This window comes from Ixodes scapularis, unplaced genomic scaffold (genome assembly GCF_016920785.2).
Source record: "Ixodes scapularis isolate PalLabHiFi unplaced genomic scaffold, ASM1692078v2 ptg000105l_1___fragment_3__unscaffolded, whole genome shotgun sequence".
Classification (NCBI taxonomy): Eukaryota; Metazoa; Arthropoda; class Arachnida; order Ixodida; family Ixodidae; genus Ixodes; species Ixodes scapularis.
This window is the reverse complement of record NW_024609914.1, coordinates 473,166-545,254: the sequence shown is the minus strand read 5'-3', so window position 1 is coordinate 545,254 and position 72,089 is coordinate 473,166.

The following is a 72,089-nucleotide window of genomic DNA, read 5'->3' as shown; positions in this document are numbered from 1 at the left end:
GCTTAATGGGCAATTCTTTTATTCCATCATCACCAGCTGCGACATCGGTTTTTACACTAGTGAATATTTTATCAATTTCAAGCGGACACGTCGGCATTAGCATAATAGATCCTGGCTGATTTCTTATAAGTAAACGGTCATCTACGAGACAATTGTTTCTCGTGAACGTACCTACATTAATAATAGGACGATTCATTTTGTCGGAAAGTTCTTTTCCGGCGATACTTACATTATTAATTATCGATTCCTTCACATTACAACGCGGTTGCTTTCGGGATGTTAGATTGTTTACCGTGTCCCATAATTTCCTATAGTTATTTTGGAGATGCATGAAATTATTTGGGTAATAATAACTTTTTGCTTGCTTGAGATCGGAGTTCAACTTGTTTCTACATTTCTCGAATTCATCCAGTAAGCGGGGATCACGGTGTTTTATGAATGCATGGTACTTGCGGTCCTTTTGTTTAATTTTTTTTTATATAGATCGCAAGTTACCCACGGTTTTCTGTTTTTCTAGGTCGTAGTTTAGATTCACATAGAGGAAAACCTGCATTATAAAAGTGTTTAAATTTAACCAGGAATTTTCTGTAGGCAAGCACTAAATCATTTTCCGTATAAACGTCATCCCAATTTTCTTGCCCCATTAAGTCGCTGAAAGTTCCCAGAGTTTCTTCGTTTATTTTGAGTAGCATAAACCTTTCCGTGTATCGATTATTTTTGCTAGTCAAAATTATACAAAGCAGAATATTGGCAGATTCCCAGCTGACTGCCCATAGCTTCTGAGTGGACGTTTTTTTCCCGCCACTTCTGCCGATCGTGCTGAACCGCATATAGGCAGCCGGTAACGGCCAGGCGGCGCCAGCAGGGTGAGAGCGCACGGTTATACCCTATCTCGTTGTAACTTGGCAAACGGCGAACGATAAGCCCCACTTCGCGTGCCGAGTGCTTCGAAATGCGCGACGTATACGAGCGCAACGCACACATATCGGAGCATGACGCAGCGAAAAGCCTGATACTTCTTCGGAGTTGAGGAGCGCTCCGGTGATATGCAGTCACGTTCCGATTGGCCCGCCAGGGCCGTAGCTTTCGCTCTACTGGCACGCTACGCGATCACGGCTTCCTGGGATACCCAGTATTTCTTGCTTCGGACACTAGGCTCAGCGGCGCCACCATAATAATAGCTCACGTTTGAACAATGCAGCCGCCACTCCCAGGGGTACCCAATATTTCTTGCTTCAGTCGCTAGATAGCGCCAAACCAAACAGCATTGCAGGTTGCCTATTGCCGCGCACAGACTTGCAGAAGGTTCTCGTTTATTTTTGCTGCGAACATAACTTATATCGTTTTTGTTGTTCTAGAAAGTGCGTGTTCATTCTCGCCCCAAGCGCGCTACGCTCGAACCTTTTCCGCCGAATCTTCGAGATAGTGACTCACTCTAGATAAGAGACCGCCCGCAACCTTGTCGAGTCAGTTTTCGCCCAGCGTTGGACTGTGCTGCTACGCCGACTTTGACGCCCGCGACGCTCCGTTATTATCTTTAGCACCCTTTTATTTTTGGCACAAGATCGCCACATTAAACGTTTATTTCTTTCTGTTTATTTATTGTTTATTGGTCACCACCCGTGACATTTTGGTGGAGGTGCGGGGTACCGCATGCCCGTGCAGCGTTCCCCTCCCAGGACCCGCAGTACAAGCCCGACTCCAAGCTCGCTGGGAAGACCACTCAGCGCGGAACCTGAAACTCGGACCAGCCGCCGCACCAAGGGAGAGGATCCGGAGTACGGTTTGCTCCTGGACAAACCCAAGCCGAAGAAGACGACAATGGACAACCAGTCGCAGGCCCCCGCCGCTCCTGCCGTCGTCTACCTACCCGTCGCTCCTCGGACACCGGCTCCCTTCCACGGCGAAAGCCACGAAGACATCGACGACTGGGTCCAACAGTACGAACGAGTGGCCCGTCATAACGGGTGGACACCGGAACAGTGTCTGCAAAACGCTTACTTCGCCTTGGAAGCCACCGCCCGGAACTGGTTCGAGAACCACGACGCTTCGATCACTTCCTGGGAGCAACTCAAGGCTGAGTTGCGAAGAACGTTCACGAACCAACAACGAAGAGAACGCGCGGAAGAGCTTCTTCAAGCGAGGGTTCAAGGCCCTAACGAGAGCGTCGTTAGCTTCGTGGAAGATGTCCTGCGACTGAGCAACCGCGCCGATCCCGAAGCATCCGAAGCAAAGAAGCTCAGAGTCTTGATGCGTGGCGTCAAGGGAAATATTTTCGGTGGTCTTGTGCGAAGCCCGCCTACCACCGTCGAAGGCTTCATGACGGAGGCCACCAACATCGAACGTGCCCTTCAAGCACGAGCCCCCCACTATCACCGAGTTCCCGGCGTCGGTTCCTTTTCGCCTTCCGGCTGCAACACCGCGGACATCCGCGAGATGATCCGAGACGTCGTCCGGGAAGAGATCAAGAAACTTCTACCTGCCGCCGCAAGCCCAGCTTCGCCCTCAATCGCCGAGATTGTCAGGGAAGAAGTCCAGCAAGCGCTGCAGCCTGAGGTTCTCGTCAGCACCGCTCCGGAACCACCGACGTTGAGTTACGCCGCAGTGGCCCGACGGCCACCGCCTCCTCGTCGCACCTATGTCACGCCGCCCCGACGTCAGTCTCCTGCGCCGCAGCACGACCGACGCCACGACGACCAGGTCCAGTACGCCTGCCCGGAGCCTCGCGCACCCCGCAAGACTGACGTGTGGCGAACGCCCAACCGACGCCCTCTGTGCTTCCATTGCAGGGAAGCGGACCACACCTACCGCCGATGCCCATACCGACGACTCGGGCTACGCGGGTTCCACCCGAGCGACCCGCGCACCCGTCATGGTGAACGCCCTCGGGAGATTGACGAGTACCTGCGACGACCTCAGTCCCCCGAGCCTGCGTCCCGCCGAGAGTTCCGGTCACCTTCGCCACGACGTCCAGCTTCGCCGATGCATTGACCCCGACGTAAAAGCCTGTCACCCCTCGCTCCTCGCCGGGGAAACTAGGCGCGGCAACCCCTGGAGGTGGAGTTGCCGAAGACGACCGACGTAAAGAGCCTCCAAGAACGACGGAGCGCTCCCACTTTCCCGACGCCACGCATCGCAACGAAGCTTCTGCATCGGTGTCCAACAACCTAAACGTTGTTATCGACGGCCACGACGCATCAGCACTCGTGGACACCGGAGCAGACTACTCAGTCTTGAGTGGGAGGCTCTCCCGCCGTCTTCGAAAAGTCACGACGCCGTGGGATGGACCTCAAACACGAACCGCCGGAGGGCACCTCATCACGCCGGTTGGGAGATTCACTGCCCGCGTCGAGATCCATAGTGAGACGTGCCCTGTCAAGTTCGTCGTTCTGCAAGACTGTTCGAGGGACATTATTCTCGGAATGGACTTTGTCTGCAAGTATGGCGCCGTCATTGACCTCAGAGCAAACCGGCTAACTCTGCGAAAACCTGCTTCACCACCGGAGGAACCCAAAGCGACGTCATCCGCGGTCCGCGTCCTCGCAACTCACGTAAACTTACCGCCGCGGTCGAGTGTTTTCGTACCTGTCGGGATCACCGAAGCTTTCTGCGGCGAAGTTCTGCTCGAGGGGAGCCTTCAATTGCTCCTGGGAAGAGGAATAGGCGTCGCAAGAGGGGTAGCAGAACTCCAGAATGGCCGCACTGTGGTCCTCCTGACGAACTTCCGAAACGAAGCGCAACACCTCATAAAAGGGGCAGCCGTTGGCCACGTCGAGGAACTCCGAAACTCCGCGGAAATCGCCGCCATTGCTGACGAATCCTCGCCACCTCAGCAAGACAGTACGTCACCAGCGCAGCTCGACATTGATCCTAAACTTCCGGGCCCGAAACGACGTCAGCTGATTAACCTCCTCGCCGAATACCGCGACTGCTTTGCGACGTCGTCGAAGGTGCGCCAAACCGCCGTTGCGATGCACCGCATCGTTACCAAGGACGAAGCGCGCCCTGTGCACCGATCTCCATACAGAGTGTCCGTCAAAGAAAGGCAGGTGATCCAGGAGCAAGTTCAAGAGATGCTGAACGACGACATAATTCAACCCTCAAGCAGTCCTTGGGCCTCCCCAGTCGTACTGGTTAAGAAGAAAGACGGGACGCTTAGGTTCTGCGTGGGCTACCGGCAACTGAACGCAATGACGAAGAAAGACGTCTATCCACTCCCCCGCATCAATGACACGTTAGACCGGCTGCGCCATTCTCGACACTTTTCATCGATGGACCCGAAGAGCGGCTACTGGCAGATCGAAGTCGACGAACGGGACCGAGAGAAGACAGCCTTCGTCACACCGGATGGGCTGTACGAGTTTAAGGTGATGCCCTTCGAACTATGCACGGCGCCAGCAACTTTCCAGCGTGTCATAGACACCGTACTGGCAGGACTGAAGTGGCAGAGCTGTCTCGTCTACCTCGACGACGTCGTAGTGTTTTCCGGCGACTTCGACGAGCACTTGCGACGACTCCGAGCTGCTCTCCAAGCCATACGGACCGCCGGACTCACCCTCAAGCCGTCAAAGTGTCGGTTCGCCTATGACGAACTGAAGTTCCTAGGTCACGTGGTTAGTAACGAAGGCATTCGTCCAGACCCAGAGAAGACTCGCGCCGTCGCAGCATTTCCAGCGCCAAGAGACAAGAAGGCCGTGCGAAGGTTCCTTGGGCTATGTGCCTATTATCGGCGCTTCGTTCGAGATTTCGCAAGACTTTCCGCACCGCTCACAAGCCTCACGAAGGACGCCGAGAAGTTCGAATGGGCCGAGGAGCAGCAGCAGGCATTCGACGAGCTGAAGCGACGACTGCAGACTCCTCCTGTCCTTGGACATTTCGACCAGGATGCGGAAACCGAGATTCACACGGACGCAAGTAACGCAGGACTTGGCGCGGTACTGGTTCAGGTACAAGAGGGCACCGAACGAGTCGTCGCCTACGCAAGTCGGACATTGTCCAAGGCGGAGCGAAATTACTCCACGACTGAAAAAAAATGCCTTGCGGTCGTCTGGGCGATCACGAAGTTTCGTCCGTACTTATACGGAAGCCCGTTCCTCGTAGTCACGGACCACCATTCGCTCTGCTGTCTTGCGAACATCAAGGACCCGTCAGGACGCCTTGCGCAATGGAGTCTCCGACTGCAAGAGTTCAACATGACCGTAGTATACAAGTCAGGCCGCAAGCACAGCGACGCCGACTGCCTATCCAGAGCTCCCATCGAAACACCCTCCGACAGCAGCGACGACGATGACGACGAGTGTTTCCTGGGCGCAGTGAACACCGACGACATGGCCCGACGTCAACGAGACGATCCTGAGCTGCGCGCACTAATAGAGCACCTGGAAGGGCGTGGGAGTGCCATACCACGTGTTTTTTCACGAGCCCTGCCGACCTTCGCATTAGACAAGGAGTTCTCTACAAAGAGAACTTCGGCAACAACAACTCGACGTGGCTGCTGGTAATCCCGACCGACCTTCGAGAGGAGATCTTCCAAGCCTGCCACGACGACCCGACGTCCGGACACCTCGGTTACAGCCGGACACTGGCCCGTATTCGTGAAAGGTATTACTGGCCCGAGCTCCCCAAAACGGTCCACCTATAAACACGATCATACCACGAATGCCAGCGACGAAAGAAACCTCCAACGAGGCCGGCCGGACTCTTGCAGTCAATTCCTCCGCCAACGGCACCCTTCCAACAGATCGGAATGGATCTACTTGGCCCTTTTCCGCCGTCGACGTCGGGAAATCGCTGGATCATCGTCGCCACTCATTATCTCACGCGGTACGCCGAAACAAAAGCCCTTCCTGTAGGGACTGCTGTGGAAGTTGCCAAGTTTTTCATTGAATCCATCGTCCTCCGGCACGGCGCTCCCGAAGTCCTGATCTCAGACCGTGGATCCTCGTTCATGGCCCAGCTGACACAAGAAGCCCTTCGTCTTAGCCACACCAGCCATCGTCGCACCACGGCGCGCCACCCTCAGACCAACGGGCTGACGGAAAGACTCAACAAGACCATCGCCGACATGATTTCCATGTACGTCGACGTTGAACACAAGACATGGGACGAGGTGTTGCCGTACGTCACCTTTGCCTACAATACGGCCGTGCAAGAAACCACCGGGGTTACACCCTTTCAACTGGTTCATGGTCGCAAAGTGACGACAATGCTGGACGCAATGTTACCCCACGAACCGGCTGTCGACGGAAGCGACGACGCCCAGGCGGTTGCCCAACGGGCAAAAGAAGTCCGTCAGCTCGCCAGACTCCGGATTCAAGCCCAACAACGTATCGACACTGGCCGCTACAACCTTCGTCGCCGGGACGCCCACTTCCAGCCGGGAGACAGGGTGTGGGTCTGGACACCGATCCGCCGCCGTGGTCTCAGCGAGAAACTCCTGAAGCGCTACTTTGGACCCTACAAAGTGCTTCGTCGACTCTGGGATCTGAACTACGAGGTGATGCCCGATGGAACACGGACTTCATCACGCCGCCCTCCAAGACCAGAAGTCGTCCACGGTGTGCGCATGAAGCCGTACTACGCGCGATAGGACTGTGGACCTTATGTGTTCCAAATGACTCTCGTCTGTTGCTAGTTGAAAGATGTGGTTGTGTTGTCCCTGTTTTAATTGTTTTATTCTTTCTTCATCCATGACTCTTTAGTTTACCGTTATTTCTGTTTACTTTGTTTTCGGTTTGTGCTGCATCGGGACGATGCGCTTTTAAAGGGGGGGATAATGCCGCGCGCAGACTTGCAGAAGGTTCTCGTTTATTCTTGCTGCGAACATAACTTATATCGTTTTTGTTGTTCTAGAAAGTGCGTGTTCATTCTCGCCCCAGGCGCGCTACGCTCGAACCTTCCCCGCCGAATCTTCAAAATAGTGACTCCCTCTAGATAAGAGACCGCCCGCAACCTTGTCGAGTCAGTTTTCGCCCAGCGTTGGACTGTGCTGCTACGCCCACTTCGACGCCCGCGACGCTCCGTTATTATCTTTGGTACCCTTTTATTTTTGGCACAAGTTCGCCACATTAAACGTTTATTTCTTTCTGTTTATTTATTGTTTATTGGTCACCACCCGTGACATTTACGTGACGTGATATTTGCGGGCAGCTACCGTGGCTCTTGTGACCTCCGTCAGGGCTCTCGCGTTTTTCGGGCCTCTTCTGTAGCACTGTAGAACCCTAAGCCACCGGGCCTAAGGATACAACAGGTGAAGGTCCGCTATAGGGGTGTCGAGCTCTACTTGTTTCTTTCTGGTCGCGGCCAGGAGGGCCTCCTTGACGGTCTCGAAGACAGTTGGAGTTGTGCTGTTTTGGCGTTGATTCCTGTATAGATCCCAATTGACGATACTGAATCAAATTACCTGTTGGACCAGTTGGCTATACATTTGAAGACGTGTGCAAACCGTTACCCGGGATTGGAGGCCACCGATCCGGTGAGAGTCAGGACAATCCTGAAAGGTAGGTGATCGCTTCAACGAGTGTCGGCCTCCGGCTTCCAGGTGTAGTTCACCGTGTGTAGGCTGTTTGTCGAGGTGAGATCTGGCGTGGTTTGTTTCTTCCAAGCGTTGCAGCTCAGTCGTGTCTTCATTCCAGTGGTGTTGATCAGGATGTAGCGATGGTGGGTCATCTCACCCAGAAGATTTTGGTCTGCCGAGGTGTCCTGGGCGCAGCCTCACAGTGTGTGTTGGAGGTTGAGGTCTCCCCCGACGATCCTCTTCTCTTTCGGGTAAAGGCCGTCGAGTTGTGCAATCCATGCGTGGTCCCTGGGTTTCTCGACATAAGCCCGAGTTCGTAGGACACGGACACAAGGATGAGAAGGTTGTCTTGCTGGGTGGTTAGGACGGCTACCATTTCCTGACGTTCCGTGCACCATTGTCGAAGGTCACCTTGTTCAGTGGCCAATGTTTTTTTTTAGATAGACCATCCTTCATGGCTTCCGGACTGGCCCGCCCGAATGGACGGCATCGAGGGATTCACATAGGATTTTAACCGGTCGGCTTGACGGTGGTGCTGTAGACTTCCTGCAGTAGGTAGGCGTCTGGGCGTTCCGGTGGTTTGTTACCATGCTTGGCTTTGAGTTCCGCTGACTGTAGCCGAAAACCTCGGCTGCTCCGCTGAGTAGCGTTTACTGCCATGCTGGGGTGTTAGTGTTGCTCTGCGCGATAGTGCCCATCTGGGCAGCGATGGCTGGGAAGAGTTGGAGCAGCGCGGCAGGGTCGGTGGTAATCATTGAGGCCGCGGAAGCGCCATCACAGAAAGAGAAGAGCTCATTTGGAGAAGGATTTTGGGCAGCTGTAGCCGCCAACGGGGTCGTTTGTGACGACGCCGTTTTGATGTCTTGGTTGGCCGGGGGGGGGGGGGGGGGGGGGCAACTTTATTTTGCGCAGAACGGTTTTCGGGGATGGGGACGGGGTCCGGGCGCGCGGTAATCAATCGCGACGTGGGCGTTGTTTTTTTTTTTTTTTCTGAAGGTTTTTTGTGGCGAGATGGTGGTGGTTTGCCCCGTGTTAGGCTTGAAGGTGGACGAGGCTTGGTTCGATGGATTATTAGTCAGGCCGTGTTGCGAGTTTCGTTTTAGACGGATCTTCCAAATAGCCGTATGGAGGCAGGCGTGCATGTCTACTTCGGATACTTGTTCGAGGTTACGACATACCATCGATTTACAGGATTTTGGCATACCTTGCGGCAGGGCCTAGCAGGCTGGCGCTGGGATGCTGTCATGGCGGTGGATATGGCTGGATTTGGGACCGGCTGAAAGCATGGGGGGGAGACTTCGTGCTGATGGGGATCATAAGTCATTTTTGAGCCGGTGGCTGGGCCAAGGACTGGCATAGAACTGCAGCAAATGCGGCTGTGAATTTGTCGACCAAGCACGCGTCTCCTTTTTCTCTTTTAACTCTCAGTACTTCGTATCTGTTTTTCTCTCACTTAGTAGTAAACGCCAGTTGAAGTAGCGCTCTATCCTGTTTTTACCTTCTTCCTCTCATCTCTTTGCGTTAATTTTATCATATGATGTATATAGCCATCTAACCCACGGGATGATTTTAATACAGTTTTTTTGCAACTTAGTTCCCACAGAAGCCATTAATGCCTGTGAATTCAACGCGGTAGTTGTTGTACAGGGGAAACAAGGTCACTTAACGAGAACACAATTTGGATGTTTGACAAAAATGCCAAAAATAATAAATTGTTTTGGTAATATTTTATATTGTTTCCAATAGCCGTGGCGACAGAAGCACAGAAGCGAGCCTCTAAACCTAGCTGAGCATTCTGAGGTTTGGTGACATCCTACCGTGGATATATCGACAACTGCCTCTAATCCGCAAGAAATACAAATTAGAAAGTTCCTTTAAAAAGGCTTTTTCCGTATTTTCTCGTTTTTTGATTATTCATTGTTATCGTAGACATTTGCGGGTTTTTGACGATTTGATCTTATCTTCGGGTAACTCATTGAATATCATTTCCACCTATTTTTTTTGTCGCTTTCGTATCTTGTATTTGTAAAGGGTTTAAAGTACTTTCAATCTGATCTTTATACTCTTTACTGTATTATATCAGTTTTTTGTTTGTGTTTCTAATAACAATCTGTACAGTTGTTTTATATTTTGTTTGATCTATAAATACAAATTTATTGTTTATATCTGCGTGTTTGTGTCATTACGTCGAATATGATGCAGAGAAATGCTGTTTTTCCGCTGCTGTAGGAGTGTGGGAGGGTTAACCTTTCCTCTCCCAGCGGAGAAAATAATTGGAGTTTGAGAGCGAAACGGGATCCAGAGCTCTTATGACTGCACCGCCGGATGCGCACTCACCAAAGCCCAGTAAACGTGAGCCCGCCAGGTGGACGCTCCTTTAATTGGAGTGCCGCTCTTATAGTCCTGAACGTGGCTTAGGATCAAAAAGGTCGTCACCGGATATTCGCTGAAAAGAAAGAACAACAAACGAAGGAAATCCTTGGAAGAACACTCAGACACACAACAACGCCCACCACTTCATTGCGACTGGTCGCTTCATAACACCTGTAATATTTCAAAATGACGGACAGGCGAACGTGTCAGAAGCCATAGTTCTTCGCCGCATTCTCTATGGCTAATATCCCCATAGAGGCCAAATTCCGGAATCGGAGATTAGCCTTCATGGGGACATTAGCCATAGAGGCTAATCTCTGAAAGTCGGAACACAGAACCCGGAATACGTCACCGGCGACGTCACGCAGCATTCAGAAAAAACAAATTCCGCCTCCCGGAAAGCGGATCGCGGGCCGATATCTTTGGACAGCCCTTGAAGTGGTACCGCGGTCCTTAGATTGCCTGGTCTGGAATTTTGTCTTCACGTTGAGCGAAAGGTTTCCTCATGGAGGACGACGACGAAGTTCCCTGGGAAGGGAACACGGAATTTTCGGCTCCTGATAATTTACTAAGTTTTGCACTTTCTATAGTTTTTGGACTTCCAGCTGCCTTGAAGATCGAACCTGGACGATCCGTTGCATCTTTAGGGGGTCCCGACACCCGCGAAACAGTGCCATGTTAATGAAGGTGTCATGGAACACCAAGGACCTTCGACGACGCTTTGCCCGCTAATTTCGCAACCGACGGGGTTAGTTTCGACGATTTCGGAACCAGAAAAGACGGACACCGCGGCAGCCCTGACTTCGGGAACGCACGGTCCACAAGCCGAAGTGAAAGCGCAGCAGGAGCCTGAGCCCGCCAGGACCTAAGCCATCGACCTTGACGCTGGACTCCTCGAAAAATTAGGAATCACCAAAGAAGATATCGGCAAGTTAAAGACCACATTCTTGCACAGCTACATACAAGGGACGTTGACCCCAGGCTGGATGGCCAGTCAGCAAAGGAACGCTATGGAATTCGAAGAGGTGAGTTCACAATATACTTCCCAATTTCCACCACTAGATAAATTACAGAAACCAGGAAACGCAACTTCAGAAGAACGACAAGCTAAGCCTAAGAGCTTAGCAACCGCCCTCTCGGTGCAGTAACCTTAAGACGAAAAGTTATAAATGTATATAAGCAAACGCCGGCAAAAACGCCGGTGTTCAACAGTCCAAAAACCGAGAACCTCACCTATGGAAGATAGGCACGAAAATCCTACGTCAACCCAGACAGTGGTACTAAAAGCGATATGCAAAAAATATGTCACGGACTTCAAGACTCGAGATATAAAAACAGCGGTCGAAAAGACGGGAATCGCCAGTCCTGCAGCTGGACTACACAATTCAAATTCAGCCGAAGACGAACAACATTGCGCTAACAACGCGGAATCGAAAATCATCTATACGTCACGGAGATCACGAAAGGCAAGAACTCGTACGGCTTCCATGCTAGGCAATGGGGAACGATCAAGTACACGGAGTCATCTACTTGCTCGGTGATAACAGGGACGAGGGACCCGGAACGCTACTACCGGAGTTGGAATGCAGAACGGCCAAAGTAGTCTACGCCTGCCTTATGGGCAAGAAAGGCAACGATGTGGTGATCACATTTGAGGCAACGTGGCTGCCGAAGAAAGTCATGTTCTGCCGCGAAGTGTTCAACGTAAAACCGTACTGTCCAAAACCAATGGTCTCCTTCAATTGTCGCAACATTGGGCACAAAACGGTCGTATGCCCAAGCAAAGAGAGCAGATGCGACCAATGCGGGCACATCCACGAAGAAGAGATGGAGGAGTGCACAAGGGATCCACAGTGTAAGAACTGTGGTGGGGCCCGCGTGGCAACCAGCAACAATTGTCCCAAGAGGAAGATCTAGATAAGAAGCAATCCGCAAAGCCACCTCAGCCAAAGCTACCGAGAGAAAGTTAGGCGGCAGCAGCCAAAGCAACTGCCACCTCACAGGCCCAACTACGCGCCCAACAAAACACACAGCAGGAGGTCATTCACATTCCTCCCAACCCAGGAAAGCGAACAGTTGGCTCCAATGAGAAGATGGCCGCCCCAAACTGGATCCCAAAATGGGCCCAGCGTACGAAGGCTAAGACCACCGAACAACCAGACTGTAGGAAGGAAGTACAAGCACTCGAAGCAAGGTTCGAGAAGCGAGAATCTAAAATCGCCAAATTTATGACAGACATGGGAATGGGATTTAATATGGTATTTTAAGTACTCGGAGAGATTAAATAAAAAATTGCTGAACTCAAGCGTGGCAGATAGAACTAACGAACCCGGACAGACCAAGATGACACCGACACGGATCCTACAGTGGAATTGCAACACGTTCTCGGCAAGAGCAGCGGAGCTCAGGCTCCGCTTCAAAAGAAGTGCGCCACCTGAAATTCTGCTGCTGCAGGAGACTAAAACACCGGACAATCACCGCCTTCAACGTTTAGCTAACTACTAACATCAAATCTAAGCCAAGCTACATGGAGAAGAATCCCATTGAAAAGAGGGGATGGGTGGCAGTTTGCGTACTCCAAAAAGTACCACAGACGCAGCTAGAGACCACTGAACTCTTCTCGGACAAGAGGGAGGTAGTTGCTGTCCGACTAAAGCGAGGTAAACTCAAACTAGTGGTGGCATCTGTCTACATAAAGCCTAAAAACATGGAGAGACAACAGAATGAATCCGAAAGCTATCCGAGCTGGCGGATGAAGGAAGCAAGAACCCACTTATCGTTGGAGGGTACTTTAACGCACAACACCGCGAATGGGGATACGGCACCAACCCAAAGAAAGGCCGAGACATCATCGCAGCCATGCAAACAGCCGGGCTTGAACTCTGCAATGAACAAGGGTTCAAGACGCGACTAGCCAAACAACAACTCCAGAAGGACACTACACCAGATCTCACGTGGGCCGCAGAGCTCCTCGACACACGATGGACACCAAGGAGGGACACACAGGGCAGCGACCACTACCCCATCGAGATCAGTCACACACCCAAGTGGGCGGAAAGATAAGAAGCTTCGACCAACCATAATATGAGACGGATTCCGGGAGCTCATTCTAAGCAGTCTTGAGCGGCACGGAGACATAGAGGAAAGCATCTGCAAGGCGATGAAGGAGGCAAGAACCCGAGTTAATGTCAAACAAGGCGATCCGACACCGGACACCCACCTTCTGAACCTATGGGCTAGTAGACTACAAGCGTTAACGAGATGCAGGAGAACCAGGGTGACGGCGCATAATATGAAGCTCAACAGAGCGACCGCCATGGCTATGAAATACTCCAAAGAGCTACGCCGGCACAAATGGAGAAGCCAGTGCGCATCCTTCAACGCACGTGCCGGACTCTGAAAGGCCTGGCGGACTTACAGGGGGATGACCAAGAACCAACTCAAGAGCCGGAACGCAGCACAGAACCTTCCGCTTCGCCTGAAGATGACGGAGTAGGAGCTGGCGGTAAATGCAGGTAAGATATTTTTCCCGCACATCACGGCAGCAAAACAGGGAATGAACGAAGCTTTCAACATGGGGGAGCTGCTTGAGGCCATCCACTCAGCCAAACAAGGAAGCGCACCCGGACCCGACGGGATAACATATAGAGCCCTTAGTAACCTCCCAGGCGAATCCAAAAAAGAGCAATTGAAGAAATCTAACGAAACATAGAAGAAACGAAAGATCCCTGACTCCTGGAAGATCTCTTGGCTTACACCAATACCTAAACCCGTAATGACGCAGGATAGGATCGAAAATGTCAGACCAGTTTTACTAAAGTCCAGCATCTGCAAAGTCTTGGAGAAAATGGTCCCGCAGAGGGTACAGTACCTCGAGGCGTACGACAGGCTGGACCCGAGGCAATCAGGATTCAGAGAAGCCATGGGAACACCAGACGGTCTCAAGGTACTATACGAAGTCGTGATGGCGGACAAGAAGAGCATAGATCCAAGACTTGTAGTTGCTTTTGACATAACACAAGCCTTTGATGCCGTACCGCATTGGGCGGTGAAAAAAGAAGCTAAGAGATGTGGACTAAGAAGGGGGGGGGGGGGGGGGGGCAGAGCACTAAAATTCATCAAAGACCTTCTGACCGATAGAAGGTTTAGGGTGAAAATTGGGAACACAATAGGCTCGAAAACACTCAACAACAGAGGTGTACAACAGGGGGCAGTGATATTGCCCACATTATTTAACATGGTAATGGCAGATTTACCAACGGGACTGCGACGCATCGAAAACCTCGGGTTCACAATATACGCGGATGATGTCACGTTGTGGACCAAAGGATGCTCCCTGGGAGACCAGGAGTGCACAATGCTACGGGGCATCGACGACGAATTTGTAAAGTACTTAAAGGATGTCCAGATGGAGCCGTACCCTGAAAAAACCCAATACATGGTCGTTGCGAGACCTAAGGACCACAAAAAAATAATTGCAGAGCAAGTGCAACTTCGAATCCTTGGAAAGAAAATAGAACGACGTTCGAGCATAAAAATCCTTGAAATCACATTTGAAGAAACAGCTGGGGGTACCACATGGCTACCTGAACTGAAGAAGGTACGGGACCACGCCCTGAAACGTATTCGTAGGACAACGAGTAAATTGTGGGGGGCGGACGAAAAAGTAATCCGAACCACGGTAGAAGCCCTCCTCACATCCAGAGGGCTCTGGATGAACCCCACCAAGGCTCAGTGGAGGCAATTCGAAATACTCAACAATCAAACCATGGGAAGGGTAACAAGACTACCGAGATACACACGCCTCGACGAACTAAGAAACTATGCAGGAATTAACAAGATAGAGAAGAAAGCAGAGTCGCAACAAATCGCGCTCTTCCAACGCCTCGAAAGAACTAAACACGGGCGAAGACTATTGCAAATCTTAGGATACTCCACGGAAGGTAGGCCCCCGATCGAAGAGGCTTCTCCACCATGGCAAGACATAGGAATAACTGATCACAAGCCCACATTCAAGGGACAAAGAACTAAACAGGGAAACTTCGCAGCCAAGAAACACGTCCAGTGGCTCGCGGAGAACACTCAATGTAAGGAAATAAGGTACACGGATGCCGCGAAGGACGACGGGGCTGCCGCAGCAGCCTCCGTCGACCTTGCAAGGGACAGGACCGGGTCAGAGAAGCTTCCAACGCAGTGCTCGATTAAAGAGGCTAAACTGCGTGCAATTTTAGCCGCAGCCAAGATATCAAAGAAATAATCGACCCAGGTAACAGAACCTGGATCTCCACAAACTATCAGACGGCACTGAAAGCTTGCCGCAGCTGCAGAACGAGAAGCAGAATGGTCAAGACGATCAAGAATATTGCGAAGGAGCTCAGGAAGCTGGATTTTAACATAATGAACGACTAGCTACCCGGACACAACAATATCCCGGGGAACGAGAGGGCTCACCAGGCCGCTGCGGAGGCAGCTAGCGGCACCAGCTCCGCGCCAGGCCTCACCTCTCAAGTAGAAACGACGAACAAGATGTCAATAGACCGAGATAAAATGGCCGAGCAAGCCAAAGAAGGGAGAAAACTGTACCTTAAGGGTCTTCTGCTAACAGAGGAAGACCCGATACTACCAGGGTGCACAAGATGGGAGACGGTTCGGTTACGACGAATCAGGATAGGGACGGCACTAACTCTGGCCAAAAAAAAACACCTTTGGGACTGAAGGACTACGAGGACCCAACGTGCAAGACACGCAGAGAGGAAACCATGGCCACGACCGAACACGTGCTCTGGGAATGCAAAGGCTTGGAAGACTTTAGAGTAGGGGTATGGGACTCGCTGCCCAGCGAGAAAAGGTCCACGAAGCTTGAAGGCTAGACCCACCCCAAGGGACAGCTGCAGCACAGAAAAGAAATCCTCGACCCCCTGATCAGCTACATCAGGGACTCTGGGGTTGATCACTTCATCTAGATTTATACATAGTCGCCTTAGCCTTTGCTATCAATCCCCACAATCCTTTTCCCTCTCGCCTCAGGGACACGAATTCATAGACGAGTGAACCTTTCATTAAATAAATACATGTTCTCTCTCTCTTCCCACATGGACAAATTGGGACACCAGGGGTGTGCGCTGGTAATGTTAGGGGTCAACCGACCAGGTCGCTCGGAGAACTGAACGGTATAAGCATGAACTTGAGTTCGGATAAGTCCCTGGGAAGAAGTCGCGTCGAATAGATGGACGATTCGAAGCACCAGCCTGCAATAAATATATTACTATTAATATTAATATTATTTTAATATCACTATCGTTATTACCATCATCACCACTAACACAACCACCATCACCCCTACCATCATTATCATCATCTCTGGAATTAACCTGAAACAAAGTATAGACGAGCTTTAAAGAAATATCGAAATGTTTTGAGACTTGTCCAGTTTTTTTTACTTTCAATTATGTTCATCTTATTTCACTTCTACTTGCGGCAGCACCGCTTGTGGTGCCAAAACTTACAGGGTGCGGAAACCGCCAACTAAAAACCAGCAAAGTTTTATCTGACGACCGTGGCGGTACTCACGAATCGCCACGACCGGCAAGCAAAAATCACGTGACACGAATGGACGAATGAGCTTCGTGTAACTGCGTTAGACAACAGCTGCTACGCACGGGGAACATCCGAGCGAAGGTTTAATTTTGGTCGAAATGAATCCACGATAAAGAGAGTGTAGTAAAATAGACTTACTCATTAATTTTGTTGACGACGTTAGGACTCCCATGAATTAGATCAAAGGTGCTGAAGTTCAACCCGATAATTATTTCCTTGGGCTTGTATCCTGACGACAAGTTGGAGTTGAGCACCTTCTGAGAATTATGTAAGGACTGAAACCAAATTCAGAATTTGTGAAGGACTCACCTCGTGGTTTCCCCAAGATAAAAAAAAAAAAAGACTCGGGAGTTTTTATTATACATCGAAAAACAGTTATCGATATGCCTATAGATAGGCCTGCTAAGCCGTGGCACCAAAAACTAGGCTTAGCCTAGGCATTCGCCGCTTTTCATATAAACTGTGTCTACGGAGAGCAAGTCGTCTGCTTCTTGCGCAGGGGTTGCGGTGACGTCAGAAAGACGCCGAGCTCTGATTGGCTCTAATTGAAGGATAGTGGGTAATGCTTAAGGGTAGATGCCTTGAGGTCTACCCACCGTCCCTTCATCAGAGCCAATCAGAGCTCGCTGTTGTGACGTCAGTGCAACTCCTGCGCAAGAAGCAGACGAACTTACACTCCGCATTGAGAGCTTCTAGCCTTGAGGCGACAATATAATAATTGTGTGTTTTTTTAATTTTTCTTTGCCTAATTGATGCTTGGAACAATGTTCTATGCATCTGTAATCAAGTGAATAGCCATTAGGTTCCGCTTACACGTGTTGCTTTTCTTTCCTTTTTTATGCGGCTGGAATTTGTTTCAGCTTATGTCCAGACGTAGCGGACGCTACGTGAAAAGCGCGAGTCACTAGGCCTTTTCCGTTTATGATTGATTGGTGTTGCGATATGAGAAACCCAAGACGTTTCCGCTGGCCGTTTATGAAACACTGAATGCCTAGTGTGCTCCAGCTCTCGTGCACCCGGAGATTTGTTATTATAGACGCTTTGCAGCGGCTGTGCATGGACGCCGCCATGACTGATCTTCAGTTTTTGTTTTCTCTTATTCCGTTTACTTCACGTCATCATTACTATAGAAGGCCAGGTTATGGCCGCTTTAGATTCTACTGTGTCCTTCTCCCCGGCATTAGCGTTCGTGGAGGTCCATCAACGACCAATTCAGTGGCTCGGTGTGTCGGTAAGACAAGAGAAGGTCAGCAATGGCGGCTTTAATCTGGCGCGGGTGCAAAGCGTCTATAGACTTTCCCAAAAAAACGGCACCTGACCGGTTCCATTTTCAGTTCCCGTTCGTATGGCGCTGGATTTTCTCGCTTTGCGAAGCGACAAACTTGCGCGTGCTGGACTGAGGACCTGTAAATATTAGAATGCCGGATATACGCTAGCGGTCCAACTGGCGCTAGTGTGCGGTTTTAAATTAAAGCAGACAGCAACTAGTCTGAATTCGACTTCTGGTAGCTATTCGCGTCGAGATCGAACCGTGTCGCCACCGTGCGGCCGAAATTGGAAACACGCGAAAGCGGGGATACCGCCGTGCGTCGTCTGCTACGGGCGCACGCTCAGAAGCATGGATCTCGACGACGCAAGCCTGTTTCCGGCTGAGCTTGACATTCCTCAATAAATGTTCTATGTTTTTGTTGCCGTTTCTTCTTACTAAAGGTTGTGTTGTATTGTTTCCCATGCGTAGAAATTCAGCAAAGCGATTATAATTAAGTCGGAAGCTTCCATAATTTTAGTGTTTGTTTGTATACAATCGCTGGTCCCACGTATTTTTGTTATCTTGCAAAAACCGTGGCTTTCATAAAGCATTGAATGTTGAGTGGGTCTGTGGTTTGATCAGAAAATTAACCCGACTGATCGCTATCTCCTTTAATATACTAATCAATCAATAAATCCGTATGTTGATTTTTCGACGGTCATATTGTGTGAAAGACGTTAAAACTACACATTTTTTACTGGTTTTACTATGTCATAAATGACATATTGCATTCACATTCTAAACTTCACGTTGTGAGTCCTACGTAAATATGAACGCGGGAAGCCTTTTAAAAATATTTTTTTAAAGTTAATATTGAAACAGTATAATCACTCTCGGTGAAATGACAAGCACGCTGAAGTGGTTTACCGTGCAAGCCTGTGTCACAAAAGAAATAAAGACGTCAAAAATATTAAAGCGGCTATTTTTTACTTCTTGTTGACTTTCTCCAGCACAAGACTCCAATTAACCGGCAAAGAAATTCCAATTAAAGCATTACTTGAATAATCTGAAAGTTAATCGATGAACTGCCCAGTCCCGATATACGTTAGGTGAGGGCGGAGGGTGATCGAAAAGTCTCGTGATGGTCGCTAGCCCTCATCAGTAAACGAGTATCACTGCGGCCGATGCTGTCTGTGTCGTGGTGCCCGTCGTTTGTTGGGATTGCAGTCTACTGTGTTTGAATACAAGATTATTTAGCCAGAAATTTATAGTATTAGCCTCTTGACATCCGCGGCCCTCACCAAGAAAATTGAAGCGGGTGAACCCACACTACCGAGAAAAGCATTTAATAACAGGAACATTGCTGCGTTGCTCGGTTACACTCGCTTGTTACAGTCACGGCAGATATATTGGAACAGTTTGTTTCACTTGTTTCAGTTGTCTTGCCAACCGTGCAGTTTGTAGATCTTAACTAGAAGAGACACTCTCTCCTCATCGCAACGCTGTAGATTTGCTCAGACTTAAAAAAACTTACCCACACTATGGCACAGTAAAAGGGCATAGGAACTCAATAGCATGGTAATTTCCAATACATCTTTAACTTATCCTCACTCTAAATATTTATATTACTGCAAAAGCTAGAAGTTAAAAAAAAGCATAGAAGCTGCAATCTCACGGCCCACAGTACCAGTACCAGTATTATGTCATCTGGGTTGGAATTTATTGTTTTTTTTAATTCCCACGTTGATGAACCGATACATCCATTTTAAAAGAAACAAATACTTAATATAAATATTCCAGTTCAGCCGGAGACAGGCATTCGTCGTGGTGATCTATGCTTTCCAACGTCTCTCTAGAGCAGACGACGCACGCAAAGAAGCGATTATATAAATTTAGGCCGCACGCTGGCAACACGATTCGATCTTCACTGAAGCACCGAACAGTACCGCATCCTTTTCCGCTAGAATTGTTTTCCCACCGATAGTATGCGACAAAATAAACGCAAGAATCTACGCCGTCTCGCGCGCGAAAGTGGAGAGCCTATGGGGCGGCCGTTCTCCTATCCCCGCTTTGATGATGATAATAGCGCGCCTGTAGCGCCACCTCTAGGTCGATCTTGAGGCCAATAGTGTAGTTCTATGGGAAAACATGAGAACATTTTTCCCTGCGCTTCGTTATAAGAACAATTATTACGAATAATTCGTTCCTACTAGACAGCTTAAAACCTTTCTCAGTCACGCAGAAAAAAGAAATATTGGTCTGTTGCGGCGTTTTTTTTTTCTCAAAATCCCCTCCCCCTTTCCCGGATTATTATTTTTTTTTGCGCGCAACAGACGACATGTGATTCCTTTGCAGTTATGCTTGTTTCAATCGCTGTTCTGCCCTTTAAGATGAGTTCTTTTGTACATTAAAGAGTAGGAGTGCCCGTAGTGAATTCCCGTGATTGGCTCAGAAAAGAATACCCCCAAGTTGTTGCGTGAACAGCTGCCTCACAGATGTTGCTTCCGAAAGTGGCATTGTGAGGCAGAGTTTGCAGAAGTTTCCGTATGATCAACGGGATCGTGACGAATGGCTGGCTGCAATTCCTGCGTCACATTTACGGGCACCTCGGAAAGCGGACGCTCCCCGATTTATATGCTCCTTCCATTTTGTGGAACGTGACTACATTGAGTTTGCAGGTGTCGAAAAGAGAATCCCATACCATTTAGTTCAGCAACATTTCTTCCACAACATTTTTTTTTTCAGTGATAATTGTAAAAAAATAAATGTAAATATCGGAAAATGTTGACAAAACAAACAAACAAAAAACACCTGTACGCCACACTTCGAATCGAACCTGGGTCCGCTGCCTCTGAAGCGGCCATCTTTCCGCTGAGCTACGGGGGCAACTCATCGTAGCACCGAGTCGACTGTAGGTCGAAAAGTGTGCTGCCGATTTCCCCCCACCGAAGGCACTCCCGGCTCGAAATCCGGCAGCACCACGCATTGGCCACATTCGCACATAGTAAAGAAATCGAGCGCGTGCATATCCAACTCGAAGTACGCACTTTGTGCTTGACGTTTGCGCGAGCGACGTCTTCAGCCACCAGAAGGGGCGACGGCTCGGCGACGTCATCGCGCAAATCGGCTTCGTGGTCGGGCGTGTCGTACGGGATGAATACCAATTCTTTTGATCGGTCCAAAATTTCTCTTTCAAAGGAAGTTGGATTCGCCGGTACCGCGAACGACATTTCGGAAGTCGAGTATCTTACATAAAAGTATGTACAGCTTCCAGAATTTTTCACAAAACCGCGCGAACAGCGACCGGCCGGTAGATCAGCGCCTTATCATGGCGTGAAACAGCAAGTCAGCGAGGTGTCTGCCTTCTGCCACACGCGCGTTGTTTCACTGACCTACTCTTTAGCGCCGCAATAAGGCGCTGATCTACCGGCCGGTCGCTGTTCGCGCGGTATTGTTAAACATTCTGGAGGCCGTACATATTAATGCCCCTGAGTAAAAAAGGTAGCGATACCTTCTCCCTCCTCCTCTGACGCGCACACTTTTTATCTTTAGGGTTTGCTTTCTTACACCCGGGCGTCGACGGTTGCACCGCCTAATTTGGTCCAAGATAGAAGGCGGCATTCTTCAAAGGATGTCGCTACTTTTCGTATAAAGGGGCTTTAGTGCTTATGGTTATGGTGACAAAGTAGCGGAGGCTCGGTTGCATGTTAAACAGGTCACATCGCTTTTACTAAGGGCGTGACAATAGAATAACCGTAAAATATGCGCTAGATGATTTTAACGGAGGATATAGCCTCAGAAATCAAATAAAAAAAACGTGTTTTTTATAGGTGATATGTTTATATTTATCGACTTCCAAACAATGGTTCCAGAAACTTTCAATTCTAAACATGCAGGATTTATTTCACAGTAAACTATTTTCGACATGTCCGCAGCCCTTCGAGTCAGCAGGGAGAAGTGTTTTGCGTTTTTGATTTGAGTTATCGCTGCTCTATACTCGTTTAACATAACCAGAACATCTCACCCTTATTGAAAGCGCCATTTACTCTAGATTTAGCCCGCAGGAGCTTTTTCAAGTTTAAAAGCATAAATGGCCAGGACAACCATATACATTCAAAACAAAGAAATCCTGAAAATTTTCATCCGGTATAAGCAATCTTTTTGGTTGAGACCCGAAACAGGGTTTACGATTGGCGCCCCCCCCCCCCCCCCCCCCCCCCCCGGGTGACGTGATATTGTGCCATATTCAGTTACACCCTTTCACAATACCTTCCACTTCAGGTCATATTCTTGGTTTGCTGTTCGTCCTTAATATGATTTGCCTCTTAGTTCTAAGGCCAGGATTGGGAGACATTTGCTTTAGTTCCCCCAGGAACTCCCAGATGGCGCGACGAGCGGACTACGAGCGAAGAAGCGGGAAGCGGGGTCAAACGCGCTGAGCCGATGATCACCGCTAGGCACCCTTCGTCTTCCCCTTCCTTCTCCCCTCGAAGTGAGAGAGAAGTTTGCGGGTGGGGTGGGCGGTGGTCAACTGGGTCGGCTGGTCGTGCGGTCCAGCCGTCGGGCACAGGAGCACATCGCTTCAAAAAGGAGGTGTTCTAAGCAACCAGTCGCTTACTGTTTCTGGCAGGGATTTTTTTTTTTTTTCTGCTGATGTTGAAAAATAATATTACTTTTATTTGATATAGGTCCGTCAGCTCTGACAAACTTATATTTTCCTAATTTAAAGGCAAATATTACGTGCCTAACATCACAAAACTTCAAACATATAACAACATTGACTTTCGAGTGTATCGGTCTGAAGATCAAGATGCAGTATGGTTGTTTCCGAATATATGCGTATATGCTTACGCATGTGACCTGGATTTGCAACTAAAACGCAAGACCTTCTTACTCAGATTTTCAGGGGCCGCACTTGAAATATCCGACTCCGAAAGCTTTGCAAACTAAGCATGTGTTTTGTATAGAGAACACTAGTAACGTCGGTGCTATTATACTGCATAAAGAGACCAATGAATAACGTTCGTGTTAGAGGGGTACTAAAGATTCTACTGAACGTGGATTCATCGGATAACTTAGTAATCGCTTAACGCTGTTTTATTAATGTCCAGGTTAGGAAATTTATAAACGTTACAATTTCAAAGCGGATTTCTAGGCCTTCGCTGTGAATATTATATGAGCGTATCAGATTCACGTCTCAACATTAAAAGAACTAGCTTTGCCCCCGTTATCACGCGCTACAAATAGTGATGTCCTGATGATCACTACGTAGTTTCCATGAGCACAAAATTTTAGTATTTATTCTATTCACATTTCATTCTTCTGGATGGAAGTAAACAATCAAAACTCGTAATTAGCTTCTAAGGTGGCAAAAAAAACAAAAAAAAAAACATTCGCACATAAAAAGAAAGTTTTACATCTGAATTTTACGGTTGCGACCGCTGAAATTGAAGAAAACTTTCTGATACGCGGTCAGTTATCCAAAACTAAGACGCGAGTTTGCCGAATTGTTTTTCTTCCAGGGTGAAAAGCAGTTTGCTGTAAAGAAAAGAAAGAAAAACAAGACACAACGCTTTTTTGCGACTTTTAGGGTTACATTGTCCTCAACCTACTTTCCTACGGGACAGAAACAAAGCAAACCCCTTCCTTATGCTTGCAAACAGCTAACAGCTAATATGCCTAGTGAAGCCTATAAAAGGGTAACGGCCAGTCCGACTAAAGAGCTAACAACAATCCTGTATTGTGACGACTGAACGTAACATATAAATATGACATTAAAAAAAAACAAAAAAAAAACGTTATGTACGTTGGGGTAGCGTTGGAACAGAGGGAGAGGAGACGGGTTCGATAGCCCGCCCCTCTCCTCCTATAAAAATTGCAAAAATTCGAAGTAAACAATGCGATGAGGGGCCAGAAAAACGCTCTCGACTCGCCTAACACGTACACACACATTATCGCCACCGTCAATGGCCGTTGCCACTGTCACCCCTGATATGGAAGCCGGGTAATTCAGACTTGGTAGGGCGCCTCCCCCCTCCCCCTCCCCACACACACACATAGATACACCCCTCTTTCTCCCTCCCCTTTAAATAATATCGAGACAACTATGTGAATATGTAGGCCCAGGAAGTTTTTACATGTTCGACATCAAATGGAGTGCTACCAAGTTTCTAACCACGTCTTGTGTCAACGACACAAGCGAGTTTAGAAACTTGCCGGTGTCGTTCGACGTTTTCGGTCTACGATCTATGTCGACGTGTTTGATCTACGACATGTACTTCGAAAATAACACCCCCAATGTTTTAAAGGAACTTACTAGTTCGACAGGAGAAGAGTTTGAAATAATATCGCATGGAAGGTCACAGTACTTATTTTGGGGGCGAAAGAAAAGAGCTTTCGGTTTATTGTCACTTATTTTTAGATTATTTGAACTAGCCCAAGTTTCTAAGTTTTTTATGGTGTCATTAGCTATGCCCACGACTTCCCTGCCGAGACTTCATACTTTAGGAGCTTCTGGACGCGGATGGCCCTTCGACGCAAATAATCATGTACTCAGAGTAGCAGAGAGCGAAACGAAGGAGGGGGGCTAAACAGTGCCATCCCACGCCAAATTTCTGTTCACAAGGACATCGGGCTTACAGGATGGCGACCCCGCCTCGACACTTGAGAAGCGGTCCCGTCGCCCGAGGAGGGACGCTTTTGTGTGCGCAGCCTCTCCTGCTATTCGCTTCGTCGGTTCTCTTCGCAGCCTTGGCCCGACGGACGGTGTACGCTAAGCGGATTTGTTTTCCCGATACCCTATTCACGCCGTAGGCTGAAAATGGGGTGGAAGATACGCGCTTGTTAAACCACTCATACCGTCATCTCTTTGCCACGTGATCACGTTCTCACGCACAGAGAGGGGAGTCAGGTGAGGAAAGAAAGGCGGGTGATTGATTCTACAAGCCCGTCGCTTCTACCGTACTGTCAGCTTAAGGGTCAACAGAGTAGAACCCAGGTAGTACGCGGATTTTTAAGCTTTAGAGCTTACGTTGACATAATCTTCTGCTTTATTGTGCTTACTCCCTATTGTGAATTATCTATTATTGACTGTACAATACGCGTGTCCACAATCGGGGGAAGTTTACTATAACCGAAGGGAGAAAAGGTAACAAAAAAAAAAATAACTAACGAAGCAGCCAGTCTGCTTTCTGCTCTTGCAAGCAGTTTGGACATTTTTCTCTGCACCCTTCCCGGATGCTCTGAACTGCTGTAGTAAAAACGAGAACACTGTGGATTGGTAGCTCCTCTGAGACTCATTCGCCGTAGGACGTGTATTTAGTCATTTCAATGCATATAGATTTGATGTGAACTTCTTGGAGCGGTGTTTAGGCGCACAAACTATTAATTTCACAATGAGTGCGCCAAGTACATTTTATTTTTATTCATTGTCTTTCTTCCCACCACCGATTTTTATCACGATGTAACAATATTACATTGTTTTATTCAGAGTTTTCAAAATAAACGCCCGGAAATACATATTTATTAAAAAAAAAATAAAGAAATAACAACAACAAAAGACAAGATATGAGGACCTTATAAGTTGCAAGGATACCGAGGCTGTGAGCGACGCTCACAAAACTGCTTGGCAAAGGGTCGCCCGCGGTTCGAACCCTCCATGTTGAGTTCAGGAGAACGACACTGAGCATGAACGTCACTGAGCCGATCGGAACAAAAAGAAACTCAAGCTAAACACAAGACGTGCCATGGATGATGGCACACTAAATATTATATCAGTAGGCATTTACTTAAGGTAACAAAATGACGAGAAAAACAAATAATATGCGCATTTTTCACCGCTTATATTGAAGGCACATTTCCTGTTCGATTTACAAGTTCATACGCAGAGTAAATAAACTCTTCCACGTGGTATCATCAAGGCCTTCGCGTGAAAATATTTGTTACGACTTGTGAGGGCTAATGACGGGCTGAACGGCCATTTTGCTTCGGCGGCGGTGATCCGAGCACATCATGTATGCGACATTAGAACTAGAGATTCCGTGAACTTTTTGCGAAGCTTCGAAAGGATTGCAAAGGCTCTTTTGCGCTGAGGTTTCCGATTGTTTTCAACCTTCCAATTTTTCGCGCTATTAAATTCGACAGTTTTGAATTTACTACGCTCAGAAATTCGACGATTTTCGAACTTTCGACCCTGCTAAATTCAAAAGTTCAACGAACTTCGAACTTTTAAACAAAAGTTCGAGAAAGTTCCAACCCAGTTCACCACTATATATAGGGGCGAACTGTTGCCTCGAACGTACACGTTCGAGGCAACAAATATCAATAATGCGAGGTGTCAATGTATGAAGTGAAGTTGAAATTGCACTCAGATTCTTACCGTTAACTGATCCTGCCACTAACGAAATGCTTGTAAAAAATTGGTTTGCTCTTTATGTTTATACAGCCTTGATCTCATGCGCCTCAACGGGTAATCGGTCTCTTAGCTGTAGATGAGAAATTTGGCCAGTGCGGTACAACCGCTAACCTGGGGTTTTTAAAGTGCATCACGCAGTGGTCATCACACGAACGCGTGCCGGTACGAAACTCATCCAGATCGAAACGGGCGTGGGTGGCGGGGACTCGAACCCAGGAGGTTCCCAGCGCGAGCTTTCGCTCCACGCTCCGAGCTGAGACGCGTTAGCCCACTCGGCCACTTCCTCCCCAATGCTTGTAAAGCGCCGATTCATCACTTTAGGGTGGCCTCGTACCCCGCACCTTCTTCTTTTGACTTCCGCGCAGAGCCTCTCGCGCGCACAACTCCGTAGGTTGCCCCGAGGTAACCTGTAGGCCAACAGATCCTTTATCTGCATGCTCAAAATTCAACCGGGGCGCTTCGCTGGGAGCGTCCTTCGTAGCATTAGTTGTTTTTTAACGCGAGTCCCTCGATTCCCTCGCGTCAAGGGAAGACGCGCGCGGAGAGTGTCACCGATGCGCTGCAGTGAACGCTGAACCGGCGCTTACTTCATTATCATTAGTGACCGGCTACATTTTAGGGCGTCCAATACTTCCATTCGTCGAATAAGAAAAGTTTCAGGGAGCGGCATTATGGTTTGGTCGAGAACAACCGATCGTGACCTGATCAGTTGTATTAGTCCTGGGGATCCCTAATGGAGCCTGGTTGCCTCCTATACCCTGAGTAGTGTAGAGTGCTGTGCCTGTGTTCAATGTTTTCTCCATCCCACGGGTCATCCTGCCGAAAATAAACGCCCAGTGCAACTGAAAATATTTGAGAAGCCTGGATGCCTTCATGTGACTGCGTTGTACCGCATATTTAGTTGTCTTATGCCAGCGTTGCATTTAGGCGACGTTTCAACAGATTGCTATTAGTTCGCAAGTAGGAAGTACGTTCACCCGACCGCGTCGGGTTTTTTCGATGAACCGCTCAACCAGTTCAACGCTTGTTTCATAAGTTTCGAAAAATAACGAGCAATACAGATTATACCGTCAGTACCACAGCACTGAGAAGGAATGAGTATTTTATAACACAACGTGGAGGGCGCGAGTGAGCTGATGTAAGCTTATAATAATCTGGGCAACGTTTTTAGTAAAATTGGGAACACATTTCGCTAACTTTCTACATGAATTCATGAAAACTTAGTTCGTGCAGAATTCGATTTTCATTCGTGAAATTCAGACTTGGAACTTGAAATCAAACCTTTTAAAATTTTCGACTTTGCAGTTAGAAAAAAATTCGAAATATTACATTTTTTTTCGAACTTCAATATCAAATAAATTGAAATTTGTATGTGTAAACGAATTTCTCACGGCTAGGCATTTACGTAAACCTGACAAAATTGGTGTCGAAGATGACTACGTCATAATTGCGCGATGCACACGCCTTTGAAATTAAAGCGCCCTTTGGAGCCTGGTTGGAAATTCCGAGGTTAAATATCTGTTTTCATGCTCTAAGCTACCTTTTACTACGGCAGATACCCAGATTGAAATGCTACGACCGGCTATATGAAAACAATATATTGGGGCCCATGGTAGTCGCCTAAACATATTCGAAATTTGCCTTTCGTTTTTTTTTTTTTTTTTTTTTTTATGTTATTACACGGGAACACTACCGGTCGTTGCTTAGGACTAGCATATGATCGAACTTGTCTCATGCAAAATGTAATAATTAATTTAGAGTTAGTCTTCATTTGATACGTCATGGAGCTGCGAGCTCAGTTTTTCCGGTAATTCGTGCAAGCGCGTCCGGCCTTCACGATAGGAAGTTTCTCCTGGGTTCGCGTCGTCGTAGAGCCGTCCAGGCGCCTATTTGCTCAATCAAGCGCATGGACGTAATCAATAAAAGCTGTGCGTCGGAGGTCATAGCTAGTTATCGTTATCGTTAGTTAACGTTATTCAAATAACGTTGATTCCGACCCGCCGCGTGCGGCAAACACGCTTGACGAGAGCGACCGCAAAGCGGCACACGCGTCCGTCTTGGCGTCACTGCGTGATAGCGACGCGCTCCTTGGAAACGCTGCAAGACGCGCTAACGACCATTCTGACGCAAGGAGATGGGGCTGCCTGGATCCATCACCAATGACCCATGAGACGGGGGCGTAAGCCTTGTCTTCTAGGTGGTGCACACGTTTTTCTCAATTCCCGAGGAATCAAGGAGCATGCTGCGAAAGTATAGACCTTTCCAGCGGCAGTCTTGAACGAAGCGATTTACAGCGCGCGTCCCTGGTTCTGAGAGTGTACGTCAGTGTTGCCCGACTGCGCTGAGCTGTGGAGTTTCTCGTCAGTGGGCTATAGCAGCCTGCGTAGGCGCAATTCCGGACACTGGTGGCGGCTGAATTGCCGCGTTTTCTTTTTTATTTTGAGTTCTGTGGCGATTATAATTTATAGAGGTCTTTAAGAAAGCAGTGCTCTATTTTTGGGAACAAAAACAAAGAAATGAAAGCTGTTTTGGTGAGTCCGTGCGCGACAGAACAAATGCAACTGGAATGTTTGTTACATTTTATGTTCATTGTTTTACGGCACCGTAAAGTCAGCCGTGTCAATCTATAAAGGTCAAAATATTTGACCGCACAGGATATCCGTACTGCATGGATATTCCCCGCCCACAACATAAAATTCAATGAGTCTCATCAATCGAACAAAAAATATATTGTACGTATCCCACGGTACCGCGTTATCCGAACAGGATTTGAGAAAGGTCTCAAATAACACAGCATATCCAATATACAGTGTCGACGATAGTCACTTCACGACGATCGGACGGAATCCGGCGTGTTTTGGGGAACATGTAGAGGAGAGCTCCTTTTATGCACAGCTCCAAAGCAAATGAACGAATGTGCTTATTCCGTCGCCACACCCCGGACCCGACCCTATCCGCTAGTTTTTGCGAAGACCCGGAACACAGCCTGGAAGGCTTTTTGGAGATTATCTCGACGGAAATAATCCTCCAAGCACGTCGAACTGCCTGCGTCGCGGGCTGCTTGACGTTCGCTCTCTTCGTTCACTTCCTGCGAAGGCCGAGTGGGCTACGAGCCCTGGTATTCCCTGGCTCTCACAGTGGAAGATAACATACAAAGGGTAAGCATCCTAAACAGGCGAATAAGTGAAAACTTCCAAGGAAAGCCGCCGAACTCCGAATGCAAAATGCAGGTGGGGAGTCACGCTGACCGGGTTTCCACAGCTCAGGCGGGTGCCAGAAATATCTGGCTGATAGGGGTCGCTCGATTCGCAAAATGGCGGCGGCCAGAGCGCTCTTTTTGCAAAGGTCTATACTCTCTCAGGAGTTGTGTGCAGCAAACGCAAAGGCATTGGCGCGGGCACGTGGCTTTCAGATCTGCTTTCTCTTCGCGAGTGCTCGTGAAAGGAAAGCAAATATGAAAGCCAGGCCCTCGCGTCTGTGCTTTTGCCTCTGCTGCACGTAACTCATGAAATGGAGTATGGTTACACGCACTGCACGTGCTGGCCTCCTCAACGGTAGCTTGTTCTTGCGTTTACTCATCACAGAGCATGGCCCGTGTCTCATTGTGCTTCGGCAATTCTTTTCAACCATGATTTAGTGAAGATTGACTCTGAGTCTGTGGTCATGTGGCTATGCACAACCACAAACGCAGCACTGCATTGAAGATGTAGCGAGTGTTTTTGTAAAAATTTGAATAAAAGCGCATGATCGAACGCCAGATATTGACGGTTCATAAACCAGAGAGTGGCGAAATAAAGCGTCTAGTACAACGTAAAATTACAGTGGTGGTTGCCAGCGTAATCTACGTAAAGCAATATCAATTTTAATGCGTATTAATTTATGAAACCGGACTGAAGCGGTCCCGAACTCGTTCGAACAACCACGCGATATGGCTTTCTGGATCTCGACAATCTAAAAAGAGTGCGAAGGGCACTGCCACGGCGCATCTTCGAATTTTACTCTGAAAGGGTATTGTGTGGGGCGTCACACTGTATCCCTTACCGCTCATTCCCACTGGAAGCGGATCCGCGTTCGCAAAGTGGTTGCAAACGCGGTCGTATTAGCGGCGAGATGTTTCGGTGGCGCCCTCCTATGGTTCCCCCTTGTGACGTCATTACCTTGCAAACAACAAGTTCGATGGTGTTTGTAAAAAGCAACGTGGAAGCCTGAAATCATTGCGCTGTCAAAGGAACACTGCCAACACCGTCAAAATTGAAGTTCTTTCATTCCTCTTATTTCCGTCGATGATAAATCCCCTTTAGAACGTCATAGTCAGCGTTCGGCCAATCGTGGAAGGCCGACCACAGCGACGCTTTCGGTCGCGCACGTCGCCAATAAAGATCCAGTAAAATTGCACGCTCACTTGATGTCATCGAGTGCGCGTGCAATTGTACTGGATCTTTATACAACCGCGTTCGCAACTGCTTTGCGAACGCGGATCCGCTTCCAGGGTGAATAAGCGGTTAGTGTAGTGCCCAGATGCGCACAGCTACATATACGGCTCTGCAGGTGCGCACTAACATATTTGATGACATTTTTCGAGCTCGGAGAGAAAAAATAAAACGGCAATGTTTATTTGCGTTGAGAGCCTCGCGCATAGCACACTTCGGCTTCTGTGTTGGTGTATATCCAGCATGGGCGAAAATGATTGAACTCACTTTAAACTGACCGCATAAATAGGTTTCTTAACCTATCGCGCTGGGATTTACTACAGAGATGCCTTAAGTTGGTTGAGGCTTTCGGTAAAATTGTGTAAAGATTGTATCACCCGAATAAGTAAAAAAATTTAAAAAAATATGTTTTCATTATACTTTGCAGGTGCACCAAAAGTAAGTTTTATTGTGGCGCTTGTTTCAGCAAAACGAAGTGAAGAAAAGGTAAGTCAATAATATTTTCTTTCCACTTGACAAATTTTTCAATCGTAGTAAACGCCAGAATAGCCCACAGCGATGGTCTTATGATTTTGAGATAAAAGGCTTCTCCATAAATTGTTCATAGACAAACCCAGTTTCTATTTTCTTTCTTTTGACTCCGAAGATTTCATGCATCCATACTCTCAATTATTGAATACACCAGCTTCGAGCACGTCTCTAGTAAATCTCAACGCGACAAGTTAACCAATTTATGCAGTCAGTCTGAAGTGCTTTCAATCCATTTCGCCCAGGCTGTATATGCCTGAGATTTGCTTTTTTCATTATTTTACGTGATGACGGGTTAACGAAATACGCGGCTTGGGATGAGTCCAACGTGCATTATTCGAGTACACGCCCTGCTGCCTAACAATACGTTTTTTTCTCCTTGTGCCCTTGTGTTTAGGATTAGTTTCGTTCGAGACCAGGTGGCTCAGCTCAAAAAAGCTCAAGGCCTGACCTTGGCGAGGCCGGAGGCGAACATGACCGCTTGCCCCAGAAACAGAGAGCGACTGATGTAGTCTCTGCGACCTCGTAATCCCCCCCCCCCCCTTACACACACACTCCTTACATTCTTTCTTGAACGGACCTGCGCCCGGCGTCCGGCATCCGCGTGCGTGCGTATGTGCGTCTGCGTTTGTGAGTATGTACGGGTGTTCCCAGCGCCTCCTTCAGAGCATACATCGAAGTGGCAGCGCGAGCTCCCGCTACAAATCGTGTGGCCTGAAAACGCAATCTACTAAAGGGTTTGACCGCATTTACGACATTAAAAGTGTAGAGATATAGTCTGTCAGTACACCTTTATTGGTAGAGACATAGCAAAAAAAAAAAAGAAAACTCAAAGGGAGAGTAGTAACCAAGAAATGTATTGGGTTGAATCCCTGCCATCCTGCATTGACGAGGTCACGTTTATGAGAGGGTGCAAAACTATTGCACTGAGAGGGGGGGTGGGGGGCGGATTTAACGGATGTTGTAGTTTATGGTGAAAAGATTAATTTTGTTTTGTTTTGGTTATTTGTCTTTCCGTGATTCCGCTCAGATATCTGCGTGTGTGTATGTCCATCAACAATCCCGTCTTTGAATATGCATGTGAGTGTGTGTGTGTGCCTGCGTGTGTATGCACGTGTGCGTTTCTGTGTGTGCGTATATTTGTCTGCGAGGATATAAGCGATAATAAAGCCATTCGTGATTTCGCATCGCCGACCTTGAGCAAGCTGAACGTGTGCTAACTTTAGCGAACTCCCGCGCCTCCCACGCGTCCTCAAATTTCCTGATCTAGGGATTTTCAATGACTCTCACAAAGGCTCTAATAGAAAACAAACGTTCAAAGTGTCGGTGCAACAATTTTTGTACTTTCCGTGAATACCACACAGAACGAATACCTAACGTTTATGATCGATGAAACATGCGCTCGTTTTTCTCCGCACGTAATAAACGTCGCAGAAAAAATAAAGAAGAACAAGCAGCGTTGACCCCCTCAACTGCCAGCTAGAACAAGCGGCCACGCGATGTGGAGCCGATTATATGCCGCCAATGTTGATCATAGCCACGCGCTAGAGTCGGCAAAGCAGGAGACAAGTGCTGAGTTCCAGACATTGCTATGGTTCGCATATTGTCGCCTTTGCAGCGATTGGACATGGACCATAACCCGAATGCTTGTCGAGCTATCGACTATAGAGCCCAAATCAAGTGCTGACGCAGTGATAGGGTCCCATCTATGAGCCGCATTCAACTACCGTCTCTGGGGGATACTGCGATCCCCCAGCTACGTCGTCAAGTTTTGCGAAGGAGAGATTGAAAGAATACGCTCGCTTTTACCCTTGAAGTTACACCATAACAAGGAAGTTTCTTAGACAATGGCGTTGAGTGCGAGTATTCATGAGTCCCCCTTGTGCCAGTAAGCTAATCTAAAGTGAAAAATATTTCAATTGAATACCGCTGCACCACCCCTTTAGTCTCACTTATAAAGATAGCCAATCGGCAAAAAAATTAGTTTGCTAATTAGTATGTTTTTTTGTATGCAATTTTCAATGTCCGCTGTGGCTTCAGTTAGTTCCCCCCGAAAGGAGTTTATTATCTTCCTAACTACACAAGATTTCAGACTTTCTAAATTATTTGCAGAAACATCCGATATAAGAGGCTATGATTTAAGTTATATAGTGAGTAGAGCCGGAGTATGAATATTTTCTAATTTGTTTTTATCGTGATAAGGAATATGCATATCTTAGCAGAGCGTTACTGCGGGCTACAGTGGCCACTGGCCTCGGTACGGTTTCTGGCGCGTGCAGGAGGGCCCGCTTCAAAGTCACAGTGCGTGCTAACGGCAGCAATACCTCGAGGGAGGCAATGCTATTCTAAATCCCCCTTTTATTACAATAAAATTACTAGTAAACTAACCCGTTCATCGAAATCTTCTTTTTTTTAAATAATCTGCATTTACTTGGGATCCAGTTCAATATTGGTTCTAGAGCGTTCAGGGCTTTGGGCCCCAGTTCAATATTGGTTCTAGAGCGCGGCCCCTTTGACAAAAGTTTTGGGCGCCAGGTTTGCTATCATATTTGAGAGGTTAGAGTACGCTGAGGTTTGAACCCTAGGTGCCTCAGCGCGGCGCCTTTGCCCATATTTTCGGACCACGCCCCCTTTTTGGCCGTTTTTGATGGGAGAGAGTATGTTCTAATTAAAATAACTCGCGAAGTAATCCGATTCCCGAAATGCTCCCTTGGATTCTAAAACTAGACCAAGTCTGCTCTCATATGTGTGGGGCTAGAGTACTTTGAGGGTTGAAACCTAGGTGCCTGAGCGCGGCGTCTTTGCCCAAATTTTCGGACCACGCCCCCTTTTTGGCCGTTTTTGAAGGGAGAGAGTATGTTCTAATTAAAATAACTCGCGAAGTAATCCGATTCCCGAAATGCTCCCTTGGATTCTAAAACTAGACCAAGTCTGCTCTCATATGTGTGGGGCTAGAGTACTCTGAGGGTTGAACCCTAGGTGCCTCAGCGCGGCGCCTTTGCCCATATTTTCGGACCACGCCCCCTTTTTGGCCGTTTTTGAAGGGAGAGAGTATGTTCTAATTAAAATAGCTCGCGAAGTAATCCGATTCCCGAAATGCTCCCTTGGATTCTAAAACTAGACCAAGTTTGCTCTCATATGTGTGGGGCTAGAGTACTCTGAGGGTTGAAACCTAGGTGCCTGAGCGCGGCGCCTTTGCCCAAATTTTCGGACCACGCCCCCTTTTTGGCTGTTTTTGAAGGGAGAGAGTATGTTCTAATTAAAATAACTCGCGAAGTATTCCGATTCCCGAAATGCTCCCTTGGATTCTAAAACTAGACCAAGTCTGCTCTCATATGTGTGGGGCTAGAGTACTCTGAGGGTTGAAACCTAGGTGCCTGAGCGCGGCGCCTTTGCCCAAATTTTCGGACCACGTCCCCTTTTTGGCCGTTTTTGAAGGGAGAGAGTATGTTCTAATTAAAATAACTCGCGAAGTAATCCGATTCCCGAAATGCTCCCTTGGATTCTAAAACTAGACCAAGTCTGCTCTCATATGTGTGGGGCTAGAGTACTTTGAGGGTTGAAACCTAGGTGCCTGAGCGCGGCGCCTTTGCCCAAATTTTCGGACCACGCCCCCTTTTTGGCCGTTTTTGAAGGGAGAGAGTATGTTCTAATTAAAATAACTCGCGAAGTAATCCGATTCCCGAAATGCTCCCTTGGATTCTAAAACTAGACCAAGTCTGCTCTCATATGTGTGGGGCTAGAGTACTCTGAGGGTTGAACCCTAGGTGCCTCAGCGCGGCGCCTTTGCCCATATTTTCGGACCACGCCCCCTTTTTGGCCGTTTTTGAAGGGAGAGAGTATGTTCTAATTAAAATAGCTCGCGAAGTAATCCGATTCCCGAAATGCTCCTTTGGATTCTAAAACTAGACCAAGTTTGCTCTCATATGTGTGGGGCTAGAGTACTCTGAGGGTTGAAACCTAGGTGCCTGAGCGCGGCGCCTTTGCCCAAATTTTCGGACCACGCCCCCTTTTTGGCCGTTTTTGAAGGGAGAGAGTATGTTCTAATTAAAATAACTCGCGAAGTAATCCGATTCCCGAAATGCTCCCTTGGATTCTAAAACTAGACCAAGTCTGCTCTCATATGTGTGGGGCTAGAGTACTCTGAGGGTTGAAACCTAGGTGCCTGAGCGCGGCGCCTTTGCCCAAATTTTCGGACCACGCCCCCTTTTTGGCCGTTTTTGAAGGGAGAGAGTATGTTGTAATTAAAATAACTCGCGAAGTAATCCGATTCCCGAAATGCTCCCTTGGATTCCAAAACTAGACCAAGTCTGCTCTCACATGTGTGGGGCTAGAGTACTCTGAGGGTTGAACCCTAGGTGCCTGAGCGCGGCGCCTTTGCCCAAATTTTCGGACCACGCCCCCTTTTTGGCCGTTTTTGAAGGGAGAGAGTATGTTCTAATTAAAATAACTCGCGAAGTAATCCGATTCCCGAAATGCTCCCTTGGATTCTAAAACTAGACCAAGTCTGCTCTCATATGTGTGGGGCTAGAGTACTCTGAGGGTTGAAACCTAGGTGCCTGAGCGCGGCGCCTTTGCCCAAGTTTTCGGACCACGCCCCCTTTTTGGCCGTTTTTGAAGGGAGAGAGTATGTTCTAATTAAAATAACTCGCGAAGTAATCCGATTCCCGAAATGCTCCCTTGGATTCTAAAACTAGACCAAGTCTGCTCTCACATGTGTGGGGCTAGAGTACTCTGAGGGTTGAACCCTAGGTGCCTGAGCGCGGCGCCTTTGCCCAAATTTTCGGACCACGCCCCCTTTTTGGCCGTTTTTGAAGGGAGAGAGTATGTTCTAATTAAAATAACTCGCGAAGTAATCCGATTCCCGAAATGCTCCCTTGGATTCTAAAACTAGACCAAGTCTGCTCTCATATGTGTGGGGCTAGAGTAATCTGAGGGTTGAAACCTAGGTGCCTGAGCGCGGCGCCTTTGCCCAAATTTTCGGACCACGCCCCCTTTTTGGCCGTTTTTGAAGGGAGAGAGTATGTTCTAATTAAAATAACTCGCGAAGTAATCCGATTCTCGAAATGCTCCCTTGGATTCTAAAACTAGACCAAGTCTGCTCTCATATGTGTGGGGCTAGAGTACTCTGAGGGTTGAACCCTAGGTGCCTGAGCGCGGCGCCTTTGCCCAAATTTTCGGACCACGCCCCCTTTTTGGCCGTTTTTGAAGGGAGAGAGTATGTTCTAATTAAAATAACTCGCGAAGTAATCCGATTCCCGAAATGCTCCCTTGGATTCTAAAACTAGACCAAGTCTGCTCTCATATGTGTGGGGCTAGAGTACTCTGAGGGTTGAAACCTAGGTGCCTGAGCGCGGCGCCTTTGCCCAAATTTTCGGACCACGCCCCCTTTTTGGCCGTTTTTGAAGGGAGAGAGTATGTTCTAATTAAAATAACTCGCGAAGTAATCCGATTCCCGAAATGCTCCCTTGGATTTTAAAACTAGACCAAGTCTGCTCTCATATGTGTGGGGCTAGAGTACTCTGAGGGTTGAAACCTAGGTGCCTGAGCGCGGCGCCTTTGCCCAAATTTTCGGACCACGCCCCCTTTTTGGCCGTTTTTGAAGGGAGAGAGTATGTTCTAATTAAAATAACTCGCGAAGTAATCCGATTCCCGAAATGCTCCCTTGGATTCTAAAACTAGACCAAGTCTGCTCTCATATGTGTGGGGCTAGAGTACTCTGAGGGTTGAAACCTAGGTGCCTGAGCGTGGCGCCTTTGCCCAAATTTTCGGACCACGCCCCCTTTTTGGCCGTTTTTGAAGGGAGAGAGTATGTTCTAATTAAAATAACTCGCGAAGTAATCCGATTCCCGAAATGCTCCCTTGGATTCTAAAACTAGACCAAGTTTGCTCTCATATGTGTGGGGCTAGAGTACTCTGAGGGTTGAAACCTAGGTGCCTGAGCGCGGCGCCTTTGCCCAAATTTTCGGACCACGCCCCCTTTTTGGCCGTTTTTGAAGGGAGAGAGTATGTTCTAATTAAAATAACTCGCGAAGTAATCCGATTCCCGAAATGCTCCCTTGGATTCTAAAACTAGACCAAGTCTGCTCTCATATGTGTGGGGCTAGAGTACTCTGAGGGTTGAACCCTAGGTGCCTGAGCGCGGCGCCTTTGCCCAAATTTTCGGACCACGCCCCCTTTTTGGCCGTTTTTGAAGGGAGAGAGTATGTTCTAATTAAAATAACTCGCGAAGTAATCCGATTCCCGAAATGCTCCCTTGGATTCTAAAACTAGACCAAGTCTGCTCTCATATGTGTGGGGCTAGAGTACTCTGAGGGTTGAAACCTAGGTGCCTGAGCGCGGCGCCTTTGCCCAAATTTTCGGACCACGCCCCCTTTTTGGCCGTTTTTGAAGGGAGAGAGTATGTTCTAATTAAAATAACTCGCGAAGTAATCCGATTCCCGAAATGCTCCCTTGGAGTCTAAAACTAGACCAAGTCTGCTCTCATATGTGTGGGGCTAGAGTACTCTGAGGGTTGAAACCTAGGTGCCTGAGCGCGGCGCCTTTGCCCAAATTTTCGGACCACGCCCCCTTTTTGGCCGTTTTTGAAGGGAGAGAGTATGTTCTAATTAAAATAACTCGCGAAGTAATCCGATTCCCGAAATGCTCCCTTGGATTCTAAAACTAGACCAAGTCTGCTCTCATATGTGTGGGGCTAGAGTACTCTGAGGGTTGAAACCTAGGTGCCTGAGCGCGGCGCCTTTGCCCAAATTTTCGGACCACGCACCCTTTTTGGCCGTTTTTGAAGGGAGAGAGTATGTTCTAATTAAAATAACTCGCGAAGTAATCCGATTCCCGAAATGCTCCCTTGGATTCTAAAACTAGACCAAGTCTGCTCTCATATGTGTGGGGCTAGAGTACTCTGAGGGTTGAAACCTAGGTGCCTGAGCGTGGCGCCTTTGCCCAAATTTTCGGACCACGCCCCCTTTTTGGCCGTTTTTGAAGGGAGAGAGTATGTTCTAATTAAAATAACTCGCGAAGTAATCCGATTCCCGAAATGCTCCCTTGGATTCTAAAACTAGACCAAGTCTGCTCTCATATGTGTGGGGCTAGAGTACTCTGAGGGTTGAAACCTAGGTGCCTGAGCGCGGCGCCTTTGCCCAAATTTTCGGACCACGCCCCCTTTTTGGCCGTTTTTGAAGGGAGAGAGTATGTTCTAATTAAAATAACTCGCGAAGTAATCCGATTCCCGAAATGCTCCCTTGGATTCTAAAACTAGACCAAGTCTGCTCTCATATGTGTGGGGCTAGAGTACTCTGAGGGTTGAAACCTAGGTGCCTGAGCGCGGCGCCTTTGCCCAAATTTTCGGACCACGCCCCCTTTTTGGCCGTTTTTGAAGGGAGAGAGTATGTTCTAATTAAAATAACTCGCGAAGTAATCCGATTCCCGAAATGCTCCCTTGGATTCTAAAACTAGACCAAGTTTGCTCTCATATGTGTGGGGCTAGAGTACTCTGAGGGTTGAACCCTAGGTGCCTGAGCGCGGCGCCTTTGCCCAAATTTTCGGACCACGCCCCCTTTTTGGCCGTTTTTGAAGGGAGAGAGTATGTTCTAATTAAAATAACTCGCGAAGTAATCCGATTCCCGAAATGCTCCCTTGGATTCTAAAACTAGACCAAGTTTGCTCTCATATGTGTGGGGCTAGAGTACTCTGAGGGTTGAAACCTAGGTGCCTGAGCGCGGCGCCTTTGCCCAAATTTTCGGACCACGCCCCCTTTTTGGCCGTTTTTGAAGGGAGAGAGTATGTTCTAATTAAAATAACTCGCGAAGTAATCCGATTCCCGAAATGCTCCCTTTGATTCTAAAACTAGACCAAGTCTGCTCTCATATGTGTGGGGCTAGAGTACTCTGAGGGTTGAAACCTAGGTGCCTGAGCGCGGCGCCTTTGCCCAAATTTTCGGACCACGCCCCCTTTTTGGCCGTTTTTGAAGGGAGAGAGTATGTTCTAATTAAAATAACTCGCGAAGTAATCCGATTCCCGAAATGCTTCCTTGGATTCTAAAACTAGACCAAGTCTGCTCTCATATGTGTGGGGCTAGAGTACTCTGAGGGTTGAAACCTAGGTGCCTGAGCGCGGCGCCTTTGCCCAAATTTTCGGACCACGCCCCCTTTTTGGCCGTTTTTGAAGGGAGAGAGTATGTTCTAATTAAAATAACTCGCGAAGTAATCCGATTCCCGAAATGCTCCCTTGGATTCTAAAACTAGACCAAGTCTGCTCTCATATGTGTGGGGCTAGAGTACTCTGAGGGTTGAACCCTAGGTGCCTGAGCGCGGCGCCTTTGCCCAAATTTTCGGACAACGCCCCCTTTTTGGCCGTTTTTGAAGGGAGAGAGTATGTTCTAACTAAAATAACTCGCGAAGTAATCCGATTCCCGAAATGCTCCCTTGGATTCTAAAACTAGACCAAGTCTGCTCTCATATGTGTGGGGCTAGAGTACTCTGAGGGTTGAACCCTAGGTGCCTGAGCGCGGCGCCTTTGCCCAAATTTTCGGACCACGCCCCCTTTTTGGCCGTTTTTGAAGGGAGAGAGTATGTTCTAATTAAAATAACTCGCGAAGTAATCCGATTCCCGAAATGCTCCCTTGGATTCTAAAACTAGACCAAGTCTGCTCTCATATGTCTGGGGCTAGAGTACTCTAAGGGTTGAAACCTAGGTGCCTGAGCGCGGCGCCTTTGCCCAAATTTTCGGACCACGCCCCCTTTTTGGCCGTTTTTGAAGGGAGAAAGTATGTTCTAATTAAAATAACTCGCGAAGTAATCCAATTCCCGAAATGCTCCCTTGGATTCTAAAACTAGACCAAGTCTGCTCTCATATGTGTGGGGCTAGAGTACTCTGAGGGTTGAACCCTAGGTGCCTGAGCGCGGCGCCTTTGCCCAAATTTTCGGACCACGCCCCCTTTTTGGCCGTTTTTGAAGGGAGAGAGTATGTTCTAATTAAAATAACTCGCGAAGTAATCCGATTCCCGAAATGCTCCCTTGGATTCTAAAACTAGACCAAGTCTGCTCTCACATGTGTGGGGCTAGAGTACTCTGAGGGTTGAAACCTAGGTGCCTGAGCGCGGCGCCTTTGCCCAAATTTTCGGACCACGCCCCCTTTTTGGCCGTTTTTGAAGGGAGAGAGTATGTTCTAATTAAAATAACTCGCGAAGTAATCCGATTCCCGAAATGCTCCCTTGGATTCTAAAACTAGACCAAGTCTGCTCTCATATGTGTGGAGCTAGAGTACTCTGAGGGTTGAAACCTAGGTGCCTGAGCGCGGCGCCTTTGCCCAAATTTTCGGACCACGCCCCCTTTTTGGCCGTTTTTGAAGGGAGAGAGTATGTTCTAATTAAAATAACTCGCGAAGTAATCCGATTCCCGAAATGCTCCCTTGGATTCTAAAACTAGACCAAGTCTGCTCTCATATGTGTGGGGCTAGAGTACTCTGAGGGTTGAACCCTAGGTGCCTGAGCGCGGCGCCTTTGCCCAAATTGTCGGACCACGCCCCCTTTTTGGCCGTTTTTGAAGGGAGAGAGTATGTTCTAATTAAAATAACTCGCGAAGTAATCCGATTCCCGAAATGCTCCCTTGGATTCTAAAACTAGACCAAGTCTGCTCTCATATGTGTGGGGCTAGAGCACTCTGAGGGTTGAAACCTAGGTGCCTGAGCGTGGCGCCTTTGCCCAAATTTTCGGACCACGCCCCCTTTTTGGCCGTTTTTGATGGGAGAGAGTATGTTCTAATTAAAATAACTCGCGAAGTAATCCGATTCCCGAAATGCTCCCTTGGATTCTAAAACTAGACCAAGTCTGCTCTCATATGTGTGGGGCTAGAGTACTCTGAGGGTTGAACCCTAGGTGCCTGAGCGCGGCGCCTTTGCCCAAATTTTCGGACCACGCCCCCTTTTTGGCCGTTTTTGAAGGGAGAGAGTATGTTCTAATTAAAATAACTCGCGAAGTAATCCGATTCCCGAAATGCTCCCTTGGATTCTAAAACTAGACCAAGTCTGCTCTCATATGTGTGGGGCTAGAGTACTCTGAGGGTTGAAACCTAGGTGCCTGAGCGCGGCGCCTTCGCCCAAATTTTCGGACATCGCCCCCTTTTTGGCCGTTTTTGATGGGAGAGAGTATGTTCTAATTAAAATAACTCGCGAAGTAATCCGATTCCCGAAATGCTCTCTTGGATTTTAAAACTAGACCAAATCTGCTCTCATATGTGTGGGGCTAGAGTACTCTGAGGGTTGAACCCTAGGTGCCTGTAAGCGGCGCCTTTGCCCATATTTTTGAACTACACCCTTTTTTGACCGTTTCTGAAGTGAGAGACCATGTTCCGATTAAAGTAACTCGAGAAATGAAGCGATTGTGAAAATGCTCTCCGGGATTCTAAAATTTGACGAAGCCTGCTATCATATGTGGGGAGTTAGAGTGCACTCAGGGTAGGACCCTAGGTTCCTGAAAGCAGTACCTTTTCCCAATATTTGCAGACCACGCCCCCTTTTCGGCCGTTATTTACTGCTGGGGTCGAGCGGCACCACCGTCACGTATTGCTTCACACAAGGGAATGCATGAAACTTTACGGGAAAAACGGGGAAAACTACTTCTTACCTTAGTAAGCTGTTCTCGACGATGAGACTTTTATGTTATGTGGGAATGAAAGTTAATATTCTCGTCGCAATTATTAAAAGCGATACAATACTAATATATTTTAATAACTGATTTGTGCTTTAGGGTCGAGGGTTGGGGCTTTGTTGGGTGTAAACTGTGATGCGGTTCAATAAGACAAGAGTTGCCGACAGACAATGTGTAGCCGTTCATGATCTGGACGTCATCAGAGGCTAGCAAGCGGTAAGTTGGCCTTTGCTGAGGACATTTGCATCGTTTCGTGAGCTTGCACAGACTATTGCTGGGGCGAGCCTTTGCTTTAAAATTCAGTGAGGGCTTCTTTGACGATTTAAAGCTTGGAGCGTGCCGTTCATTTGCTGAACGTGTCATTTATTTAGCAACTGAAGCAAGCGACGCCGGCACAATCGGTGGTGCTCTGGCGCTTTTATTTTTTAATCTGCGTTCGAATACTTGAATTCTACCGATTCGATCTCCAAACACCTGATATAATGATCGCAGCACATCATAAAATACTTGCCTTCGAGCACCGCGTACAAGCTTCAATACTCCTCTTCTTTGTGTTTCTCCCTTAGACTTGTGTGTATCACCCGGGGTCAATCAATGTCCACCTGTGGCGCCACCGACGTTCCCCTGATCCGCATTCCAGCCTACTATACGCCGTTTAAGCTGAGACTAGAAGCTCCACCTTCCGCTCGAGCTTACTGCCCTTGCTAACACAAGTGTGAACGCGCAACGCGCAACTAAAGCTCTGTGGAAGCGAGCGAGCTCGTGCTGAAGGCGGAGATTCTAGGGTATCCACACGAAGGAGAACTCTGCGGACGGATGTCATGACGTCAACCACCCGGGAAACTGCGTCCCCGGCTCTGCCGCGTGCACATGTGGAATAATAATTGGGTTGTGTGTGTGTTTATACAGCCTAGAACTTGGTCTGCCTCACGGGGGCGACGAGTCTCCCAGCTGTAGATGAGAAATTTAGCCAGTGCGGTACAGCCGCTAGCCTGTGGTCTTTAAAGTGCATCACGCAGTAGTGATACACGACCGCACGCCGGTAGCTTTCGTGCTGACAGCACGAAGCCTCCGCGCCTCCGCCACGGAGGAAAACGGGAGAACGGCGACGCGAGGCGTCAAAAAGGGATGACGTATGTCTCACGTGATGCGCGATCCTCGGAGGAAAGTGGGGGATTTCTCCTTCGTGTGGATACCCCAGGGGTGAACGGAGTACACAATAGAGATCTGTATTGCCACTACTGCCAAGAAGCTGACATGCAAAGCGACCATCTTGCGCGCGTCACGAGCGCGGAGCGTTTCGCCGAGAACATATTCAAAGGCAACACCTCCCGCGGCTCGCACGATTTCGCGTTTAGGTGGTCAATTTCATACGTGTAATCCCGCTGTGCTCAGAAAGCGTGACAAGTTGTCACGAGAACGGCCTCCAAAAACCGTCAAACGCCCACAAAATATAGCTAATTAGGTCCCGCTATGTAAAAGTTACAGAATGCATTGCAGAAATGCTAAATCACCCGCCCAATTTAGCGCACGATCGTCACGTGACATTATAAGCGAGGTGTGACCCCGTTACTTCATCAGCATAACGTCGTCCCGTGATACTAACCATGTGACAACGTCACGCAATACTACACAATGCACATGACTTGAGGCCTAGGCGTGACACTAAAAATCACGATGTCAAGATACTATGACATAACTCTACATTATGTCACGTGACGTGACGTTATGACGCGACACTGTGACATCACGTGCCCCAACCACGTGATCATCGGACATATTGTACCTACGAAAGGGTTTAAAAAATCTCAAACAAATACCCAGCGCAGCTCATAACACGCTGCTCATTTTCTGTCTTGAGTATGCCCAAAGGATTAAGATGAGTTTTAATTAATTATATTAAGATCATATTTAAATAACTCGTTCAAGAACGGCAAGTCAAAAATGTATTCTCAAGTGCACTTAAAATCACATCATTATTATAACTGCGTGGTTGAAGTCAGCGTAATAATTTTTTTATTCGTGTGCGTGGCGTTAGTGCTGCTTGATAAATATATATTTTTTACCTTGATTTGAGAAATTAGATGTAATATTGTATCTTCCTTACAGAGAAATGCTTTTACCTTCCGGAGAAACGTTCTTGCCCCACCGTAAAACTAATTCAAATTTCATTTATATATTTTTTATTCAGGAACTCCAGGTTCAAACCCCGGGGTTTGGTAAATATGTGCTTGGAATTAATGATGCACATTTATCATGTAGTATACATGGTAAGATTAATTTATTTAATTTGTCATTATGCGCGAGAAACAGCTTTTTACTGCTCTAAACGGCCCTGAATTCATTTGGAGAGCCCTGCCTTTTGTTCTTTTAATGACGAGGGCACTTCGTAGAATTATCGGATCGCAAAGAAAATAGTACCATGATGTAGCTGGGGAACTGGAGCTTATATAACCGTAGAGAGCAACTCGCGATACGGAGTGGTTAGTTTGTAAATCAAGTTTGAACTTAAATATTTCTCTGTAAATCACAGTACCCCCATAAGGATAATGCATTTTTTTGCGATTGCCAGTTGGCTCTATTTATCATAGACATACAGTCCTTAAATTTAGCACAATGAACAAAAAGGGTATCTACTAAAAAAGGTCGCTGAGAGCAAAATAATGCGACGCTTAGAATTTCGTGAAATAAAAAATATATAGTTCGTCCCATTGAGTTACGGGCCGTCCCGCCACCGCTGCCGATAGATGGCGCAAGTAGTGTCGGCGCGCTCGTGTCTTCGAATCCTGGGTTTATATGTCAAGGAATGCCTGCTACAAACTTGAGCTTGCCTATAAACGACACAAACTGGTAGCTATTGCCAGGGGAGCAACGAACTCTCAAAGAGGAAGGTACTAGCAATTCTCCTTTTGAGTTTTGCCTACCTCGGACTCAGAAAAGAAAAGAAACCTGAAGTTGAAACTTTAAATGTATTCTTCTCAGTTTTACGTTTTGGCAGGATATGTAGTATGAGGAAATGTATCATTTGACATTTTGAAACTGTAAAGATTTCATTCAGTGATGTACATCCACCAACAATGCTCGTTGGTGGATGCTTTTAGGGTAATGCAAGCAGTTTCGCGAAAGATAGATGGAGCAGACAGCCACAAGCGCTCATGGTTCATGCATTTCTTCCCTTGTTTCGTCCCCGCACTGTTTCTTCTATCATGGTATACCGTGTCTTATTCTACACCTTCACTGTCAACGAAATAACGTGCGGTATGACTATTTTGCAGAAATATTTTGCAGAAGTTTGTTAAATAATGTAGTAAATAATTAAAATCGATTGAGTATCGTTTTTATATTTTTATATCGAGGAAAATCTGTAAAAAACGTTTTTCCTAAAAATTCTTTTTCAGGGCCATTCTAATATTAGTGACAACTAAAGTGTCAGAAGAAAAAGTGTAAGTGTAATATACTCTTAGTAAACCAAATTGTACTCCAAATGTATTTCGACAAACGTTTCTTACAAGTGAAAAATGGGTGCACTTTTAGTACATTGCTATTCCCAAGGGAACCAGCATTAGATTTGCCTAATTAGTGCCCCGACACGCGTGATAGAGCCTTTCAGAAGCACATCAAGCAACACTGGTGGCCGCCATATTTTGAGCATCGCTTTCTGCGCCAAGCGTGGCTTTGGATCCGAGCATAAAGTTATTATAATGTACACTAGAGGCTCAACTGGCGCGAGTGGGCTGCAGAAAATTGAAACAAACAGCAACCAGTTGAAAATTAACTTCAGGCAGTGCATTTCTGTTGCAAAAAGTGAGCGCATTTTCTCCTTACGCTCGATTATAAGAGCAAATATCACGAATTATTCGTATGTACTAGGTAGCTTAAAACATTCCGTAGTCACGCAGACAAAGTAATTGGACGACTACGGTGTTTTCCTTTCAAATTCATGGCATCTATCACAGTGCTGCAACAACTTCATACATGCATTTATGTGCACTGTCGGACACTGTTAGCGCGAACACGAAGATGGCGCTTCCAGAGAGACGGCAAGAACTACCCAGGTAACACTGAATCCGTAACTTCATGGGCATGGAGACGTTCTAAATAAATTGAAGGCCGCGTAATATAGTCCAATTTTCAATAACTAAGTAGTGCTTAATTCTTTCTGCTCATGAATATATGCGAAGATGCTTGCTCTGCGTTCAAAACATTTCCCACACGCTCAAAATCTTTGAAAATAGAAAGATGCCAGAGAACAAGCGCCCGATAAAAGCTTCCCGGCGTTGGAAATAATAAAAATAAACACCTTTCATAGCCCAAGTACTTTATCCTTTACATTTTGAATGTTTTTAACGGCCCGTAAAGGAACACGATGGGGTCATCTTTTATATACACGAACTCAACTCTCCTACGTCACGCCGCGGTGGTGGCGCGCCGGACGCACTTCCTGTCTGGGGCGGTGGGCAGAAGTCGCCGTGCCAGACATGCATTCCTGTATTCCTTTGGAAGAAACGAGACAAAAAACCTGCCTTCTCGTCAAAATGCAGAGACGGGAGCTGTACCAAGAGAGTCTGGAAATGTTTGAAAATCAGTTTTCATGTGTTTTTGCCCCCTCCGTTGGTCCGAGAACGTGGATAGCAGCCGTGAAAAGGGCAAACCAGACGCTGTCGAACTACGATTGCTTGTGCGGGCAACACTTTGTGGTCGCCAGATGTATTTGCTTTGTTCCAACATGAACGAGAGAAAACCCTCAACTTGTCCGGACCACCCACGGGTTCAGTGCGTCTTCAAATTCACACGGCCACCTGATCGTTCGAACTTTCGTCTCCTCTTTCAAACTTGTCTCTTTTTTGTCGTCTGTTCGTTCAAACAAAAGCGGCCCGTAGACCAAACTTTGACCCGGTGATTGCAATAAGAAGTAATTGCAGGCCTCAAAAGACCTAAGTAGGCTCGGTGTAAACAGTAGATACAAGATGTTGATCATTGGTACCGGTGGCCATCGCCGACTTGTTACGCTTCGTCTGTTCCCGCTTCCGATTTTCAGTATCGACGTCGATCATCGCCGCTACCTTCTACACTTTTGCAGCACGAGCGACGTCGCGACCGAAAATAGCTAGAAGAATATCATCATGGTTTTGGCGTCCATTCTGTGGCGTTCATGCGAATGAATCACGGCACGTTAAACTATTTACGGAAAGTTTAGCGGCGTAACGAGCCTTGATGATTTCGCTCAGGCGATTGAACTGGTAAGACATTGCGATGAGGACGTAGAATCGACAATTCCAACGCGAAAAGGAGTATGCAGACTCACACAGACGCCGACAACGTCACATTCGAATGGTTTGTTGACGCGGGACGCGGTGCTTCTTCCCCGTACCATTGCGCATGCGTTCGAACTGTCGTCTGCTCTTTCAAACTTGGCTGCTTTTTGTCGTCAGCTCGTTCAAACGACAGCGGCCCGTAAACCAATAAGAACTAAGTGCAGGCCTCAAAACACTTTTGAAGGTTGGTTGGGGTAGGTAGGCTAAGTGTAAACAGATACAATAAGATGTTGATCATTGTTACCAGTGGCCATCACCGACTTCTAATGCCCGATTCTACTTGGGGTTTTCAGTATCGATGTCCACCATCTCAGCTACGGTCCACGCTTTTGCAGTCCGAGCGACGTCGCGACTGAAAATAGCGAGCAGAATCTCATCGTGGGAGTCAGGCTTTAGCGCCCATTCTGCGGCGTCCACGTGAAACGAATCGCCGCACGTCACATTATTCACGCAAAGTTTTGCCTGGTTAGTTTTGTTGAAGCCGCTCAAGTAGTCGGACATTGTTAGCAGGACGTAGAATCAACAATTCCAACGCGAAAAAGAGCACGGGGACTCCCACCGACGCCGACAACAACGCAATTCAATGGTTTGTTTATGGGCGACGGCGGGCTTCTTGCCCACCATCCACCGCGCATGCGCGGCGCCGGTGGCGTCCGCTTGGGGCGCTCCGGTTTGTTTGTAAACATGAGTTTGTGTATAGTGACAGGACGGGCATATTAGCAATATATAGACGTCACCTAAGTGCTGGCGAACCTTGAACACACTCCACATTCTTCTCGATTGTTATTTAGCTTATGATCCTCGCTCCTTTCTACACACATGCTATAGAACAGAGGTCTGGGCCCGAAATATATTGAAGTTTAACATCGTTCCCTAGTGAAGAAAAATGCTGTAACTAAAGGAATTACACATTTACAATGCTAATAAAGAAACACATGTATACTATTCGGTGCGACTAAAATAACAAAAGTGATCCATGTTAGTTGTTTCGCGAAGAGAGAAAAGATACGCGCGTTTCCCCAAACTAATGCACCGGGTGACCGCGAGTTCACGCCGAGCATTGACGCGGCACTCGTGTTCAATAAACGCTCAACGTGCGTGCACCCCGAAAAGTGGCGGCCTCGGAGCAGCAACAGTGCTGTGTTTGTGTAATCCGTCATCTAATCTTTTGTGTTCTTTTTTTGTATGTTTTTTTCTGGCAGTTTCGTTATTCTTTATTTGAGCCTGGAGCAGCTATGGGACGGCACGCATTTTTGAAGAGGGTCTCTTGGCGCGCGTTTTAAGATATGTTACCTTGATGAGTGGCAACTCTTGGGCCTCGGCTTCAGTCAAGTCGAAATAGCCGATGGCGGCGTTGAGCATTCCGTAATGTTCAACCTTTGAGTCCCGCCAGAGGTCAGTGAGGGCGTTCTGCCCCGCCAGTGTTTGAACAGCAACGTTGCTTTGAACCGCGTTTCTGGAAGAGAGGAGACATCTGTGCGTAAGGGCAAATTGTGTTTAATGTTTGTTTAGACGCCGGGGAGGTTGGTTAGCCCCAACGGACCAGTTTCAGAATTGAGCACGGCAAGTTTGCTCACTGTCATCCTGTCAGGATATGGCATCTGTGCCAGACTAATAGCGGCCATTTAGAGCGGATGAAGGGAGAGGTTGTAGATACTATCAAGCGGAGGATATATAGACCAACTCAACTCACTGACGTCACGCCACTTCGGTGGCGCTGCTGTCGGTATTGCGCATGTGCAGTCGCTTCACTCCTCCCGAATTTGGTTTATGCACACGCGTGATGCCCACACCTGGTGTGGGCAAAGCGGGCTTGTTTGTAAACACCGTGTTGGTGTGTACTAGACGTCAGTGCAGCATGACGCACGAATTAGATACAACGGCTGCGTAAGTGTTTGTTTTGCAGTGTGGTCCAGTCTCTCCCTTGGCACAAGTTTGGTTCTAAACCCTTTTGATAATGGAAATTTAACCGAGGGCTATGGGCCGTCGCTTTGTGCTGGCCAGTTTATATGTATACACCAACGAAATAGAAACAAATAGAAAAACAATCATGAGGTGATTAAATAACCAATTCTCATCTGCCATTGACGTGCGCAAGTGATGGTGTCCTACGAAATGCCGTTTCATGACCGCCATCAGTTTGTCGGATTAAAACAAAATTTTCAGCCACCAGATGGTAATGGGATTTAAATTTATATACGGGCTTCCCAATGCAGACGACACTGCGACTCGCCTCGGCACGTCGGCGCGACAGCAAGATACTTCCGTGGGTTTCAGCTAGGCATATTCGGGGCTTCGCACCCAGTGGAGCTTCTCTTCGGACTCTATGGAAAGTGATCACGTCTCTCTCTGCACCACACTTTATATCGACTGCAGCCCGCACAAGAAAATTTGTTTCTTCGAGTGCGACACCTTCCGCGAGGCCCTCTCCAACCTTCACATTTAAGACTTTGCCACGCGATCCAAGGAGTTTTGTGCGCAAGACTTAGCCAACATATCAGACCAAAGAACACTCTCCAAATCCAGACCTTCACCATCCAGACCTTTACCTCTAATTCTACTTTAAGAACAAACAAAACCAAAGTCTCAAAATCAAACGGAACCTTCCTACTGCCAGAGCCAAGCAATGCACACTGGAATTTAAACCGACCCACGTGGAAGACCCGCTGCAATTCCTTCAGCGAGAAGACGGGACTCAAGAAGGTCTGGGGCACCTACAATGGCATGTCCGCAGAACCTATAAGGGAGAACACGGGCTTCAAACTGGCCCAGCATTTGAACACCGATCAGAACGAATTGGCAAAACTAACGGCGGGGACGTTCTTTCCCAAACTCTAATCCCGTACCCTCCTGACTACTTCCAGAGCCAGAACACCTTAGCCATCCACAATGACTCGCTTGTAACCATGAGGGAACTGGTGTTAGCCCGTAAAACGGCCAAGTGCAACCGGGACTCTGGTTCAGACCACATAGCGATTAGTGTTTTTGAGAACCTCCCGGAGGAAGGCATGCAGGATCTCCTCAACTTGGTCAATGAGATATGGCAGGCAGGTGTGCTCACCAACGACTGGAAGCTCTCCACCGTCATACCCATTCCCTATCCGGGCGAGTCTCTCACTAAAAGCACCCATCTTATGCCCTATCTCCTTAACCTCAAACCCCTGTAACTTGATGGAACCCATGATTCTGACTCGCATCACGTAGTTTTTAGATAAAAACAACACATTTTACCATATGCAAGCCGGATTCCGCTATTCCATCCACACGGGACAGACACGACTCTCGCACTAATACAACACGACATTGTTGTACCCTCTCCATCCGGTACCCACACGATCGTAGCCGCTGAGGTGCTGAAAGCGTTCGACATAACTCCTCATCACACCATCATCCGGGCTGCTCAACGCCTTGGCATCACAGGCCGCGTTTGAAATTTTATGAAGTAATTTCTACACGACCATCAAATCCAGGTTATGCTGGGCTCAACCTCAGGGTTTACAACACACAATTCCGCGGAAATGCCACAACGGAGTGTCCTTCCTCCCACCTTCCCTAATATGTCCATGGCCGAGCTCGTCTTCAGCCCTGACAAGGTGGAGGGCCTCGGCTTCACGATATACGCTGACGATGTGACTTTCTGGGCGGCCGGCACCGTGCTGGCAGGTCAGCAGGCTACACTTCAGTGCGCCCTGGACGTAACCGTGCAGTTTCTTGAGGACACCAGCGTGGCACAGTTCCCCGTTAAAACGAACTATTTGATAGTAGCTCGCCGCCGCGGCGACCTAAGAACTTCGGCAACCAATTGAAACTAATTTCACGAAATCCCCATCGAACGCCAGCCCAGCCTAATCATCCTGGGGCTGACAATGTATCACAATGGTGGTGCATCATCCGTCGCACTAGAGCCAAAACTCGGGGTGCACAGGAAAAACTACCACGCCAGCTGGTGCGTTCACTTTTTATTTCTAAAGATATTTACGGGTACAACTATCTGCAGCTGAACTCAACGTGGGAAGGAGCCCCCAGTACTTAATCATGCCCTGCCAAGCGCGACATCAGCGGACTGCCCAAACTTTCCCGGACTCCCACGCGGCACAGCTTCACTCGGCGGAAAAAATTAACTCCATTCAGGAGATAGCCGCCGAAATTCTCAGCACTCAAACACTTCGCTTATAGGAAACCCGGGCTGGCCGAATTATGCTGAGTCGCTTAAGAGATCACGTATTTCCGGTCCAAATAACACCCCTCCACCTCCTCCTCCCAATAACACCCCTCCAACTCCTCCATTAACACCCGTCCACGTTACTAGAGAACACTAATCTCCTTCCACAGTCCCACTGCCCAAATCGAGTAAATCGAAAACCTGCTGCTGCAACTCGCCACACTCAAGCCCTTGCCCCTCTGGAAGCGGATACACTAAACTTGTTCTCGTACACAGGTGTTGCCCGGGCGGACGACTGGGAAACTACTTTCACATAGCAATCACACAGCGTCCAGCAGACCTGTAGTGAATTCTCATCATACACCACAGGTTTAAAAACTGCGGAGCTCCAGGGCATCCTGTGGGCCGTTCGAACTCACTCACTCCACCACGAAAGGTAGTTACACGTTTTCACCGACTCCCAAGAGGTGGTGCGGGGATGTACGCGCCTTACCAGCCGCAACGGGACAGTTTGGGAGCTCGAATCCCCATGGAAGGCATTGCGCTCTCATGGGGGGTTAGATAGCAGTGTCGTGGATACTCAGCCACGAAAGCATACCGGGTAACGAGAGGGCAAACACAGCCGCTGGGGATTCATTACGTACCTTTGACCCCTCACAAGGCTTTGTTGGCCCCTCTGGGCCCAGCGTAGCCCAGGTTCCGAACCCCTTAGAACACAATGAGGCCGCACGCCTTGATGGGAAGCTGCGACTCGCTGCCCTTCTTCTTTCGGGGGAATGCCCTCTCCCGTCTACTTCCAGTATGCTAAAGAGGGTATGCCTCGGAAAACTCCAAACATGAGTAGCTTTAACACCAATGTGGGTGGCCATATTTTACCGGCCTACACTGCAGGATGATGCCCCCCATGTTGAGTACCGGCGATATGCCCTCACATCGTTTGGGACTACCCTAAGCACACACAGGGACCTCCCACACCTCAATTCACTTCCACCGAACACCGGCCCACACGCAAACTTGACACTCCCTCACCCTACACCGCCACCCGACCCCCGAAAATATTTCACACTCATCGCTTGCCTTCGTGCAGGCAGCGAGCCATCCCTCGTGCACTGTCACCCCCCCCCCCCCCCATTTGTATCTTTCTGCCTTTTTTATCAATCTCCCTCTTCTTGATATCACCGTCTCAGGTGATTGTAGTCACGCAAGGTGGTGGCTCGTATCGTTTTTACCGTAAATAAAACTTGTGAACATGGGCTAACTTCCCACTGCCTAGAGCCACCAATGGACGTCGGCGAAACTGTTTCTTTCTATGGGCACCGCACCCCTTACCTCGCGTCCTTCTCTCATTACTACCTGGGCGCGTAATGGCCAAGCATATGGCTCATGCGCCTGTTTCCGGACTTGTACGGTACACATTTACACATAATTAAATTACTTGTAACTTTTAGCGTAATTTTGGAAACATTGAATTTCATTTATTAGAAAGTAACCGAGAGAGTAATCCGATTCCTTTTGTAAGCACTGAAATTACTTGTTACCTTTAGTTTTTTTTCCTCCCCTTCCTAATGGCACCCTTTGATTGGACAAGTTTTGTACCAAGACATCCTCGGACCAAGCCTCCGTGACGAGAACGGTTCACCAATATTGGTGAGTTGAGTGGAAAAGTGGCTTGTAATTTGGCGAATTCAATTCAATATTGAACACTGTGTTCTTTGTCGTTACTAACTTAGAGCTCCCGGCTGCTTCTTGTCAGAACGTCATGTTTATTTACAATGCCTCGTCTTCCTTCTCTACCCTCAAAGCCCGGCAGCACATCTCCCCCTTTTAAAACTAAAGTATATCTACAGGTTTCACTCGACTTCCACTGCGCGTGGTATACGCAGTTGATCCGATGTCGGGTGCCGATGTTTCTTTCATGACTTTGGCCTCTGGCATCGGTGTGAAATGGAAGCAGTTTTGTTTAAGTGTAGTTGTGTCGGTGTCCAGTAAGTACGATCTCGGACTTTCAGCTGGACACCGTACGATTCCTCTTTTTCGGGGATCGGTAACCCAGACAACGTCACCTCTTTTTAATGGTTTTGCGCTGTCGTACACTACATCGTCTCTCATAGTTGGCCTTCTGTCCATCTATTCTTCTCCCATTTTTGGAGTCGTTTGGGATCCAGAAGTCTTGGTTCCAAACTAGAAGAATCGTTGGCAGTGACGTTCTCAACTTTCGGCCTCTAAGCAACTCGGTGGGACTATATCCTGTGCCTAATGGTGTTGCACGTTAAGACTGCAGCGCGATGTAGATGTCTGATGTCTTCTTAAGGCTTTTCTTAATAATCCCGACAGCAACTTCCACAAATCCGTTACTCTCCGGACATTTTGGTCGTGTAGTGTATCATGTTCGAAACCCCATTTTTGGACAAAGTGGTAAAACTCACTGAACAAAACTTCATGCGTTCCATGTCGTGCAAAAACTGACTTTAGGTGTGTTGTGACACACGTCGCAGTCATACTGGCGAGACGCAAAATTTTTGGATATATCGAGTAATAATATATGTCACCAGAAGGTAGTTCTTTTGTGGTAGATAGAACAGACCCATTGCAAATTTCTGCCACGGACGCTCGGGGAACTTTGATGGCATCAAAAGTTCATGACGGTTGGAGGGTTCCCTGATGCATTCACACACCTGCGTACAATGCTCTCGATGGCTGCTGAAAGTCCTGGCCACCATACAGACTCCCGTGCTCGAGCTCTGCGCTTGGTTATTCCTTGGTGTCCTTGGTGCATACTCTGTAGAATATCGGAGCGCATAGAACTTGGAATAATGAACCTTGGCCTTTTCATGAGTAGTCCATCTTGGAACTCCAATCTGTGACCGGTGTTGCCAGTACACTTTACAGTTCGTAAGGGCTTTTTGCCAATCGGGCCAGCCCTCTTTTCTGTACCATACAAACTGGTTATGTGTGGTGTCCTTGGCCTGTTTTTCTCTGATCTCTTTAATCTCTTTCAAGTCGCAGGTAGATCAGCAGTCACCCCTTGGCTTATGGAATCACTTCTTGCTCTGGGTCTTGGTTTGCTGTTTCTTTCAGAGGCTGTCGAGACAACGTGTCAGCTGCAATCAGTGCATTTTTGGGGTGTGTTTCATCACATAGGAGAATCGCATCATTCTCATCTTCATTATTTGAAGCGTAGGAGTGATGTGGGCCGGGTTCTTTGATAGGAAGATTGGGACAAGCGGCTTGGGGTCGGTTTCAATTTCTATGTGAGGACCGGTTAGAAAATTTTGAAATCTCTCGCATGCCCAAACTATCGCTAGGCCTTATGTTCCACCTGTGCATACCTCCTTCCCGTGTCTGTGAGTGTCCGTGATGCGTACGCAACCGGTTTGAAGGATCCATCTTCCTGACGTTAACAAAGCACAGCTCCCAAACCATAGGATGACGCATCTGCTAAAAGTAGTGTGAGCTTTTCAGTGTGAGACAGTGTAAGTACTGTACTTGTAAGCGCACCCTTGAGCTGATTAAAACTTCTCTGCTGTTCTGTAGCCCAAACCCAGGGGCTCTTTGAGCTCAATTGAAAATTCAGGGGATACGTGTTGTTTGACATGTTCGGTATAAACTTTGTCAAACAGTTTACCATGCCCAGAAAGCTTCTGAGTTCGTAGACATTCGCAGAAGGCTTCATGTCAACGATAGCTTTGACCTTGGCGCTGTCAGGTCGTATTCCCTCATGATCAGTGATGTGACTCAAGAACTTGACTCTTCGAACACCCAAGTCACACTTGTCCGGGTCCAGAGTCATTTCTTTCTCTTGAAGGCTTGAGGATGTCATCGCGCTCTTGTCGAAAGCTGCAATAGATGAGAACATCGTCCATGTTGCACAATTCGCCCTCGAGATCGTTCAGGAACTGCGACATCTTCTTTTAGAAAAAAATCTGGAGCGGGTGATATTCCAAAAAGGCAGTCGCTAGAACTTGAACCTTCCGAAGGGCGTGAGGAAAGTCGTCAGAGCTTGAGAGTGTTCAGCAAATTCGTACTGCCAAAATCCGGAGTTCGCGTCGACTTTCGAAACAATATCTTGCTCCAGCAAGCTGCCTAAGAACGTATTCGTCTATTGGAAGGAGATGAACTTCCCACTCAACGAACTTGTTCAGTCTGGTCAAGTCTACACATATTCGAATTTCTCCGTTGGTTTATGAACGATCACCATGCCAGATGCACCACTCAGTCGGCTCTTCAGTGGGCTCCATCATTCTCATTTTAACCATCTCATCAAGTTTTGTTTTTTGTCTTACCGAAAAGTAGAATAGCCGCTCTTTGAGGTGTCATCAGCGGCAAAGGCTCAGCGTCGGGCCTCAGTTTGATCATGTATGGTATCTTGACGTGGCCCAGTTCACCAAACAGCTTAGGATATTCTCCTTTTCGGGTCGACGGTACTACTCCGCAAGGAGTCAACTTGGTCAAGACGTTGAAAGATGCCTAGTTGTTCGCTTGAATCTCTCGAGAGCAGCGGCTGTTTCAATTCTTCTACAATATACAGATCCCTTCTGAGGTTTTTGTATCTGTAGTGAAGTGTCTCATTCATAACACCTAGAACAGTCAGGGGCTTCTGACTTGGACCCTTTAAGACCTTCTTGGAAATATGCAGAGAAATGTTCTTGAAAGTGTCTCTGTATATCCTGTCAGGGACCACGGTGACGTCAGCAACCCTGTCAACCTTGAATGTTATGGAGACATCTCGGACGCCGACCTTGACTTTCCCACCGCTCTCCCTTGAAGCTAACACAGTGCTGAGGTATGCTTTCTCCGCAGTCGTTGCTTTTTGGGGTGTGGCAGGGCGTCGGCAAACACGTGCATAGAGTCCAATTTTTCTGTATTTGTTGCACGCAGCTTCATGTGTGGGGCAAGACTTTCTGCTGCAGCCCGTAGCCAGATTTCGAATAAACTTTTTGTGCGTTTGTAATCTGAAACGAGACGGTGTCGTCTTTACCCCTTTTGCTTCCCTTTTCTTTGACTTCCGTTATTTTCAAGCGGCATTACTACTCTGTCAAACTTTTCTTCATGTGAAGTTGCTTCATGTGAAGTTCTTCATGTGAGAACTTCCTCTTTCTTGACAGCCTCTGACTGTGGAGTCAGGTTCGTAGCCTTGTCTAGTGTCAACTCCAGGTTTAGTTTCATCTTCTCCGACAGTTGTTTGTTGCAAACGTCGATGACGATGCGATCTCGAATCATCTCCTCGTGTAGCACTCCAAAGTCGCGAGTCTTGGCAAGGCTGTGAAGGTCAGTGATGAATTCTTCAACGCAATAACTCTCTCGCTGGCTTCTTTTGTGAAATTTCGCTTTTTCCTAAAATGATGTTTCGACGGACAACGAAGTGCCGTTCGAATGCTGTAAGTACTTCTTCGTACTTCGCCATCTTTTCTGTGTAAGGGTTCAACGATATGAGGACATCGTGTGCCCTATCATCCATAAAGAAGATTACTGCGTTAACCTGTTCTGGCTCAGGCTCCGTGGAGAGACCGCTCATTATGCGAAAGCATTCGAATCGCCGCTTCAAATGAGGCCATTCATCTGGGCTTGTAGAGTCGAATTCCTCGGGCGGTTGGCACTGGAATAAGTTAACGGTTGCCATCGCTCCCCGTTCCTATCCCAGCTTGGGGTCCTGAACTTTTGACACCATTCCTTATTTGTCGTTACTAAGAGCTACCGGCTGCTTCATGTCAGAACGCCATGTTTAGTTACAATGCCTTGTCTTCCTTCTGTACCCTCAAAGCCCAGAAGCACAAGCACGACGAGAGACTAGTCTTGAAACTGGCAGAAGGTTTGAAGTTTTGAAAATTGGAGGTAAGTGGAGAAGCAACGGTTATACTGATTCAACTTACGGCCAATTACCTTCTCTTTCTCGGGTAATCGAGTAATCTAGTTGAATACTTTTAAGCAAGAGTAATTGTCCTCAATTAGGTTTTTTCGAGTAACGTGTACAAAACTACCCCTTCCACATTTTCTTGAAGAGGGCGTCACAATAAATCCCGATGTGATGATGTGACTCAATGTGGAAAAGAAGATGGAAAAGAAGAAGGGCAAGTCAACCCATGGATCAGCCCAGAGGGAGAAAGGAAGATGACGAAGAAGGGAAGTTTTGGGAGTGCGTGCAGAGAGCGCGTGAAAGGGACTGGCCGAAGAGAACGTGGAGAGAGCGGAACGACACCATCGGCCAGGGCAATCGGCGGCCTCCTACTGCTGACCAGCAGCCTGTTCCAGCGAGGGCAGCGCATAGAAACCTACGCTGCCCGGCTTCCTACTGCGCGAGCACTGGTTGCGGTGACTCTTGGGACCGCCGACGGAAGCCAACCGCACCCGCTCCTGACTTCCAGCCACAACCGTCGGCCGACAACGACAGCTCCAGACGCAAGACCCGCTGCTGCGCATGGTGACTCAAAGACATGGTGACAGTTGCGTTTTCCTTCCTTCAATTTTTTTTTCTACTAAGTTTTCCTTTTTTTTCTTTTAGTATAACTATATGAACTCTTTGATTTCTTTTGTAAATACATGTTTTAAGAAAAACGAAGGACATTGTATCTTGTCAATTATTAACCACAAAGAACCTCGCAACACCCGATATATTTCCTCCGGTACCAAAATTGGTACCTAGAAACACTGAATCCGTCGGTAAAAAAAATAATCCGCTATAATATACTCATTCATTCGAAAAAACTAGACCTCCAAAACAAAATTTAAAACACACACACACACACACAAAAAAAATGGAGGTTTCTCGGTCGTTTTCGTTGAAGAGATTTCGCAACCGCGAGGAAAAGTCCGCTTGCTCAAATTCTTGCAAATCGTCCCCATGGTGATAAGAGATGGAAACAAGATAATAGTTGTGTTGTCCGACTAAAAATTCAGCCTCGCAGGCACTCAAGAGAAGGCAGTGTGAGCGGAGGACCCCAAAATAAAGCTGCAGCTAGAAGTTTCTTCCCTTAAGTTTTATAGTATTCAAGGACAGCTTTAATTGGGGACTTTTTCGGCTTTTGTCCGATGTTGATAAAACCACATCGGAGGCTGCTTTTTGGAGTTTAGCCCGGTTCATAAGTTTATTTTTTTAATTTTTATTAGGATATGTTTTGCATTTAAAAAAAGTAAGAACTAAGCAAGCGCTATCTTCACCAGGTATTTACCATGCTCGGCGGACATTACATAATGCCGTCCCGGTAAGTCAGCTATTTCACTCGAATATATTAATAGGCTTTTTTTTAATTTTCGGCTTTATGGGACATGTTGCAATTAAAGTGTTGGTGGTCATTTCTCTTAAAGGTCAGACTAAATTAAACACTTAGTTAAAACACCCGAGACTGTGTGTGAAACAAAATCTTAAAAAAAAAAGTAGAGGAGATAGGGAAAAAGTCGCTATCATCATCGTAAACTTTGCTAATCGATAAAGTGAAAGGACCTTGCGGTCTCTGGTCGGTGCCCTTAGTCCAGGGCTCCGTTGGCCGCCCAGATTCGGCGGGCTCGCTCAACCAGTCGCTGCTGGTCATCGAGCTCTGTGCCGGATTGGGCCGCTTCCCAGGAGGAGAGGCTTGGGCAAGCAATGGGAGTGATACCCTCACCGAGGGGGTGGGGGCATTCCCAGATGGAGTGGTGCACGTTAGGGTAATCGCTGTCACATTCCGGTCAGGTGACTGGGTGGCGGTTGGGGAACCAGCGATGTCGCTGGTGGAGATTAGGGAACGTAAACGTTTGAAGTTGCCGCCAGTCCGCTGCCTCTGCCTGGGATAGCTCCCGATGCGGAGGGGGCAGGACCTGGCGGGTTGTATGGTAGTATTTCGTTACCAGGTGGTACGTGTTAAGGTGTGTGTCGGTTGGGGTGCGGAGGGACTGGGAGTCCGCGGTGTGCGTTTGGCTCTGGGTTCCTCTGTATCCTGATCCCATCCGACAAAGCCCGGTTCGTCGCTACCGCTCGGGCTAGTGCGTGAGCACTTTCGTTGCCGGATTGGCCCAGATGTGCAGGGGTTCAGATGACTAGGATGACCGGTATTTGTAACCATTCGGTGCTTATGGCGTTGATGAGGTGTGCTGTCCGTGGGTAGAGGGTGTTGCCCACAAACGCTCTGCACGCTCCTTGCGAGTCTGTGACGATAGTTATCTTATGTTTGATGTCGGTGGTGTCTCTGCGTAGGATTGCGTGTGAGATGGCCAGCGCTAAGCCCATCATCTCCGGCTCCTGGATTGATGCGATGTTTGAGATGGAGCCCTGGCTGTGGCAGGTGCCAGTCTCTGTCTGTCACTGCGAAGGTTTCTGCTCCAACTCTTTCGCTGTGGAGAGCAGCATCTGTGTACCATGTTCGGGGCTCTGGGCCCTACACTTTCTCTAAGTCCTGGATCCTAGCCTCTCTTCGCCCCGTGTGGCGAGTCAGTAAGACCACGGCTTACTTGTAATGGTAAAAAAGGTAAACTTACATTAACTTGTCCGCGCCCTCACTCTATGTATTTTTTTCTTCAAAATTTAAAGATTTTGCGTGAAGGTAATGGTTTTAGATGCATTCGTTGATATATTTTTGTGTCTTTTTGCCCGATTTCAGTATTCCGCGCGAAAAAGAGCGCGCAGTTCTTGGCCAGAATCAAAGTTACAAGACGTGACTTACTAATTTCAAACATGTCATCACTATCTCGGCAGCGCGTCCTTTGTGGATGCGCAAAGAATGCACATTGTCGCATTTTTAAATGCTATTTCGTGTAAAAATCCGACATTTGATTGAAAAATGCTTCGCTGCCTATCGCCCTTTCGCGAAATGTGTATATTGGTCTAGCCAATGACCTGAAGGACCCTTCCAATTACGAAGAGTAAAAGGATTTCGCTCACTGAGAGCGCCCCGCCTACTCCAGGCCCTCGTCCCCGATGAAAACTTCTCAATTCCAAACGACTACAGCCGTTGGATCGTGGTCCAACTCCGGAGGCAACGTACGGGCGCGGAAATCACGCCAGCAGAGTGGTTCTCTTTCAGCGCCGAAAAAAAGGAGCCAAGAATATACCGAAGACAAAGCGTGCCGACGACGCTTCACCAAGGTCGAGCATGACCAGCTTCCACGTGATTTGGGACTGCCAGGGTCTCCGTCCTCATAGGGGCAAACCTTGTTCTCTCTGCCGACAAGACCCACAACGCCACAGAAATGGATTCATCCCAGCAGCAATCCGCAGCACCGAAAGTCCATATTAGATTCCTCTCTCCAGTACATTAGGGGAGCGACACATTACGATTTTATTACGATTCGTCCCATTTAACCCCCAGACCCTATATTTGCCCTTCCCTTCCCGCCTTCGTACCATGGCGCGTCATACAGTATGAGATCGTATTATAAAGCGGAAGAAGGATAATGTTACCCACTGAAATAGAAATTGTCTTCAATACATGCCGCTGCAACCGAACCAATAAAACTAATACTTTAAAAGTTGTTTAACAGGTTTTAGTTACTTAGCTGGCGTGAGGGTGACGGTTATATCCTTATGTATTGAGCGCTGAGCCTGATAAATAGATGGTGTAGTCGGCACCCGTGCTGCTCTCAACTCCTTATAAATATTCATTTAAAAATATTGTACAGGATGATACTTTCTTTTTAAACAATCTCGCGTTTCGTAACGCCAAGTGAAGGCACTGCGCGGGCACAGAAACAAGATTTGCGAAAGGTGAAGAGTCTGCGCAAGTGCAGTGCCGACGGCGGCAACACCGCCATGCCGTCACGTAAAAAAAAAAAAAAAAAAAAAATATAGATATTGACGTTTGTGTGTAGATAGCGTAACCTGTGTCTGCCTTTGAGCTATGGCGACACTTGTTTACTCTTTAAATGGGAACTTTAGCCAGTGAAGTACAGCCGCTAGCCTGGGGTCTTTGGTTTGCATCACGCAGTAGTGCTACACGACCGCGACCTGGTCCTAGGCTCATCGCGGTCGAAAAAGGCCGGAGGGGACTTCAAGTGAAGATTCGTGGGTTCTGCAGATTGAGCTTTCCCTCCACATGCTTCAAGCTGTGAGTTGTAAACACGCTAAGCCATCGGTCCCCTTTGGACTGATATTGTCACGAACGACAATTGATGAGGCGATTATAACTGAAGAAACTAAACGTTTAATGGGCAGGACTTGCGACCAAAACCAAAATTTCACAGACGACAACAGTAGAGCGTCGCGGGCGTCGATGGCGACGTAACAGCAAGATCGCACGCTGGGGCGAGACTGACTTCGGCTCGCTACATGGAGCCCTTTTTGTACACACGCGGGTTTCTGGAACAATCGGCGTAGAAGATTCGGCGCGTAGAACATTCTGACCTCGAACATGCAACAGAGTTATCGAATTTACCAGAACACTGAACTGCAAGAATAAATAAAAGACGTGTCTCCCCCTGGCTTTTCGCGTGGGAGGCAAGCGCGATAACCGTTAGGCCACGGCCGCGCTGCCGATTTGGCCAGCTACGCGCGCTGCAATATTAGGGTGACCATATTTTTCAAGATACAAAAACATGCAAGAGGAGAGAGAGGCAGGAGGAAAAGCGCCAGTAATATTAGAGGGACATAAAAAGGCAATGTTTTTTCCACTTTGTCCTCGACAAGACCGTTGCCTTTTTTCCCACCTGTAAATAATGGGGAAGAAATGTTGAGAGGATGTATCCTGTACGCGCCCCTATAAAATCAAAATGTATTGGAAGATGCAGTCACAGAAACGGCGCGAATGCGTGCTCTTTTAAAAGTTGCATTTTCAGAGTATGCTTACTTTAATAAAAGTGTCTCTGGAACCACAGCTGTGCACGTTTTTACCAGGACGGGACATGAAGCTCCATTGAGACGTAATGACGGGGTGACAAAAATGACCCTCAAAAGCGGGACTGCACCGGTGAAAACGGGACGTCTGGTGAACCTCTGCGAAGAGCAAGTCGTCTGCTTCATTCGCAGGAGGTGCGCTGACGTCAGAATGATGCCAAGCTCTAACTGGCTTTGATTCAAAGAATAGTGGGTAGGCCTCATTCGTAGACGCCTTGAGGTCTACCCACTTGGTTTTTTTCAATCCGTCAAGAAAAGCTCGGCGTCGTTTTCACGTCACCGCAACTCCTGCGCAAACACCACGTGACTTGCTCTCCGCATAGTCAACGTTGACACTTCGTTCCGTAATCCGGAGGCGGCCATCTCAGCCCGTGGCGACGTAGCGCTGCTGGCACTGCTCCGGAACTTCGCTGTTTCTAACGGCTTCGTTTGCTCGTTTGACGAAATTAGTGGTAAAAACGTCAATGCAACCGAGACGTTCAGCATGATTGGACTGGGAGACGGAATTACAGGCGGCATTCGCTGCCGCTGAAGCTTGGCCAACTGAACAACGTTTATTAATCAGCGCGCGACGTGCTCGAAAAACAAAACCAAAAGAAGATGAAGCGGGAGGGCGGAAAGTTTCTCACGTGTGCCTGGAAAAAAAGAAAAACGTATTGTTCCTCCCTTCTCCTAGTGTCTGTCAGCAGAGGGGAGGATAACGGGCCATTGCTACCCTTTTCCTCCTTTCTTTTTTAGAGTGAACTGTATGGCCGATTTACACGACGGACTAATCCGCGGACAGACTGATCACGTGACGACGTGTCCGCGGTTCGTCCGTCTCCCAAACGCATCCCCGCTTCGCATGAAGCGCCACGAGCTTTACTAACCCAAGGCATGACAGTGATGCACGCGTGGTTCTGCACAAAGAAGGCTTCGGTGTAGGAGCGACGATCGAAGTTCTGGGCTCGCAGAGGGGGCTTTGGAGAGGCCTCCACGCACTCCGCGCACGTGCAGGACACTCAAGTATACACCGCAGCCACAAGAAAAGTCTCGCTCGTTGAGAGGCTGATGCAAGAATTATCGCGGCGTACTAGGCAAGTTTTGACGGAAGCTTCTTGACACGGACCCGGAGAAGTAGCGGAACCTCCGTTGCGTCAGCCGGACAAAGTCTCTGTAGTTTCTTTCACGCGTGAAACCAACAGTCGCGCGACAAGACAAACCAGCGAGCGTGGAAAGCACGGCGATGCGCCATTTTTGTTTTAACTATCCGAAAACAAAGAAGCAAGAAAACATGGTGTCGTTGTCAGACTATCGGCTTTTGAGGTCAACCTCCCGCCAAAAGTCCGCGAGTGAAAAGGCGCTCGACTTCATTAATCCTCGCGTCAACGGACAGGGCGCCAATCGCAGGAATCGGTGACGTGACGGTTACGTGGTACACGGTCCGCAGACGAAAATCGGGATTCGGTCCGTCGTGTTAATCGGCTCTTACGGACGCCTATATCGTTCTCACCTGAAGTCGAATGAAATTCCAAAACCGGTGCGGTTCGAGGTCCTGGCGACGTCCAAGAATGCCCCGAGACCAGCCGTGGTATTCGCTCGCGAGTCCCAGATGTTCCCGTCCTTCAGGACCACGTGCGCGTAGAACGTGTGGCTGCACACGCCATCCGGAGGAAACATGCTCTGCGAGACAGCGCGACGTCCCACGATGCAAAGAAGCATGTCGTCGTGGGTCTTGGGCTTCTTCGTAGTAGGTGCTGAACCAAAACAAACAAACAACATCAATATATTACAACATATGGTGAGAGTGACAAACTTTTGAGATAAACCGCTCCACCCGAACAAACACCGTCTGGAATGACCGTAGCACATTACCAAATATCAAAACACCCAACGGAATCTAGCTCAACGCAATACTTTGTAGTTAATAGACCCTTTTCGAAACTTCATCGAGCAACATTGGAGGTTGCCATTTCTTCTTGATGACGTCGTGCACACTGCTTGGTGATAGTTTCGAAATTGCGGAGGGTAAGCATATTGGCATAAGAAAGAAATCATACTTTTGGTTGTCCATTTCTAGGCTAGGGGGCGCAACCTACCGTCCATTATAAAGGGTACAGCAGTTAGCACCTATCCATTCATTTTTTGGCACGGAGATTGTGATTGTATCCGAGCACTCCTCGAACGCTGACGCAGCCTTCGTGTCCCATGTATGCTCAGAGTACGTTCCCAAGCAATGGCGGCTTCGGAGAATCGGCGCAGCAATTATTCGATGGCGCGCACTTTTGGAAAGGGTCCGTTAGGGGTGGGCGACTATCTGAAATTTCAAACACGAATAGGATATTACCATTTAAAAAAAAAGAACTATGAATCGTAACTGAATATATAAATTGATCATTCGCATTGGATTTGTAAACTCAGTGTTTCTCGAATATTCGAAATAATGTGAATATTCGAATCGAATGGAATATTCGATCGCATTTGAAAGCACTAGCCTTTCCCATGGTTTCGATTAACAAAGCTCATTCGGGCTTTGTTCGTTTTGTTTGTCTGTTCGGTCGGCACACAACGTTGGCAAGCTATGCCGCGACCATGTGGAGTTCTCCATATGACAAAATGTAATTCAGTTAGAATTTTAGAAAGCTCGAATCCTGGCACTTATTTGTCAAAAATAAAGATGCTCTATGAATAGGCTCACATATGTGGCACAATAAATTTAGCTTTTGCTGTTGTTTTTTGACAGGCAAGTGTAGTAGCTTGGCGCTTTCTACTCCGCTGACCAAAGTCAATGAATGCACTTGGGCGCATGAAACCCGTCAAATGTCTTAATAGCCTCAGAATGAGCAATGCAACAAAAGAGCATTCTTTTGCGAACGAAATAACTTTGACAGCGAGAGAACGATTGTTTCTGCCGAATGTGTACCTAAATCAAAATTGCATACATGCGAGATGTCGGCTGTCAATGAACGTTCGCGCCGTTGCACATCGCAACCACACACATTATCGATTTGGACTCATTTCACGTATCTATTAACAATTAATTTAACGGGAAGTTCGGAAAGAAAAGCAAAAGAAACGTACTGCTGTAGAAATTTCTCTACCGTTTGCGTCTACACCTAACAATTCACGTGAGCACATCGACACTGTTTCGCATTCCTGCTCAGGCAGGAATTGATGTACACAAATAATAATTTGATCCGCTATTCGCGACTCCAGCGAACGACAGGGGGCGCGCTGGTCAGGCGAAATGGCGGACGAAAGGAGGTCGTTGTCGTCGTTCAGCACGCGGACCACCATAAATGTCTTGCACTGCAGCGTAGAATCGGTGCGATTTTTCGACTGCAAAAACGTTCTTCTAGTCGATGCGCAAGAATGACACGACGGAACCATAAAAATGATTACTGCAAACGACGTTTGTTTTTATGAAAAAACATTTAGGGGGCAGGCGAGAAGCTAGCAGCGCTAGCAGACGACAGAGGTGAAACGACCTCCTTGCCCGAGCTTCTCGGCGTTGTCGCTATGCGGCGTCGATTTCGCTGGAGTCTGGCTGGAGTATTCCACCATAGCATCAACTTTTCACGCTCTCGTTATAGTAAAGACGAAGAAAAAAGAAGTATTATTGGCGATCGCTTATAAAAGCTCTGTTATAGTCTGACGTTGATCGCAGCGAACGTAGCGTAGCGCAAAGCGTGGGACCTTGATTGGCCGGCGAGCAGAAACTCGATATCTGCGACCAGTCAGTAACTGCGCGCGCTGTGCTACACCTCATTTGCTACGCTCGACGTCGAAGTACATATCACATAGACGTTAGTGTGAACTGCGTGACTCTCTGTATCGTATCCACACACTGCTTTTCGTACTCCACATATGTTGACAAAGCGATCTACTGGTCATTGATATTGCAGTTCTTCTGCTCGTCAGCCCAAAGGGTCCATTGTTTCGAAAACCCACGGTGATGTCTTCATCCAACGCCCGTTTTGAAACAACCGGCCCGAGAGGGCAAAGAGAAAAAAAGCGATCGCGTTTAATGTTGTCTGGCTTTAGCTGGTTTTATTTTACTAGAAGACCGACTGCAGCACAGGTCAAGCAAAAACTTGGCTTTTACGATCATTTGCTCCTTCGATCGTAAACTGAGAAGCGCTGTTGGGTTTCAAAGGAGCCACCATGAACGCGCCCACTGCCCACAAAATCATCTCTAAAGTGTTTGAAACTTAGCGTTTGTGTGTTCAGTTTACTATAGTGCCAATATAAAAAGCTCACTGCAAATGCGTAACACAGTTTAAAACACAACACGAACTGCAAGGTGAAAAACGCCACTCGCAACCACTTGAAGGATTCGCTTCAAGCCTGCGTAACTTCACACCAGTTGAAAGTTGGGTACTACTGCATCGAACTACACAGCATATATATTTTCGCTTTTCTAGAAAGGCATATGGATCTTCCAATTTGAAATATCTAGATCACTAGGACGCATTCTCAATGTGGTGGCAGCTCTCGAGTCTCGACAAATCTGATCTGTTTGCCGCTAGGGGCGCCTTGGTCAGCGCTCGAGTTACATCCGCTCCGTCCCTACAATGCATAAAGTGCGATATTTAACAATACGGTTACATTTTCATTCAGAACACATTAAACTCGTTTTGAAATTGGAGTGAAGGCGAACGTATTGTTTATCCATTTTCCCGCTAAATTTAGTGAGGAAGTTGACATCATGTGACACTACGGCTCGACACTATGACGTGACATCAGGTTATGTGACGTCATCAGCCATCTGATATAGTGTGTTGTCATTGGGTTTAGTTCTGGATTTGCTTTGTTGTCGTTAACCTTTGTAAACTGACTCCGTGATCTACCGTTTTAGGCTTCTGGCTTTTGGTTAGGCGCTGTATATAAATAAATAAATGGTGTCAGGTGACAACGTCACAACGTCACGGGTTTTCAATTTCCCCGCTAAGTTTAGCGGGGAAATTCACGGACGGACGGATGGACGGACGGACGAACTTTTGGAATTCGTGGGCTCCGTTAAAAAGCGCTCCAGGCTTCATAAATGTGAGATATTTCTTTTAGTTTCTAGGTAGGTCGTAGACGTTTTCGTTTTAACCTCTTGACCGCTTTGGACGAGCCTAGTTCGTCCACCTAGAGCCGTTCACAAATCGTGTAACGTAAGTGTAGCTCGTCCGCGTTCCCTACCTGGCCCCTTAGTTGTTTTCGAGGACCCAGGCTGGTTCATAGCTTAGCTTTCGTTTGCAGCGCTGCCCACAGATGGCGGCACGTGTTTTCTTATTGCACGCCTCTTTTAAGGATGGCGACCGATTGTGGAGACACGCGTGGCCGCACGTGCAATAAATGAAGAAAAAAAAAACAGTTTAGGTTCAGAAACTGCACCAAAAAAATAAAATAAAGAGTTAACCACAAAAAAAAAAAAGAAACTGATAAACATCTCTTAATGTCAACATGCAGAATTAACTAAAAAAAAAAAAAGAAGCAAACGATTACAATTGTGCTGCGATTGACACCAGCAGCCGTTGCGTTGGAGAAGGTCATGTTGAAGGAGATTTGCTTTGAGATAGTATGCTATACACAATGTTATTAATGTGTCCTTTCCTTTCAGTGGAACTGGTGTACGAGACGTGTCTGAGATGTGTGCTTTGTTGGAACGATTGTGAGAGATGTCGCATGCGTTGGAGAAGGACACGCGACGTGCTTCTTTGGGCGGTTTAAACGCTCTTCTCAAAACATGGGCGCTCGTACGAATTCTGGAAATTTTCGCTCCACTAGGACTGTTCTAGTCAGTACCCTTCTATTTCTGTTCGAACTGTTAGTTTTTCACCTAAAGTCTTCACCGATAATTACCGCCTGTAGAGTCCATTCGAAACAGATCACCGAAATAAAGATTTTGTATTTTTAAATAAATAAACCTTGGAAAATATGCGCCGGTTTTTCTCATGGTTAGACATCGGAAAAATCACAGCTATTGTATAGCGTACTTAGGGTCGTTCTTGTCACAGGTGGTCGGGATGGCCGCGGCGCAGGTGCAGGAAGGGAGATTTTGAGGTAACTTGGGGAAGAAAGCTCGGTCAGCTCCGTGGCTTCCTCTTTGCTGGCTGCAGAGTGGGGGAAAAAGAAGAACGCAGACGCTTACTTAGACTTTTTATTCAATTTCATTTCATTTATTTACCTCAAAGGCATTCGATTTGATGATGTATTACTTCAGGGGGGGGATGGGCGGAATCAAAAAGGGAGGAATAGTCATAGTAATGACATATACAAAAGCAAAAAAAAAAAGAAAAAGACGAACAGTTGATACAAAATTCCCCCAACGCCAGACTACTAAAACCCAAACTTCAAATTGAATGCACAAAGATTTCATTACAGCAGTAGAAGGATGAGCACAGTGCTCGAATGGAAATTGAATGGCCATGCTGTGATGGAAATTAGGAAAAAAAGAAAACTAACTAAAAGAATCTACGCAGCTTTGCTTATACAATATATGATCGGATGGAGCCACCACGTGTGCGGGGAAACTGTTCCATTATTTTGTACAAAATGATAGTGGAGAAAACATGAACAAGTTAGTTTCTGGTCTCTCTTCGGCTATGAGACACCTGATAGGGGAGCGTACTCGCGGCAGATGAAACGGGTGGTATTGATGTTTTCTAAAACTTCTAATTTTACGGTTAAATAACTAATGATATTATGCTGGGATATTCGAGTTTCGGAAGGATAATTGACTTCCAAGCAAGAAGTTTATACCCGTTTTCACCTGAAGAAAAAAGCGAGTTTTGCGCATTGCTCATACACGGCGCGAAGTAGTTCTTACGGGATTTGGTTGTCGAAGGAAAAAGGGATGCTTTTGGCGTTTTGAACGTGTACCTCTTGATAATATAACATATATCGAATCTAACATTCACCTGCATATCTCTTAATTGTCCACATAAAGGGGGAAATAAGTAATGATCAGCGATGCGCCGGACTTTTTTTACTATGGTTCTTGAGGTGAAAACGAGTATAATTCACTAAATTGCAAAATAAATGTTCCGTTAAAAAATATAAGAAAAATGAAAGCCGTTTACAACTCCTTGTAACGCCGGTTTAGAGCGCAGCTCTTGAGGAGGAGGATGGAAGGGTACTGAGGGATAGGTGATTCCTTGAGGTCACGTGACCTCAGGGGGCTCACGTGACATTAGGGGGTCACATGACCTCAGGGGGGGTCACGTGGCCTCAGGGGGCTCAAGCGACATCAGGGGGTCACGTGACCTCAGGGGGTAACCCTCGTGACCCTCGTGAGGGTAACCCAGATAAGGGTAACCCTAGTAACCCTTGTGAAGGCAACCCTCGTGACCCTCGTGAGGGAAACTCTCCTAACCCTCGTGACCCTCGTGAGGGTAACTCTCGTGACCCTCGTGTGGGTAACCCTTTTGAGGGTAAATAACCCTCATAACCCTCGTGGGGGTTACGAGGGTTACCAGGGTTACTCTGGCGAGTGTTACGAGGGTAATCCTCGTGATCCTCGCGAGGGTGACCCTTGTGAGAGTAACCCTCGTGAGAGTAACGCTCGTAACCCTCGTGACCCTCACGAGGGTTACGAGGGTCACGCGCGGTTACCCCGACGGCGACGGCGACGCCTCTCAAGCCGGAAACGGGCTGTTAAGAGCTAAGCTTTAAGAAACAACCTAGTTTGCGGGATCTATCATTCACTATACTACCTATATTCTCAATCCAGGACAAATTGTCGCTGAAATTAACTCCTGAGACAGTTCACTGTACCTGAGTGCTTATATGATGTTACACATTATATTATTTGGTTTAAAAAAGAGGACTGGAAAGGCGTGTTTTTTGTTATTCGTAACTCTTAATACGCGGAATTTACTTGAGTTAATTTTCATTTGCCACGTAGCACATCATTCGCTGATTTTATTAAGATTATTTTGAAAGATCGTATGATCCGCTGGAGATGAAACTTTCCGGTATAGCGCACAATCGTCAGCAAAGTCTAATGGTTTATTGTATGTTTGGAAGCAGGTCATTAATATATATCAAAAAGAGTTATGGTCTGAGCACGCTGCCATAGGGCACTCCAGAAATTACAGAAACTCGGGAATAGATTGCAATGTTAATAATTACGGATTGAGTTTGGTCGGTGAGAAGGGCTGAAATTTAATTGACTATGAATGGATCAATTTGGAGGCGAGAAAGCATTGAAATTATTCGTTCATATTGCACCGCACCAAACGCCGTGTTGAAAGCAATTAACATAACATCCGGATGTGCTCCTGTCTGAGTAATAATATGCAAATCATTCACAAATTCAAAAGACTGGATGTTACAAGGCAGTTTTTTTTCTGAATTTTTTCTTTACTTAAGTGCAAGCAGTCAGCAGAGAAGAATTTTAAGGAAGAAAAGAAGGCTTGCCTCGCGAGGGTAAAAAAGAGGGCTGTTGAACTCTGCCAGAACTTGAGCCTGAACAGTTTAAAAGCGTCGATCATACGGGCTAAAAATCTTAACCTAAAGTTTTTTTGTTTTTTTTTACAGTAAGGATTCATAAAGTAGACATGCCGTTTAGGGCTGTTGTGACACAGAGGGGGTCGTGGCATATCCAGATGTCATCGTACCTTCAGCGTCACCTTTCCAGCTTCACTTGAACGATCCTTTCAGGGCTAACAACCCAGGAGGTGTGCTGGATTTTCTGACATATTCTAACCCTGGTGCCTGTGATGCGGCATCATTTGACGTTGAAAATTTTTTTATTCTATCCCACATGACGGTCTCTTTGTAGCTATTCGTGAGGCCATTGAGGTGTTTGGGGAGGTCAAGTTCCAAAATCAATGTGGGGTTGCCACGGAAGGTTTTCTAGAGTGGCTGGGCTTTCATTTGGAATCCACATATATTGTTTTTAGAGACGTACAGCTTGTGCAGAAGCAAGGTGAGTGTATTGGTGCGAGTGTGACAACAGTGTTTAGTGATCTGTACTTAGCAAATTGTGATAGGGAGATTAGGAATAGATTGGAGGCAGGAGTCGTCCGTGTGTTCAGATTTGTAGATGACTATCTTGTTCTGTTCCGGAAAAAAGTGGAGACAGAAAGGGCGGTGTTTGGGTCACACATGCTGGAGATTTTCAAAACTAGCGCCTCGGGCTTGAGTTTCACAAGTGATAACCCGGTGGAGATGGTTTGAGTTTTTGGATCTGAAGTTTATCACTTCTCCCGTCGCATGTATGTTGGGCATACTGTCCTAGGGCGAAAAAAGGTGTTTTGCCTTATGAGTCTAACCACTGCAAGATTATTAAGAGGGGGATAGCCACAACCTGCCTGAACGCGGCTTTAACGAAGTCTTGTACGCACAGCGTAGCCGACAGCTTCGGGTTACAAGTAAGGAAGCTGAAGGAGGGAGGTTTCCCCTGTGAGATCATTAAGGGGGTGGTAGAGGGCTTGCTAAAGAAGTTTCGTGGAGGGGGGAAAAGGGAAGAGAAGGGCAAGCCAGATAAGAGACTAGGGGTGATACCGTATATACATAACGTTAGCCATAACATACAAAAGGTGGGGGAAAAGCATGGCATTTCGGTTCTCCTTTCAGCTCCACAGAAATTAAGCAAGCTATGTGGGAGGGTGGGACGGGGTGACACACGGGTAGGTGTCACCGCGTGTGTCACCTACCCGTGTGTAGGTGACACACGGGAAGCACGCAACAAAATACGTAGGATGCAGAGTGGGGGTAATGTTCAGAATTCCTCTGTTTTGTGGGAGGGTGTACGTGGGGCAGTCGGTTTGATGCGTGAACGAAAGACTTGGGAAACATGCCCCGTCAATGAGGTCAGCCCCCTCTGGCAATCTCGTGGTGCAATGCAATAGCTGTGAGTGTTTACCCTATTTAGACAATACCGTGATCTTGGCACAAAACAAAAATAGAAAGACAGAGGAGATAACGGAAGCGTTTTTTTTATTTCCGACTGTGACGAAGGTACATGTGTAAGTGCCCCATCGATAACCCTGTTCGAATCGGAGTTATCGTTTTTACGATCATGCACGGTGTAAGAGTACGAAATGTGATAAGCGGCGGTTGGAACTGGATCGGATGTGTGTCTTGTTGG